General features: G+C 40.9%; 3 protein-coding genes across 3 annotated transcripts in view; all 3 read right to left on the bottom strand.

Annotated features, from left to right (window-relative positions):
- LOC115819465 (neural Wiskott-Aldrich syndrome protein-like) overlaps positions 1–18194 on the bottom strand; it is a 21694-nt gene extending 3500 nt beyond the window's left edge. Inside the window, exons 1-8 of the mRNA XM_030782980.1 lie at positions 18171–18194; positions 10919–11011; positions 5802–5936; positions 5344–5430; positions 4923–5019; positions 4290–4313; positions 1786–1969; positions 1212–1254 (exon numbers count right to left, since the gene is read on the bottom strand). Coding sequence (XP_030638840.1) covers positions 1212–1254; positions 1786–1969; positions 4290–4313; positions 4923–5019; positions 5344–5430; positions 5802–5936; positions 10919–11011; positions 18171–18194 — 687 coding nt within the window. The remainder of the gene's footprint in view (positions 1–1211; positions 1255–1785; positions 1970–4289; positions 4314–4922; positions 5020–5343; positions 5431–5801; positions 5937–10918; positions 11012–18170) is intronic.
- A 5800-nt stretch (positions 18195–23994) lies between these two features.
- On the bottom strand, positions 23995–25056 carry tmem229a (transmembrane protein 229A). Its single transcript, XM_030770934.1, has one exon. The coding sequence runs from the start codon at positions 25054–25056 to the stop codon at positions 23995–23997; it is 1062 nt and encodes a 353-aa protein (XP_030626794.1).
- A 16984-nt stretch (positions 25057–42040) lies between these two features.
- On the bottom strand, positions 42041–47706 carry gpr37b (G protein-coupled receptor 37b). The gene is made up of 3 exons (XM_030782564.1): positions 47196–47706; positions 42694–43357; positions 42041–42657 (listed from the first exon to the last, which is right to left on the bottom strand). The coding sequence occupies exons 1-3, from the start codon at positions 47634–47636 to the stop codon at positions 42533–42535; spliced, it is 1230 nt and encodes a 409-aa protein (XP_030638424.1). The 5' UTR covers positions 47637–47706; the 3' UTR covers positions 42041–42532.
- Positions 47707–72089: the final 24383 nt, after the last annotated feature.

Raw genomic sequence — 72089 nt, 5'->3', positions numbered from 1 at the left:
GAATATTGTGTCTAGGGACCATTTGCTCCATAGTATTTGCATCGCCTGCATTTTCCCCCTAAGAGATATTAATAAAGTTTATACTTATGATCAGTGGAACTGACCAGATATTCCAGATTCTACAGTACTTAGCTCCATACCACTGCAGCACTCCTCTCCACTGTCTGATAGCATCAGTGTGGCCATCTAGTGGTGGAGTGGAGAGATTAATTTGCCTTGCATTGGTTTCTCTTCCTAATAACCATGGACATGAGGGGAGATGACTTAATGATAACTAGGTTGAAAGTGCCATAGTGCATGTGATTATTAATATTTCTGAACCAACTTCAGTTACATCTGGGTTGATAAACAAGGACAGCAGTAATAAATAAACTGATCAGTATAACTCGTTTATCATCATAATATTATAATGTTGGAGTTCATATTGCCATTAAAGAGTACTACTGTTTTTATTTTGATTCTATTTTAATGTTGTAATCATGTTCAATATTATACTCAATTATTTAACAGGCTTTTACAGGCTTAGTAAATCTAAATATTAAATTGCATAAGTTGCACGCGATGCTTAGCTGCTCCCAAAAATCTCCCTAAATCTAATTTTATGCCTTTTCTTCGATGTAAATCCAGATATGAAAAAAATATTATCTAATAAATCTTCTAGTCTCCAGTCTCTCCATGTGAATGGGACAATCTCAGACAAAAAATTGCGCATTACTGATCTGACATACGCAGAATTCCTTTTGATGACCTCACCCACTGAAATATAAGCCCATTTTTGGAGGGGTGTGGGGAGGGGGTGATGATTGTCTGGATTACAAAAATAAAGTTTTCTGCTGTCCATCCAAATCTGCTTGTGTAACAGGACTGATGATCACTGGGAGCTTTTCTATTCATGTCCCACAGGACAACGGGACAAAATGTTGATCCTGGCACTGTGGCAAACTGGAATCAAAAGTTCCAAGACCAATATCCGGTCCTCATCACAACACATTACACACAGATGCTCAGCAGTACTGAAGCTACAATCCTGGCCAATTGCTTTTTTTTTTCAAAGCAGAAATATATCAATAGAGAAATAGAGGATGCCAGTATGAATCTCCTCAAATATTTGACTGAAGTATACAGAACATTTAGAAGGAAGGCACTCAGATGTCCCTAACGGCTTTCCTGACTTCCTCCAATCAGCTTCTAGAGAAAGACAGAAGACTTACATCAAAGCCTGTGTTTGGATCCCAGCCTACATGCCCAATGTGTCTAAAATAAGAAATTGGATAGTTAGTACACTAAAACAATCAGAAAAGTAAGACAAACAAAACATACAGACGTGGCCGTAAATAGACAGAATGCTTAAAGTGGCGAATGGTGAAAACAGCACAGTACAGATTAAAGCATATCCAGGAATTAAAAGGTTATAATCATACACTCTCACTCTCACTTAGACTGTTACAGCTTTTAACTGATTCCTGAGAACAAGCTCCACATTACCAACAGTCATGTGATAGACACATTACATCAGATAAAGGACAGAGAGTGGGATCAGATAAAATAGCTCTCTTTATAATATTTAGTCCATATCATCGAATTTCTATAAAATACTATGGGGAGCAAAAATTGTGGTTATTTCACAAACAAGCCTTTAAACCTCAGAGAAACAGAACGTGCTTCAAGTATATTCGGCTCTGACGTAAAAGGATTTGCACAAGGAGCTTGAATAGTGCTCTGGCAAACGTAATAAAGTCCCACTAGCTGTGTTATGGACATACACAAAAAAGACAAATAACTCACTGGAAGTTGCTGGGGGTGCCAATGTCAGCCTTGGTGATTTTCTTTTTCTTGCCTTTGTTCTTCCCTTTGTCTCTTTTATTGAAGCCGCTGTGGACCATGTTGTTGAACTGGGAGTTGTTATGAAGGCGAACATTGTTGATCTCTGGATTCTTGATATCCATGGTTGCCATAGGCAAGGCAGGTCCTGCAGAGACAGACATGAACTCTTACAACGCCTCACGTATTTGCATACTATGCTTAGAGTCACTACGTCTGAGACTCAAGAAACTGGGAGGTAGGGATTTCCTGTGGTAAAGTTGCTGAACAAAGACCAGCTATGTTGACATGGGCATCAAAGGACAGACAGGACACAAACGCACACGCATGCGCACACAAACAACAACCTGCTTCCCCCGTCTCTCTGGGACACCTACCTTCAGAATCCCTCTCCCGTGAACGGGGTGATTTTAAAGGGCTAAAATTACAAGTCCCTTCTGTTGCCACCAGACCCACATCCAGCAGAAGGCTACCCATCTCCCCACAGCAGTGCTCATTAGGGCACAGGGGAAGATGTGAGGTAGGGTGGGAGAGGGGGGAATACAGCTCATCCTGAGGGAGGACCAGGCAATGCAGAGAAGTCAAACACCCCTCAAAACCAGAACGCCCTTCAGAAAGCTCTGTGGATGGAGCTGACAAAAAAGTGGTGCAGAACATCATGTCTACATCAGGCAAAGAGCGGAATGCTGCCTGAATCTACATCAGCACGGCAGACTTGTGTATCCGGTATGCGCGCTCATCCCAGGACAGCGACTCACTTGCAGTTTAAGGTCAGACTGCCAGTGTATGACTCCACCCCTGTCCACATCCATGGAGTGATGCCCAGCTGTCAGGCACCGCCTACTACGAGCCTGTTGTCTAATCCCGCCAAATTACGCGAGCTACTGCGTTTTACATAACCAACAAAGCCAGCTCTAATCCGACACAAATCCCTGAATTTCTTCAAAACACGATCAATCTCAATTCCCAATGCTCTGTACTGTTCAACCCAAAGGCAACAGCAGATGCAAAGTGCCCCCAGTCAATACCAGCAGCAAATGGAGGAATCCATAAAACAAGTTAAGGATAAAAGACAGGTTGGGAGAGGACACTTCATCAATCATACCAACCCCTATCAACAAATCTCATCATGACACCACCAGGATCTCCTTTTACATTTGGAGGTGTTGGGGACAACAACTAAACTGTCATCCACAGCAAACACCTCTGCCACAGGCAAAATCAAGTATGAAAAAAATGTCACCCACATTTTTAGAGACACAAACTCAGCCTGCCAAACTTGTAAGGCATCAACCCAGAAAAAGAAAAGCCTGGAAGGGTTAACATACTAAAATGTGAGCACAAGAACGTTAAAGGACAGGACATTTCAATGTTCTCTAAGAGGTACCAACAAAAGTGGAAGGCAAAACTTCAATTTCTTTCAGTGGAGCTGTGCATTCCATTAGCTCCCACATAACATTTCACAGCTTCTTTTAATGACATCGCTGTCTTCTCTGTCACTTCATTCTACTAGCCAGTGATGACTCCAGACTGCTAGCCCTCTTATTTGTCAAAAGAGCAGAGACAGCAATCTGGCAGGAAAATAAAAGTATGCCCGTTAATCACAGCTCAGGCAGGAGGAGTTCCGGTAAGAAAGACAGAAGCAATGTCCCCTGAAACTGCTTCAGTTGGAGTCTAATGTGTGAAACAGCAAAAGGAGGACTCAGTGTACCTTCAGACGAGAAGCTGCCAACACAAGAGAGTGTCAAGAAGAGTATGGGTTAGGTCAGAGCGAGCCTCTCCAGCAGCCACAAGAGGCCACTGTAGGCTTCTCAAACACACATTCCTAATGTGGCTCACTAAGATGTCCAAAATCTCTACAAAATGTCTCTGTTCACCAAGAAAACACTCTTTCCTAGCTAGATTAATCTACATGGGGTCTCTAAGTTTCGTGCTCAATTTCCACTTGCATGAAGGAGCTTAGGGTAGGAACTGGGGATAAACATAAAAGAGCTATGGCTCCATACTAAACCATAATGTATTGACTTTGGATTATCAGTTTAAAACACACGTTCACAGAGGGCTAAGAAGAGGGAAAAGACTGGGGGAGTGGCAGAGGGAAAGATGGAAGTGAAAGGCACTCTGGATGGGTTACACACATAGTGTAAACACCACTTCCACCCTGTGAACACAGCACAGCCCACAGTGTGAGGGAATATAGAACGAAGGGCACAATATCTGAAGGGAGAATTTGCTTCTTTGTGCGTTCACTGGGTATGAAGCATCCCATAGATTTGTGTTTTTCTTGAGATCTTTTTTTAAAATTATTTTTATAATTAATTATTGTATTTAATTGTGTTCATTAGGATACACAACATAAATATAGGCAGGTTCGTTCAACGCTGTGCAAGAGTGATTCAAATTTGGTCTTTTTTTTTTGTTTGTTTTTTAAATTTTGATCAAAATGGATTGCTTAATAAACAACCTACCATTTGGTGGGTCACGCCTTTTGTCTGCAAAACAAAATTAAGACCATTGTTACTACTTTTCATCAAACCTACAAAACTGAAATGTTTTTAGTGGTGTGTTAGTGGAAGAAGGAAAACTGCGATGAACTTTAAGTCCGGAAACCTCAGACACTTAAGTTAGTGTGCAGGCAATGCACAAAGGAACATGACAAACTGCAATAAGGCAGATTCTCACAGCAGTTCATCAAAAACCAGAGGTGTGCAGTCCCTACTGCATCTCAGCATAACTAGTTGAATTGGCTGACATAAACAGACATGTTAAGGAAGTTGTTAAGGTGTAATCAGCACCAGGAACAGAGATAATCAGAAGCAGAGCCAGTTGTAGAGCCAGTAGGGTCCCACTGACTTCAAAGAGCAGGACGTGTGAGTGGCAGCCATGGGGCTGCAGGGAGGCCGGAAGAACAGCAGCCATCATTAGAGAAGGAGAGTGAGAGGGAAAGAGACAGGGGGGAGAGAACGAGAAAGAGAGAGAGAGAGAGAGAGAGAGAGAGAAAGAGAGAGAGACTTCTCATACACAGACATACCATAAAATGTTAACGGAAGAACAGCAAAAGAGAGGGAAAAAATGCGATCTTGAGCAGTAGAGATATTTACCACTCTTTCGCTGTCTCCTGTTCATCAGGTCACTGACATTAGTCCGGAAACGCTTGAGCTCCTCTTCACTGGCAAAGTTGAGGCCAATCTGGCAGGTCTAGGAAAAAGTCAAGGAAAACCTCCATTACATGGTAATGTATACACACAAAATATGAAACAGATTATAGTTCAGATTTTGGGGGGATTACACTGTGTCTAAAGTACAATGTGACACTGGTGACTTATATAATCTTGATCAAACACAGGTTTCTCTGTGTAGTCAGAAAGTCTCCCAGTGCTTATCAGATAACCACAGTGGCACATACCTTATGGTCTACTGAAGCCTTAACAGTGTTTTTGACACACACATGAACAAATTCACATATAGATCTGTACACAATCAAGCAGAGGCCAAGCCAATATGGGACAAGTGAAGACTTACATCTCCTGGGAACGTCAAGAAGTATGACCTGGGAGAGCTGATTGTAAAGCCAAGGTAAAGTTCCTGTTCAAACAAGGTCTTTCCTTCCTGCAGAAACAGAGTATTGGGTTTGGGTATGAATATGTGATTAGGAATTCACTTCTGTGCTAAATCTCTGGCAAAATTTGAAAAGTCAAACAACATGAACTTGGAAACACTATGGATCTGAAGGATTTAACTCTGATCCTTTATTCTTTAAGTTATGCTGTTCTTTGTTTAGCTAATCTCATAACATCACTGACCAATTAAGAAGGTAAACATCTTTTTCCACATATAGACATAACATTTCCTATTTACAGAACATTGTTAAGTGGAGGCTTAAAAGCACAGCTGTAGAGCAAGCATTTTTGGAGATGTTGGAGAAATCCTCAAAGCTCCACGTAAAGCGTCTGACTCATAAGGTCGTGGTCTTCACTCACTTTGATATCAAACACACGGATGAAGTAGGATTTCTGAGGGTTATCCTTCACCAGACAGGCCACTCCACAGCACTTCTTCACCCATGATGAACCTCTTTCTCCTGCATACACCTGCACCACCGCTGAACTCAAAGTCTACAACAGGGAAAGAGGAGACATGGACAGTAAGAGCCATTAATCAGGACAGCTTTGCTCAGAGTCCGACAAAACATGCAGCCTTACCAGCAAACATACAGCAGCTTATAACGATTTTATCATTTAAAGAACCTTGACTTCAATGACTTCATTTCCAGAAATACTTTCATTTTCATTTGAACTCACAACAGTGTAAAAAGGTCGGGTCAACGAATAATAATTTCTGGTGGCTGTCAGTAGTGCACTTAGGGCTTGGCATTTACGTTGGCACTTTTGTCCATACACAAAACACAATGACTGTCAAGTTTTTTCAGTGTTTAGACCTAACAGGACATGACAGGTCACGGTACTGGCATACACGGTTTTTACTGAAAGACTGTGTAATATCAACGAGAAAGTACACTCTGCAGTGCCATTTATTTTTACAGCACAGGCACAAAGTTATGTCGTCTTCAATTATGTTTGAGTGCAGGAGACTATCCCATGCCAAGCAAGCAGCCCTTACTCAAAAAAAATCACTGCTGTATCTTGGCAATCTCCTCACGTGGCCACTCAGACACTGTCAGGCAGAAAGCAAAGGCACATACTCTGAGTAGACCGTTAAAGAGAACAGAGTGGTGCAGTGTAACACTATTCGCTGTCACACTTTCTGGTAAAGTTACATGGCTTCAAGGTTCAAAATGAATGCTAGTGCTACCTGACAAACGTGGATTTGAACAGTGAAACTTTTATAAGTCAACAAGTTGTTGCTGCCATGGTCTTACAATCAAATTTCCACCTAAACATCAGTATGAATGGAAGACTGTCTTTTGAGAGAAACTTTCATTTTGGAACTTCTGTACATAGATCTCAACCTTTAAAGTTTCCAGTCTCGAAATATGTTTTATTTAGCCAAATAGCTGGTTATGAACAACATTAAGACTCTGAATTACATATATTTATACGACTATATAGCAAACAACTGAGCAGCACACAACACATGCTACCCTATCATAAACATTCATCTTGACTGTTAAGCTTGCTACCATAGCTTTTCCCAATCCTGAGAGTATACAGTGGACAGTGGTCTATCCCACTCCTGTAATAGGCATCAAGTACTAAAAACTGACCAACAAAGTATAGAAAAATGTGCTGATGGAGGAGTGAGAGTGTCTTGTCTCTTTCTGTTGAACGCTGTGGAAGCCAGGTTCATCCAAGACACTTGAAGACAAGCATCAAACTTGCCCTCTCTTATGCTTTTATTTAAGAACGTGAATTTGTTTGTTAGATTTTTATTCTTGCTTTAAGACACAAGTACTGTGAATCAGAGCAGAAGCTTTCCTTATTCATCCATTATTACAGATGACCAAACGTGCATTAAAAAAAAATCTGAGGCGATTCAGAAGAACTCTCTCTCTGGGAAGAAAAGAGTTACCTAGTGAGATAACTGCAGCATGTGGAAGAATGTTCAGCAACTCTGAAGAAAAGAGCTGGATTGTAAAAGAAAGAAAGCAAGAGAGACAAACAGAAGTGTTGGCTCAGCACAGCACTTTTGGAAATTAGCGATGAGTGTCCCTTCCTGGCAGTCTGTTGGTTTACATAATGCAGAACAGCATAGCCAGCCACACAGACAAAAAAAAAACCAAAAATAAAAAAAAAAACTTGCAAGCAGACCCATCAGGAATGCAACCAACTTTCAGGTCTTAGCAGTTAGGAAACGCCACCAATGCCAGCCTGTTAGCACATTTAAGTGGTTTAACACACACAGTCAGAGGTAGCAGAGGTTTGTTTCCTTAAAAAAAAACAACAACAAAAAAAAAAAACCACATCTCCCATCTATTTTAGCCTTTTAGTTCCTGTTGTAATGAGAAGGCATCCATTCCAATGAATGGTAGGTTTTTATCGCTTCATCTCACTGGTGAGGCACAGTGTGCTTTATCATGCACTTCATCACTAATCACCAGTACCAGGCTCAGGAAAAGTCTGCAGGGAAGTACTGAGTGATGATACTGCTATTCAGTGGTCTTGAACCATGACATCACCAGACTATGAAGGCCATACACACAATCACTGGTTATCAGTGTTTCACTCAGGTGGTCACTGCCATGCAAATATGGACATCTACTCTCTACCGCAGCATGGCTGAAGGTAAACAAAACTGATTGTGAGGATTTGGTGTATGCGAAAAACCCCAACTGCAATTCACGGTCTGCGACTCTGATGACATAAGAGATTTCTTCATTAAGGTCAATTTTTTTTTTTTTTTCAATCAAAAATAGATGGTAAGAATAAATGGACACCGATGCCTAAGACATGCCATGTAGAAGCAAAGTGAACTTTGGAGTGACAAAAAAAATGCAACTTTAAAAAACAAACTTCTTTGCGAGTGGAAACATTCCAAATTCAAGGCATGATTAAAGTTGAAAATGTGTGAGAGATTTTCTCCTTTTCTCTCTAGTTCCATTGTAAATGCTCACGTACAGACGGAGCTCAGAAACTCTCAGAACAGAGCTGAGGGGTTCAGAGCTGCTGAGCTGGCCACATTCATGTGAATAAGAAAGAGGAGAATAAAATGAACCACACTGCACAGGACCACAGCACTTCCTGCAGGAGAGGACTGCTGATCAGGCAATCTGTGCCTCTCTCTTTCTCAATTCACTCACTCATTCTCTCCCTCCCTCCCTCTCTGTGTGTCTCTCAGTGGCTCAAGTGTGAACTGGAATTGGTCCATGTCTCTGCCCACAGTCCCGAGAGTGAGGGCTGCAACGTGAATATCAACTAGTGAAACCGCAGCATGGCTTATAGTTTCAGTGATCAGCCATTCATGTCGAGGATAGGCTCAACTTCACCACAACTCTTACTAATCAGAGAGGCCTCTGTATCACGATCAAGGCGTGTGCCCTACACCCACACTAGTCATGTAGCAACAAGCATTTGGGTGTACATCACAAGTGGAAAACTAGAAGACAGTTAGCCTGTTTTTTTTTGACCAGGGTAAGGCAATACATGGCAAGCTTCAGGGTGTTAACATGGAATGTTAATATATAACAAGTTAGAGTAGGTAGCGCATGCTTTGAGAGGACAAGCCATCATCTAAGGATTTTTCCTTTCCATTCCCTTCACTATAGGCATTATATAATATGAAATTGTTTGCGTGAGATTTCATTTCTGAATGGTCTGTCATGCAGAAGGATGACAGGAATGTATACTATGCATGCTACAAGTGTTACTTCACCAATGCACAATGGTGACTGGTATGTCAGAAGGACAACGTCAGTCATTGTTTATACAGGTGTAGGGTGTCACCTTAACATGAGCAGGAGTACGAGTGTGACTGCCACAAGACTTCTCCAAACTTTGCTCTCAAATGAGGAAGAAGCAGCTCCACTGCTTTATCAAACACTGCCTTACTATTGCAGAAATACCACAAGTAATTCAGAGGAATGAGGAACCAAAGCCTGTTTTATGGCACTGACTCACAGGTCACACCAGATCAGAGCACAAATACCTAATGAATTAAACGTTGGCATGCATATGAACGTACAATAAGGCCGAGAATAAAATATATTACGATGACATATCCTTTAATTTACTTAGGACAGATATAAATTTTTATTCCTGCTGATTGAAACATTCTCAATTCTGTTTGTGCAATGTCATATCAAAATACCAAAAAAAGACAGTGCTTAAATATCATATAATGCAGCTGGCTAATTTCAAGTTGAAAAGAAAAATCTCTAGCCCATTAATTCTGCCTGTTGACGGAAATTTCAAACAATTTTTTGAACTGAGACTTGTAAAGCTCCAAAACAACTTAGATTAAACTCTAGATTGTGAATGCTGTCAGCAGAACACAGTCTAGGTGGCAGAATGTCCGTCTTGTTCTGACACAGAGGATTTAGACTATCGCGGAATTTAAGATAATTACAAGAAAATCACGTACGCAGTGCCAGCTTCTTTTCAATGGGGAATCTGAGAAGGGCGGAAGTATTTTACGACGCATTGTCAGGTGACTGATTTGAACTGCTGTATGAAACATAAGGCAGTTCATTTCAGCCTGTATGATTTGGCAGGAATGTAGACGTATGTACCGTGGTGGATGAAAAAAGTCAATCACTTCAGGCGACGAGGAAAACTTTGCTCGTATATCTTTTCATTTCAATACCAAACGCAACTCATTGAAAAGCCTGACTTAATAAGAAATTTATTAGAAATGTTATATAATTCACAGTAATGAGCCACGATTGATCCATCCACGCCATAAATCAAAGCAGTACTAGTGCTTATTTCTGAAATTACAGTCGTGGGCTGATTCTAGAAAACATTTATAGTAATGATAATAGTTTGAAAAACAACCTTGGCACTGCTTACATGTTTACGATGTTAACCATATCCAGTGTCACGGTTATACTAACTTGTCTGTAATTGTGTAGTCCATAGTTGCTCGTGGCCTGTTTTTGTATTAATATGACACTCACACATGACCAACCAGGAATAAGGATGTTACCTAATATTTAACTACTATTATTTACATCCCAGCCAACTGACTTTACTGAAACGAGTTTAGACGATGGGTTAGGCTACGTAAACAAGTACAGCAAGACGTACACCTTGCTAGCAAGCTAGCACCGGGCTTGTCACTGCTTTCAAGAATATTAGAATCGCCCTAGGCCTCGTGGACTGGTTGAAACTTTTCAACGCTTTGTAACAAACAATTCAAGAAATTGCTCACAAACTATTATTGCCCCGGATTAACTGTATGTATAATGGAACCAAACGTTACAATGAAACTGTGTCTCACAACGGGACAAAACTACTAAGTCTTACTAAACCACCTATTATCATTAGAGTTATCCAAACTAAAGTGCAAAGCAATAGCCTAAATCATTTGGGTCGCCACACAGCGAGCCATGCCAAGGACTTGCTGTATCCATGTACGACTGTCCTGTACGCAAGGGTTATGCACAAGAAATCCATAAGAAAGTAAACGTAGATAAACTTACGCTGCATTTCCTGCCCAGATGACTGAAGAGCACTTCGTTCTCTTGTGGAGTTAGCAGTAGAGAGCTGACATTTGTAGGCCGTCGTGGCGCCTGCTGGCCACTCATCTTAACTATTACTCAGAGACAGTTCGATCCTTACTTACAATAAGGGAATTTAGTGAGAAAATATGTGGTCATTGATCACCGATCACCGTGGCCTGCAGCCGGACGGTCTCATCGGCTGCAGGCTAACTTCAGAAGAGGCAAACTGGAGAAGGACTTCTCTATTATTCCAAGTCTCAATCTCAAACAGCAGAGCCTTCTTCGTCGTCAGAAAATAACAGCAGACTCTCGACTCCCTTAACAATCAAATATCGAAACTTTCATCAGAACTCCACTGCAACATCTAGACTCGATCCAACATGGCAGCAGCATAGTACAGCATTGCGCATGACAGACACTGAGACGGCGATTCTGATTATATTTACGTGTGATTTAGAGCGCTCAGACTTGTATCCACAGCTAAGTTAATGTTGTTACTAAAAACCTGTGACACGATACGATTCTAAAATGTCATCCAAATCAACTGACAGTTATCTTTAAAGCTGTGCGATTTGCTTTATGTCCTTTGACTGGTGCGTTTTATGATAGGAATGCAGTGTGTGAACGGAATCCGCGCAGAATGGGCGGAGCCAGAGCAGGTTGCCAAGTTGATGTTATGTTAATCAGATGAGAGTGGGGTAGAAATGTGACGTGTACCCAAATATAAAGGCTGAAAACGAATGCCTAGATGACATTTATACGCATAAACACGTCTCAGTTACCCATCATTTAGCGATCCAGTAATTTCGATGTATGTCGTTTTATGCATTTCCTATGTGACATAAACTCATTGTGGCAGTAACGCTAAGCAGAACTGTGCTACTTTGAATATGTTCATCATGATTTCAAAAACATGAAAAAATAAATAAATTTAACACAGGCATTACACTCTGCCCCAGTTACCACACATGGCCTTGGGGGCCGCGGTGACAGGGCAGAAACCATGTAATGCGTCACAGCACATACTACAATGCAGAACACATGCTCACTCGCAAACTTCTCTTCTCACAGATCTCACTGACCATGTCTGATACTGACAGTTTTTGGGCCCACTGGCATTTTTTAAGCATAGGCTTGGGTGAAGAATGTAAGGAAATAGGATTAAAGCATTTTTTATATTATACCCCTGGAGAGAAAAACTGTGGCACATACATTCACTCAGTATTGAGCATACCTTGAGCAAAACATGACTAATTCTGATGCGTCAAACATATAGTGCTTTTAACATAGTACATCTCTTGTGAGGGAGACTGCTTAATGTAAGGCAGCACCAAATACCAGTTATCTAAAAGCCTGTGGCCTTTAGTAGTAGGTGTTGGGTAATTCACTTCTGCCCAGGAGCATTTTGTTTCACTATTCACTACAGGAACGTGACACAAAGAGACAGTTCTTGAAATGTCACAGAACACACATGGTTTTGGGATGATATATAAATTGGGAATGGTTACTCATGGTTTCATTAGTGGATCTTGAGAACTATTGCACTTCCCTGTCATGGAGTAGTGGCCACTCCCTATACATGGTTAGGCAATGAGGTAAAGAGAACAACAGAACCTGTGGAACCAGCTATGCAAGAAAAAGAACAGAGAGAGAGAGAGAACGAAAGAAAGAAAGAGGGGGAGGAAAGAAGGGGAGATAAAGAGGGAGAAAAGAGAAAAGAGAAGAGAGAGAGAGAGAGAGAGAGAGAGAGAGAGAGAGAGAGAAAGTGGGTCAATCAGGAGAAGAGCATGACAAACCTACACAGGAATAGTTGGGTAGAAGAAAGACAAGGGCCCTCTACTTCCTGCTTAACTTGCTCTGAAACCCTCCTCATTTTCCTATCTGTAAACGTTTCAATGACAGCTAAAGCTTTAATAGATAATGTTGAAGTGTTTTTTAGTCATTAATGTAATAGGTGATTTGGGCCTTGTTGTTCTGAAAGCAACTCAAGCCTTCTCGGTCTTTATGAATCATTTTCCCTGTGACTACCTCAGTGTTTTATAATGAAGTGAACACAAAGACATGCTTTTCAGAGTTTTGCCGATGTTGTTCAGATTCTGCCAGTAACAGCAGCACTTGGAATGTCTATCTAAAATGGTACCAGTATTAGATTTGTAAGGCAAACTCATTCATAATGAGCAATTGTCTCATACACAGATAATCTGCTGTCCTATCAGTTCATGTGTTGAATTAATAAAAGCAAAAAAAAAAAAAAAAATCATGCATGATATCTTCATACAGAGGTAGATCCTTGTGTGTCTGGACTGGTCAAACTTTGGCAGTGCTCATTCCTCCCTATGGCCAATGGACTAAGCCAGATTTGGTGGCGTGAGTAGCAAGATACAGTAAACAAACATAACCTATGAAAAATCTTACATACAAACAAACACTGACAAATGGTTTAGGGGAAATTTGGGTTAGTGTGGATGAGTAGCTCTGGCTGAGTGTTGACTCAGGGCTGCGTCTGGCAGTGCTGGCACACAGTTTTGGTTTATTTAGTGGCCTAAACACCAACCCCTTCAAAGTGACCAAAGCAGAACTGGGAGACCTACACTGTATGTGCTATTGTAATTTTTGGAGAACCATTACACATTGAGCTATTGTCATAGTAAATAGTTAGCAATGTGGAGGGTTGACAAGGTCTGTAGGCCAAAAAAATCAGGAACCAGGTTGGAATTTCCTCTGAGTAAAACATTTTTATTTATTTGTTTATGTTAGTTTATGTGTGCTACGTATTTTTTTAGCATTATTAAATCAGATGACAATCTATTCACTGATCAAAATTGACAATAGGAGACACACACACACACATATATGTATGTATTTATAGTACTTTATTGGACACACACACACACCAGAGCAGTGAAATGCAGCCTCCACATTTAACCCATCCTGTACACCAGTGAGCAAGCAGTGAGCGCACACACACACACACACACACACACACACACTAGGAGCGGTGGGCAGCCGCAGGCGCCCGGGAACCAACCCCAGGTCTTTTTGTCAGCACCTTGGTCAAGGTCACTGGCAGGAATATTAATCCTAGCACACATGTCTTTGATGGTGGGAGGAAACTGGAGCACCCCGAAGGAGAATCATGCAAACACGGGGACATGCAAACTCCACACAAACTCCACGCAGAGAGGACCTGGGATTCGAACTCAGGGTGAGGCAACAGTGCTAACCCCTGAGCCACTGTGAACCCCTACAGGGAGAGAGAGAGAGAGAGAGAGAGAGAAAGAGAGAGAGAGAGAGAGAGAGAGAGAGAGAGAAACAGAGACAGAGACAGATACAGATACAGAGACAGATTCATAAACTCTCAGCAGAGCATATATATAAAATTAACGCAAATAAATCACATAGCAGAGTAGACTTTGTAATGATAGCAAGGGTCAGTACATTTCCGCTTTTGTATAAATTTTTTCCTTACCCAGTGTCACACAGGCAATTCCCATGTAATGAGGGAGCTAAACAAACAAGATTTGTCACTCCCACAAAAATGTGAGATATATAATGTTTCACCATTGTCATTCACTCTCACTCTCACACTGAGCAGTTTTCCAGATCATACCTGCGGGCGTCGCCACCCTAAGCATTCTTACTTTAACTCCAACACAAGTGCACCTGTTCAACTCAAAAAATTATTTGAGATCTAGAGAATGATTGGAGCTTGAAAGATTCTTTTAAAAGAGGAATGCCTCCTGCTGCATTCCTCTTGAACTCAAAGAAAGCTTTAAGCCTGGACCTTACGTCAGCAAATTTAAATTACAAAATGACTGCACTTCATGGACATTGTGTTTTCTGTCTTATTTCTTACTATAAGTCTGAATATACCCACTAAATTATCTTTTAACCTAAGCACAATGATCACTGATGTTGATATCAGTGATCATCCTTCTATTCTATTTTGTTTTGTTTCAGCAAAAGCAATCCACATGATGACAACATAAAAAGGCTTTAGCAAAAGTGTAGGTGCCTTTGAATGTTTTCCATTAAGATATATTTACATTGAGTCAGAATAACTTCATACAGCCATAGTCACTAGCCTTTGTGCTTCAGTTTGTAAAATAGATTGTGAAGTTTTGAAAAACAGATGATGTCGGTTTGAGTTTGTAGTGCACATGGTCACTAGGGAGCAAACACACAAGACATGTATACTGAGCATTAGTGAGGAAATGGCCTGGTTGTCCTGAAATTCCCAGTCCTGGCTCAGCTGACACACACACACACACACACACCCTCTCACTGCAGCAGTAGCTAAACACAGTCTGCAAGTGAAGTGGAAATAATATCATAACATGGTAACATGGTCAATTATTTGCATGCCAACCAAACAGAAATAATTGATTATGCAATGGAAAAAAATGATTACAGAGGAAGGAGAGAAAGAGAGAGAGAGAGAGAGAGAGAGAGAGAGAGAGAGAAGGGAGAGAGAGGAGGAAGATGGAGAGAAAAATGCAGTAATTCGGTATGCTAAAAGATAAGCCACGAGAAGATTAGTTTAACCCTCAAATCATTCAGTTACTTACCATTGTTGTTCTGTGTCCAAAATCATCCCTTCCCAGAGTTTATTTCTGCTGAGAGAGGGTGTGTCAGTTCTCACTGACACAGCCAAAGGTATGGAGAGAAATAAACACCCATTTAATCATAGCACTGCAGATATTAACACCACATCCTCAAAATCTGCACAGTCTTGTTGGAAACAGAGGTAGTAAAGCAGTCAGCAGCTTTCACCACATTTAGAAACCCAGCTGAGGATTAAATATTAGCAACATGAGCACTGCTGTCCAAGAGGTCAGCAATGTTTGCACAGCATACTTTTCTTTTTCATTCAGAGTTGCTGAACTATACTCCCAACTGTAGGAAATTAGCATTTCTGTTTCACACAAGATAGCAGTATTTACCAAGAGAGAGAGGAAGAGACAGAGACAGAGACAGAGACAGAGACAGCACACATAAAATTACTAATCACAACTATGTGCAAGAGTCTTTCCACTCAGGAATATTTATGAATGAATGAATGAAAGAAATGGTCTGTTAATTTCAAAACAAAAACATGTGCTACTTAGTACATATTTAAAAAATGGACATGTTAACATATGAAACAAGAATCAGCTCTCTACATTATGGTGCTTGGGATTCTCTTAATGACTGACTGTGACATGTTCATGGATAGCACTTGAACCATAAACAGGACGTGGCAATGGCACCATCCTGTGGTTACTGTAGCACTTGGCCATTTGTCTCCAATGTTTTCTGAAGACTGTACCAGACTTCCTGATGACGTAGCATTTGGCAAATACACACTGACTACTCTCTGCTTGATCCCATGTGTGCACACTGCAAAGGGAACTGACCTTTAAAAAAAAAAAATTCAAAACCAACACCCAAACACAAAAGTGTATTATCACCTACTACAAAACCCTCTTCAAACACGTGCCACTTGATTCAATCATTAAACACGGTTCATATTTATTTGCTTATTTATTTACTTAATTTGTACTTGATTGTTTTATTTTAATATTTCCTCCTCAGCCGAATATAACGCCTGACTCTGTGCTTGCCTATGATACAGTGTACTACCCTACTATGTGTACACACATTGCCAGGGCATGTAATGTTCTCCTGTAACTACATCTCATAGCACCTGTGTGTTAGTGAATCACAGGCGTAGGAGGGGTCAGTCACAGACACTAGCAACAAGACACAATTCTGAAACACAAGGCCTATTCTTTCACCCGTGCCTCCCTATATTTTTGCACTTTTCGTACAGCAGCAAAAATGAGGGTGCACAGGACAGACAGTAAACTACATCTGTCTGGCAGGACTACCTCATTCTCTAAAGTCTTATCTACTGGCATCTCTGGGGTTAGGCCACTGCATAACACAACATAACCCTGAGGTGAGTCGTTCAGTCTGGCTCCAAGACAAACTTGGCATGCAGTGACCATAACAAGACATTCCTGATAGACAAATAGAGTGTGAGGGCACTCGTGTACACATCTCTCGCCAGTGTCTTCTCCCCACCTAGGAGGAAGAGAGGTTTGTTTTTGCAGATCCTGACAGTTGCTGGAAGCCGGTACCACAGCAGCTTGTGCTCCTAGGTGGATTCATGCTCAGGTTCAGAGAGTCGTCCCGTAAATCCTGTAAAATGTTCGAGAGAGGGGCTGCATTCTGAGGGGATGTCCAGGTAATGTGTGTTTTGCTTTTCATGGAGGGATCAGGTTTAGAGGATGATTCCTCTTTGAGGAATGAACTGTGGCTAACCTCATGGTGGAGTAAATGGATACACTTGTACACACACAGTAAACAACGAAAAGTTTAATTATAGTAGCTCAAAGTTATTATATCAAATCATGGGATTCTCTAAAAGTGTAAATATATGGTAGCAGTTATACCTGTGTAGAGCTGTTACTGAAGAACAAACTCACAAAGTTTTTCCTCAAACAGGAGAAAGAATGGATTTGTCCACTCTGAAGAGCAGGGGCCATGTGCTGTTGCTGCCTGTCCTCTCTCTGTCCCTCTCTCTCTTTTCTCCTCTCGTCACTCTCTTCGGAGTCCCCAGCACTGCCTCATCATACCTAACCAATCAATCTCTGCCCAGAACAGCGGCTCCACTTTTTGATGGACAGCCTTTCATTGTGACATGGAACATACCCAACCTTACGTGCAACAGGTACAACATTTCACTGGAAACTTCAGCTTTCCAAGGTATCAGCAATCCTGCCAAGGTTCCTGACCAGTTCCTCACCCTATTCTACGTAGACCGACTTGGATTATACCCTCATGTGGACCCTGAAGCCAGGAAGCAGTTCTATGGAGGCATTCCCCAAAGAGGGAACCTAAAGGCCAGCTTAGCGAAAGCTAGAGATGACATAATCCATTACATCCCATCTGAGACTTCCTCTGGTCTTGCAGTCATAGATTGGGAGAACTGGAGACCACTGTGGGAGAGGAACTGGGGCTCCAAGAAGATCTACCGTACGCTGTCAATCAGCCATATCCGGCAACGAAAGCCCACCCTTTCTGCACGTCAGGCAACTGCCATTGCTAAGCAACGCTTCCAGGCAGCAGCCAAGAACTACATGTTGGAGACCTTGCAGCTGGGGACTCAAATTCGGCCAAGCTACCTCTGGGGCTTCTACCTGTTCCCCAACTGCTACAACTATGATTGGGAAGAGCCGGGCTACACGGGCCGCTGCTCTGAGGAGGTCATGAACCAGAATGATCGTCTGCTGTGGCTGTGGGAGGCCAGTTCGGCTCTATACCCCTCTATTTACCTGCAGATCTCACAGGGTGACAGTCATGTTGCCGCTCTTATGGCACGGAACCGAGTCCAAGAGGCTCTGAGGGTAGCAGCGCTCCCTGACCGGCCTTACACCGCCCCTGTCTATGTCTACACTCGGCCAGTCTTCAGTGACCAGAATAAACGACTCTTGAGCCAGGTGAAAATCTCTACTTGTTTTACACCACACCTATATGATAGGCTTTAAGCCCAATTTATACTTCTGTGTCGAATCTACACCATAGGTACGGCGTAGGCACGGCGTAGCCTGACGCGCACCTTCCTAGAAATGTAACTATGCGTTGCTGTGACGCGCATCAAAGCAGACCACAACAACTGTGATTGGTCTGCTTGGTAGCATCACCCTCCTTCTGCTCAACTGGTTCAGTGGTCGTACACACCATCTCCTCCAATGTCTTCTATCTTGTCTGCATTGCGGTAATATCAGTAAAAGTAACTGTTTTTCAACATTTGTTAGCTCCAACTCCAACATGATCCACTAAGTTTCAGTTGCAAAATAGCGAACTGAGTGCTCGTTATTTTGAGAGCTCCGTTGGTTTGTCCCTCAAAGTTTAGAAACTAGTCCTTCTTTTGAATGCAAAACTTGTTTTACAGATATTGCAGTGCAAGTACTGAATTCCGACTCTTTATTTAACATTACTCCATCGTTTGTAATGCACGAGGAAATCAACACAGTGGCACAGAAATCCCACTGCAAACTAGTGTTTTGAAGGTTTCCTTATTGAGCGATGCAGACACACCAACGCAGAGATATAAATGCTCACAACAGCGTAGGCCACTCGCGTAGGCTACGGTGTTGGCTCCACGTAGATCCTACGCAGAAATATAAATCAGCCTTTAGAAGTAGTGTTTCTAAATGCCCCTCCCAGTGAACTGCTAGAGTGAATCATTTATACTCCAACTCACCAACAACAGGCCAGATTTAGCCTGTCACCCAATCAAATGGAAATCGTAATGCTTACGTAGATCAAGGCAACAGCAAAAACACATATTCCAATGTGCCCTCAGGGCTATGTCTGAGAACTGTCACTAAACAGTGGGTTCAAATGTTTTCCGTTACAATTCAACCTGACATAAGAAGCTTGCACATACCCTAAAGGGAGACAGTGGTGAGCTGAGGTTACTGCAGCATTGTCCGGAGGTCTAATGGGAGAGGGATTTGGTTTCTGTATGTAAAACCAGACTGTCTTATACATGCCTCTCTGGTGTGGTCGTTTCTAGGGTGATCTGGTCAGCACCATTGGCGAGAGTGCAGCTGTAGGGGCTGCAGGGACAGTGCTGTGGGGGGCCAGTGCCGACTTCGATGACAAGGTACGCACAAACTCATTGAAACCTGATCATACAGGGCGAGAGAGAGAGAGTGAGAGAGCGAGAGAGAGAGAGAGAGAGAGAGGTCTTGACATAAATGGGCTTCAGGTTTGGATAAGAATTAAGTATCATTGGATGATTTATGGTGGGTTAGTTTTTAAATGTACCTCCACAGTACAATATGCAGGATACATGTGAGTGAATACAGGCATTCCTGTCACCACTATGGGTAATCAGAACATGATACACTGAATGTGTCAACTACATTCATTTCCTCTGTGAATTCATGAAGTACATTTCTTAAGAACACACACACACACACACACGTATATATATATATATATATATATATATATATATATATATATATATATATATATATATGTATTTATAAAATTCTTTTTTCAAACCAGCTACATCTTGACATCTTGGGCTACTTAAACGAGGAGCCTTTACTCCCCAATCCCACTGTAGACATGTTCAAAGGTTTATGCTACTGTAACTGTATTAAATGTAAATCATGTGTTGTTGCTTTTGTTGCTGGCTTTCTGGTTGCTTTTGTGTTGTATTTACAGATTATTACCCATAATTATTTATTTTCTATGCTGTTGCTGGATAGAGTAAGATGTAGGGAAAGGGCTTTGGCAATCACTCATTGGGAGTGCAGTAAATGCATACAGAAAGAGAATCCACCAGGGCATAATCTCTCTCTCTCTCTCTCTCTCTAGGCCTCATGTGAAGCTTTATCTCTTCATCTAAATAACACAATTAACCCTTACATCGTAAATGTTACTGTGGCTGCAAAACTCTGCAGTGACTTCCTGTGTCAGGGGAAAGGGCGATGCATCAGAAAAAACTATGATTCTGATGTGTACCTACATCTGAACACTGACAGCTTCTCCATCCAGAGGACCCATTCAGGGGAGTATGAAGCAGTGGGGAAGCCTACATTGCATGATATGGAGGTGTTCACCAAAGCTTTTACGTGCCAGTGTTATGCTGGGCTGAACTGTGAGCCAGAGACACTAATCTTGCCCTTAGAAGAGCAGTTAGTTACAGGCTTATAAGAGAGCAGCTGATCAGGTTCTCTGATTACACCATACAGCAGCTGAAATAAGGTTATATATTGACTGTTGGTTGTCAAAGATTGCCTGTATTTATGAATAGGACAGATATTATTTGATAGTTTGACTATATACTTGAAAGTTGAATGGTGCTACCTTGATATTATAAACTATAAAAAAATGAAAGTCAAAGAGCAATAGAGTTAAAACATCTCAACTTCATCATCTGCTTTTGGTGTAAAACTCATTTCTGGCTGGTGAAAAAACTGTTGTGAAAAGTTGTTTGTAATGTCATGTGTTTGTTAAACTCTGAATATCATTTGACTGTTTATGTGTATGAGTGTGTGCAAGAAGTAACTAATGCGTACATTTCTACTATTGGCTGCAGCTGATATATGCATATAGATAATAGGACAACTTTGAAAATTTAGTTTAAAATTTAAGAATCATAAACATTCCTCTTCAGACAAATTAATGTTCAAGTGATGCAGACTCAACATACATACTGGATACATATTAATCATATAAAAGCAGAAATATTTCATCAAATGTACTTAAATCTTCAAGGGGGAAGACTTTGTGTACCCAAAAGCCCTATTAAGCACTAAAGCAGATTACTGTTGGCAAATACCATTTGTTATCCGACTTAGACTAAAAAAATGTCCTAAAACCAGCCATGACTGGTTGCCATTCATTTTGGGGTATCCAAACCTCATCACATGTGTACATAACATTTGTGCATGTGGTCTTCTCACCAACAGAAAGGGACACCACCCGGTTTAGTTCAAAGGACCATCCTCTTCATACATACAGTGTTAACACTATTCTTCTAAAGTTTGCTCGAGCATGAGCAGTCTCAGCAGAGTAGCTCCCATTTTGCCATCAACCATCCAGTCCATGTCAGAACGTCAGAACAGACAGGATGTTTTTTTTTAAGTTAAGTATTTCCTAAAGTTTGAAGTTGAGAATTTCTTAAACAGACTAAAGCAGAGAATTCCTTTGTTTGACCACAACCGCTTATAGCGCAGTTCCGCTCTGACTGGGCTTTAAAAAGATTACCTTTAATAACTCATTCGCTGATGACATTTGGGCTGTTGAGACTTAAGTCACATAGGGACAGCTGTAGCCACTGAGACAGGAGGATGTTTTGTTTAGAGATGTCTGTTATGGAAACTAAACAGGTCCCTGTTATGACAGCTTAACCTCCCTAACTATCATTGCAAAGGGACATCACTTGGACCTGTCTCCTTGGCTACATTCCACAGATGGATACAAATTGAACATGTGTCAAAACTATGAGCCACACATGTATTAGACAACCACACAGTCACAGTTTTTGAATTATTATGGTGATGTATTCAGGAAACAATTTACTGTACACTGGTGGAGCCATAATCACAGCCTGATTTTTTACTTTTATGCATTTCATAAATGTGTGAAAAAGTGTGTTCAAAACTCAGACAAACAATGCAACAAGGTCAAAGTGCAGACACATTTTATTAAGACCTCAGACCTAACCAAGGCATTGTTAGACCCAGGATGACTTTGGTGAGATGTGATTGTATTTTTTAGGACGTAATAGTTAAAGGAAAAGACATACAATGACACAACACACAAATAAACAAACATGAGCTTCAACATTATTAACAATCCCATAGGGAAGATTTGTCTTAATTTACTCAAATGCATATTTGTTTATCAATAATTTGAACTATCTGGTGCTGTTATCAGCTTGGTAATGTTCATTTTGAAGGTGACAGACAAACACAGATTAGTCTTAATAGATGAGATTTAAAAAAAAAAAAAATTCAACACTTTATAAAGTCACTTTAACAGAGGACTTAAACCAATAATGGTCAAGAATGAGTTCTTATTTCATGTCATTTCAGTTAACTGAATGCCATTTTTTAAATATTGTTGTTAGCCCAGAAAGTGCCACCAGCGTATGAACACGTATTAGCAACAGTGTCTCTCTGTGATAACCTTGGTACATGACTAAGTTTTCCTTCTGTGATACAAGAATGTCTGATGAAAATTTGATCTATTACAATAAAGATCTTATCAACCTTTTAGACATACTGAATGATTATGAAAGAGTAGGAAAGGATAAATAAGATACTTATTTGCAGACAAAGATCATGTCATATGCGCTCAGTTTCTTCAAAGGTTAATAAATCTATTTTAAGTCAGTATTTTATTCACAGAGCAAAGAGGTATCTTGGTCTGGACCTCCTTAAAAACATGCTGCGCTGTTGAGGTCTCCTAATCTGGACCTCCTTAAAAACATGCTTTGCTGTTGAGGTCTCCTAATCTGGACCTCCTTAAAAACATGCTTTGCTGTTGAGGTCTCCTAGTCTGGACCTCCTTAAAAAAATGGTTCGTTGTTACACGATAGGGTGGATATCAGGCAGTTCATATAGAAAGTAACGAAAACATGTAATTCCTCTAAAAAATGAATCATTAATATGAAACTTATAGGCTATACCTGTATTCAGATTTGATTCAGTACACCCATCCTAAGGTCATTAGCTGCCTGTGAATGCACCTACATGACAACACAACTATATGTTAAAACATGCTGTCTTTTTTCTTATCCGATGTGAAAACACACAAATATTAATTTCTGCATTAACCCTTTGAGCTTCCACATTTCCACACTCTGCAGCATTGTAAACATTATGTATGCTTTGCACCCCTTTCAAAGAAACATCCACTGTAGCAGAGGGAACTGAGCATAGAAAGTATGCAAGGTTAAAAGGACTTAATTCCAGCTGCCTAAGATTGTAGGAAAGGCACACACTTTTAAGGAAAGATGTTTAAAGCTTAAAGGATTGGGTGGTATAAAGATTCACAGTTGGTTCATTCAGCAAATTGGACCTTGAGTCACAGTCTACGGTTCTGCTACACGTTCTTGTGTTTTTCAAAAGGACTGTTCAGTTATCAGAAAAACAACCACGTACATTTATTCAACTACTCAATCATGCAAAGCAGTGGATCTTGAAGCATGCTGTTATAGGCTAGGGGAGTATCCCCCCAGATGTCCTCATGCAAATATAATTAACAATTACAGGCCATTTGCAACTCATCAGCAATAAGTGGTGTGAATTGCAAATATAAAATTACTCCTAAAATACTGCTTAATTTTACTGCAACTCTCAAATGTCAATTATTCTACAAAGTGATATACTTGAACAACATGTTAGAGCTGTTCATACAGCTACTCTAGTTCCATTGAGGAAATACATTGCTTTTAGTGCATGTGTGTGTGTGTGTGTGCTGCAGACATTACGCTCACATTTAATAATATTAGTGGCTGATAAGGACTAAGAAAAAGCTTTCTACAAAGCAGTTTTTTTCTTCAGCACGGGTCGTCCGTTGATGCCCGTATCAAGTGTACACTCATCCTTGGTACACACAACACGCATCAAAACATTAGACAGCAAGTCTTGGTAGAGACTCAGACAAAGCCAACCAGGGAGATACATCAAGGTTACCAACCCCATAAAATTCAAGGGGTAATGTGAGTAATCCCATGAACAGGCATCATAGGAGCGCAGAGCAAGTCCCCAAGAGAACTCCCAGGTGTAAATGAAACAGATGTATATGGGGAGTCTCTTCCACATGCCCCATCCCTTTTTGAAGTGCAAATGCAGGTAGAGTTTTTCTACTACGAAGCTACAGCTCCCGTACATGAGGAAGGACCACAGCGACGTGTGGCCACTCAGTGTCCGGTCGGATTTCTCGAAAAGATTAAAGATAGAGGTGAAAACAACTTCGTCGAGAAAGCCGTGCATTCCAAAGAACACAAACCGCAAAATGCCGGGCAAACCGCTGGGACATTTCTTTTCCGGTGCCGGTTTGGTCCGGATGCGTTTCTCGGGGCAGATGTACTGAAGGCGAAGGAATCCTTTGTGAAATACATTGGTGAAATACAAAGAAAGGATGTAGTGAATGACAAGTTGCGTCACTGATATGACTTTAAGGCTGTCGGTGAGAGTAATTATATTCCCGATTAAGATCTGCAGACCTATGTATAAAGAGGGATAAAAAACGAAGTGAAAAATGACGGGGCGTCCTTGGAAGCACTTCTTCTGCAAATAGATTTTCTCCAATATGAAATGGGTTAGGGAATGGACAATGCAGAGATATGGCGAGGAAAACCCTAACAATTTGAAATCATTGCCATTTAGGAACCGGCGTACTGATGACAGGACGATGTCCAGCGTAACTCCGTGCATCCCATAAAAATACAGACGCATCCATTGAGGCAAGACAATCATCGATTCGCTTGCGTATCCCGCGATGGTAGCCAAATCCTGCTGTCGCGGTTTTCTTAGCGTTTTCAGGGTTGCACTCTCGCCAGACCGTATTCGCTGGCAGTCTCTCCGCCGACTAGTCATGGTCACTCACCTCGGAGTGAATCATACATCAACACCTCTTTGTTCGATAAGCATTGTGTGTTTACCGACTCAAAGGCCACACGAGATCCTGACGACGGTCTTGTAGCCTTGCACCTGATGGACTGCTAATTCTAGAGCCACCCAAATAGAAGGAGGTGAGAGGGGGGTTAAGGGGTGGAGGGGCGTAAAGCAGGATTCAAAGTCAAAGTCCGACAGATGACGTTCCTCCACTTCTTACTTCTCAGTATGACAGCCTGTGCGTGTATTTACCTATCACATTTTACAAGGGTAATATTGTACTCACAACGAGATCTTTTTTGTAATATACAATGCATGTGTGACTAAGAAACGGCATTCATTTCCTCTGTGTTCTACTTTAATTATCTTTAATGTAATTCAAAGGTATATTTTAGGCAGTAACCCATTACTCCCAGTAAGACCTAATACATGGTTGTAATAGAAGAGTTTGTGGCAACAGTTATTTTCAAGCGAACAGAGAAAAGTATGTCTTACTAAATCAAAAGAGTAGCACATACTCAAATATTACTAATGAGTTATTCAACTTCATCAACTACCATAAACACAAATATGGATTGTTGTAGCACTCAGTAAACTTACTTTGGCTATAATCAATGTAATGAAAGGCTTTAAGAAAGCACAACATAGTTGAATAATACAGTACTAAAATAATTAGTGATGAGTTTCCATAATATTTCCAAATGAAGATAACTATTCAGATCTCACAGTTCTAAGTGGCAATTACTTTGAAGATAAGTCATTAAAATTGGAGGTAAAAGGAGAACTATAGGAAATATTATGGAAACACAAGAAGTGCTGTCACAAACAGGTAGTTACATGATGAGATAGATAGTTCATGTCAGTCATAGATTTGCATGTACATTTAATATTAAAAACACTCCTCAAAGTTGTGGTGATACATGAATTTAAGTGAACTTGACATTTTCTTTGGCTGGGAGATATTTAAATTTTGAGAGGTCTGTCTCCTCAGAAGTGAATATCTCACTGGTATAGTTTGGCGTTTGGCTCTAAATGACTTTACTGGAGTTGAATACACATACATGTGGCCTTAAAGTAAGCAGATTTTGTTTGTGTGTGTGTGTGTGTGTGTGTGTGTGAGAGAGAGAGAGACAGAGAAAGAGGGAGAGTGTGAGTGAGAGAGAGAGAAAGAGCAGAGTTTGGTTGAGTAGACATGTTTAGAAGAAGCAGCAGTTGGATGTGAGCAGATGGACTCTGGGAAACTATGGTAAACATTAGAGATGAGACACTTCCTCTGTTTTCAGGGCAGCTAAAACTGTTTTAGCTGTCACCATTCTATCAACTTAACTGCAACTGCTGTCTTGTCTCCTGAAATAGTCCTTTTAAAGACATACCTGTAACTATGCAGTCATAAAATAAAATGACTCTCTCTCTCTCTCTCTTTATATATATATATATATATTAGCATTTTATGAATATTCAGCTTGTTTATTCAATACACATTATCATGTTTGTCATAGATTTTAAGCACTGTAAGATGTGACTTAGTGATCTTAGTGATAGCACATGAAGTGTTCAAAAAGGAACAGGATTGTAATACAAACTTCTGACATGTTAGTCACAAGCTTAATAGGTAAAAAGAGAGATGCAGAATTGAGGACACAGCATTGACAGGTTTTGGGGATGTTTTCTACTGTTTGTCCTCTAGATGGAGACAAAATGATATTTTAGTTCTGGTCTGTCATTCTGTTGTCTCACATGAAGGTTCCCACTTAAAGGTCATGATAAAACTCCAGTATTTAAAATCATCTGTTGTTGCTCCCAAATAATATATTGATGACGTAAAATTGTTCGGGTAATTTCCCCTGTGGATATCCTCAAAAAACAAAAACAAACAAACAAACAAACAACCCCCCCCCCCAACACCCCCCCCAAAAAAACACAAAAAACAAAATCAGATAAATAAATAAATTAAATTAAACCTCTGTGATTGCACACACACACTGTGAGCAGTGAACAGTGAATTTGCAAATGCTCTGCATTTAACCCATCTTTACACACCAGTAGTGAGCACAGACACACACTAGGCGCAGGAGCAGTGGGCAGCACACCCGTGCCCGGGGAGCAGTTGGGGGTTACGTGCCTCGCCCAAAGGCACTTCAGTCCTGGGAGTTGAACTGGCGACCTTTTGGTCACAAGCCTGCTTCTCTACCCTTTATTTTCATTATTTTCTATAGATAGCTTTATAAAACTAAATGACATGAGATAATACCTACCTATGACATACAAGGAACATTATTGACATCACTCTGGATATTGAAGAAAAACATCCTTAAAATTTGTGCAGGAGTCTATAAATGTAATTTTAGAAGCCACTTCCTGTCACTGGTTTGACAAGGTCTCTCTGGCTCTCTGTCTGTGAGGGGGAGGGGAGGAGTACTTCCTGCTGTGAACTGCAGTTCAGTGTTTTCAGGTCTTGTTTACAGTTCTGTCAAGTCATTAGGAATTCTCTTCACTCCTGTGGTTTGGTCACAGAAATGTGGCATTTACAATGAATTCCCCTCAGCCCCGCATTCTAAAGTGAGTTTAAAATGATCTAAGCCGACCTCTCTTCTCCTTGGCAGCCAGAACCAAGGCAGTCTACATAGTGCCAGTAAAACACAGATTCCAGATTACAACTCTTGCCTCAATAATCGAAGGTGAGCGTGTTGTGAGCTTTGAAAAGATGCAACCACTGCACTGCGATCCAAAGGTTCCATTGATTATAATGAAAATCATAGTTTTACAGAGTTGGCTGCCACAGCAAACACATTAATCATTGTGCTTATTCTAGCTAATTCACTGGATTGAGTGTTCATACCCAATTCATAACTGAGAGTTTATACACTACACGTCATTCAAATAGCAGGTCAAAGTTATCACCATTTTAATGTGGCTGATAATTGATCGTGGTACTTCTTTTTTTTTTTTCTTTAATTTATTCTTGTAGCTGTTTTCACTCCACTTCAGGACTGTATTTACATCAGGAAAATACACTGCTGTTTCTGTTGAACTCTACTGTATGTTCATACTCTCATTCACCTTTTGGATATCAGCCTCTGTTGCAAAAATCAAGTGAAGATATATCACTATGTAATAAATATAAAGAAAGACACATAATCTTATTCTTAATTAATTCCCTTGGCAACCTGTTAGGCTTACAGAGATGTGGGCTGAGTATGTTACTATGGATGGTTTGGTTTATTGAGTTGCTGAAAGAAATTTACCTTTCTGTGGGTCTTTTCTCTCTGCTGTAGAAATGCTGTATGGAAATAAATTGTGACAGACAAAATGCTTGCTATCTGCTGTATATTCTACATCTAATTATAGAAATCAACATATGCAGAACAAAATCTCACTCACATACAGCACCCCATTATTTGTTTATTGCTTACAACCTTTGTGATAAATTGATATGATAAATTCTGCTGGTATATTAGGATAGGGAAAAATATAAGTGGGTATTCACAATATATATTTACAGTCATATGGTTTGTGGACTCTTAAAGAGAGAGTGACCATTTGATGAGTTGAAGATGGTTATTACTTTAAATGGTTATTGCTTTAAATTACTTTAAATATCTCTGTTGACAGCAGAGATACAGGAAATTGGTACTGAGTGAAACAGGGAGGGCTGAACGCATGATTTTACATTACAGGTAAAACAGATGATCAGGTCATCTGTAAAAATATGTCTGTAGTCTGAAAAACAGGTGTCCGCAATGGTCTCCCACTGAGAAGCAGACAGACTGAATATATTCCATATTCTAATATGCACAAACTTCACAGAAACACACACAAAAATTATTGCTTATGGTGACAAAAGAGGCTTCACTATCGGACAACACATTAAAATGCTGACATTTCAGCAAACTGGGAAATGAGTATTGCATGATAATTGGCATGAAGATGCAAAGTGAGGGAGTGGTGTCAAGAGGTTTTGGCTTGTTGGATAAGAATCTGTCCAGAGAGTGGAGCTGGACCTTTTCTCCGTGAATGTTACAGGTTGTTGCTGGGTGACAAGAGACCTTTGTCTAACGCTGGGGCGGTCATTATTTCAGCTTTATTCATACTAAATATTCTCTCTCTTTCACTCTCTTTCTCTCTCTCTCTCTCTCTCTCTCTCTCTCTCTCCCTCTTTCTCTTTCCCTCCCTCACTATCATCAGACAGCTCTTGCAGAAATGCCAGTCAAATGTCAAGCTAATGTCAACAATTAGAAGGGAAACACAATCAAATGAAGCTCTTCATCCGTCACATGCCCATCAAAGGAATAAATGAGATTCTGAGGAGTCATTGGCTGCAGTACTGGAACTGGGAGAAAAAAAACAGAGCATTCTCAGTACTATCCCCATTAACAGCTAAATTAACACATTACTCAAATACTTACAATTAAAAAACAGTTCTATCCAGAAAATGACGCCACTCTCAATATCGAGAAATTCATAACCTCATAATAATTTTATGAAAACATTGCTAAAATATTGAAAGTTCAACTGTGACAGCCTCTCTGTGATGGGGAAATTTGATTTACACTTAACAGAAATGGCATCACAAATTCGGTTATGGCCAAAATGCATCTCTGTAGCTAGTGAAAGTATAGCTCCATTACGGAATGAACTCTTTACTGGGTCAGTTCTTTCAGTTCTTTTGACAGATGAAGAACACAAACTGTGTGAGAAAGAAAGCTAACTTTTGTGGGGTTTTTTAACCTCTGAATTTGTATAAGATTGCTACGAAGAGACATTTGAAGCTCCTTTGATCTTACTACTGTGGACTAATGCCGAAGGTCCTTCACTCATACATTTTCATTGATCAGCTGCAGCTCTCAGAGGAATGCCTCATTCATCATATGCCAAAGCTGAATATCGGCACTATGCTAATACTGCCCGTATTCCTTGTCCTTCTACAAAAAGCCCTAAAATACAGAACAATTATTATTCCGGATTCAGCAATGGGTATTTTTTTTTAAACGTGAGATGGCTTTGACAGAGGACCTTTTGACAAAAAAAAAATATTCTTGTGAAAACTGAAAACTGCTGAGCAGCTCACTTCTGTTCTAATGATATCCTTGCCATGCTGCTCACATCTGCAACTCTCTGAATTTGTGTGTGTGTGTGTGTGTGTGTGCATGCATGAGTTAGAGGTGACTATAGACACAGTGGTATGCAGAAGAGGATTTTATTTAATGTCCCAGCTCTGAGAGCCTGCTCCCCTGGTAGGGCCATTGGTCCATGGTGACTCCATACCGTTCAATTAAGATTTGCATAATCCTGCCCTAATGCGCACAGATTTTGGGGAGCTCTACAGGTTGTGGCTGTCTATAGAATATGAGTTCACAGCATGATACGGAGAGAACAAATGCACATCAATACCCCAAACCCAACAAAAGGATGAATAGACAGAGAAAAGATGACACAGCTTCATCATTATTATGGAGATGAAAACTTGGATTAGAAAACTCTGCGGTAGATTTCTTACAAAATGATACTGCACAATGACAATGCACAAAGAGCATGTGTTTAAGATTACATATGCAACTTGTCTGGAAGACGTGTACAATATATATATACGCCTGCAATCACATGCAGATTTGGGCTGTTTATCATGGACTTTATCTGCCATACAGATGAGGCACTCGGCCTGACCCACTGACATATATCCCAGCATGCCCCCCCTCTCCCATCTGTCTCTGAGGCACCACTGGGGACACAAGACCTCCATTTCCAGTAGCCCTAAACACACGGAGTAACACATGCGAGTGTGTGTTAAAAAGAGGATTCATCATTCCACTGGCTTAATGTTTACTCTGCCTGTCTTGGCCAGTGTATGAAAAATTCAAATTCTCTCTCTCTTGGTTCTCTCTCTCTCTCTCTGACACACACGCACACGCACACACAAAATGTCATCTAAAAAAATAAAAAATCTTCTTTAGCGGTGCGTAGACTATCTCCACCCCCTGCTACACATTAGTATTAGTTGCTGTTAACAGAGAAATATTTTGTCTCTCCTGTGTAACATTCCTGTCTCAAACACAAATGATTACTTGCTGCCGAACTCCCAAATTACTTGACCTTCTTATTCAGTGTTTTAAGAACCTGATCAGTCTACTACTCACTGTAATGATGAAGACATAGCTGTTGAATAGACAGAATAATCTTCAGTGAATTAACTAACTGGAGAGGAGCAAACGGTGAAGAAGATCCTAGAAAGTCAGGCAGAAAATGTTCTGAGAACTGCTTCTAAAGGTCAGATCAAAATCACAGTACCTATATCTTGTGCATCATGTGATCACCTAAAGCCTGGTTCTCCATCTTTGAGTCTCACTCATCTGTCAAGCTGACACCAAATATCCTGTGAATTACTCTCTTGCCCTTTCAGTTAATGCCTTTTCTCTGAATCTCTCATTCAGAATATTGTACTGTACACCCCAATTCATTTTGAGCCAAGTCTAAACTCATTTGATGGGTGTATGAATATGCATTACTTATGCAAATAATATGCAGATTTCTGTGTCAAAAGGTCACTGATTGCTAATTGATTAATCAGTGGTTCTAGCTGGAGATAATACGCTGTCTGTCTGTGTGATTATCCATATGAGGGACTCAGGCTATTTCTGTTGAGGACATGGACTGAACATTTGAAGCATAATTAGTCACCGACCCCTTTCCTCCATACCCATTTATCACAGAAATGGACTCAATTTATCGCCAAATTATATCTCACTCTTTGGGAAGAGATGGTGTGGCTTTGCAATAATGATTTGGATGAATTTTGAAAAGTAGGCCAGACAGGTAAATTTACTTTTTGAGTTAGAGCAAGATGCTTATGCCTGTGCACACACACACACACACACACATTCATACAATCTCACACTCACACACTCACACTCACACGCACATGCACAAATTTCCATTACCCACAAGGTAAGGTACCTTGACTATTATCAAAAGGTGAGATAAATTCATCCAGCCACAATATGTGGAAGTTACTTTTCTAAGTTTATATTTTCTGGGATTTTTACCCACGTTGACCTGTTTTACTCCCAATTTGGTATGTCAAGCCCCCTGTGCTATTATAGGTCCCTGGAATTGCACAAGCACTGTACTAGATTGGGAAGGCAAGAACCTGCACATGCATCCTCCGATCCATCAAATCTCTCTTTTCACCTGCCTTGTGCAACTATGTTCTTGGCTAGACCTGATCCAGCCAGTAGTAATGCTAAGATTGGAACTAAGACCTTCAGTATTGCTGGTGTGCCACTCCAGTGCCTCTGGTATATGCAGGTTTCAACAACAAAAAAAAAACATACACAAGATGATAAAAAGGTTGTTAGAGTACACAGAATTTCTTTCTCTCCACCAATGTGTATGCATGAACATATTCTCCTCTTGCACTAGCACTCTGTTCTTGTGCTCTGTGTTGTTGGGGTAAAACTACAGACCCTCCAGGTTAATGATGCCATCTAATATCTCCAGAGTCACGTTACTGTAGCACCCTCATACACAGCCCCCTCCTCAGGGAACTCTCTAGAAGCTCTCCGATGATTCATCCCTGTGCTCAGCAGGCGATTCAAAGACCTGTCCTCCTCCAGCCAGACCCTTTGTTGTCCAGGCAGTTTATTTATTTATTTATTTATTCATTAGTCCTGTCTGCTCTTTTTCTTCTAGCTGTGGTAGTTGTGGCTGTACAATAACAATATATATTTCTTCCTCTGTTCACCCAACAACAGGCTACTCCCTTGGAGAGCCCTCAACTTTACCATAGCCTATTAAGATCCAAAAGACGGATGCATCATGAAACCTGCTCTTTCTGTCTTTCATCATCATCAGCATGATCATCATCACCATCACCATCACTTAGCTCTCTTTACATGCATATGAAGAGGGTAGGAGGTGGATATGTCTTTTATGTTCAGAAAGGATCTTGGCAATCGTGAGTCAGAGAAGATATATCGGTTACTATGGCAATGGCAGGGGACATGAATGGAACATCTTGTCAGAAGAGACTTAGGAAATTTCCATTTCTGGGCAATTACAGAGATGGATGGGGAGAGCCCCCCCTCTCCTGTAAATGCACTTAAGCACACCTTCAGCACTCAAGCTTATATCAAACTGAGCAGAAAACGTTTCGCTGGCTAGTGCTTTTATAGGTCAGCAGGCACAGTTACAAACTGCAATTGCATTTTGTGGTTTGAATGATGTTCTGATAGCACACGGTTCAAATTATTTCATGTCTAAATCTAAAACCTAATTGTATTCATATGTCTCTGAGTTTGTTGCTAATCTAAACTTCTGCTGCCTCATCTATCCGTGCAAAGATGAAGTGTTCATTAACACAGCACTTGACCAAATCCCAGGCTCAGTTCATCCACCAACTGCAGCCGGTCAGACTATTGATCCTCTCATGTCGTCCTTTCTGCAAATTTGCGTGGAAAACCATGCAACATAAAGTCCTTGGTCAGTTTCAAAGATACCCAACATTTCTCTAGCCCATACAGAGGGTTCTGTTGCTTTCTCAATGACATGAATGGCCTCTCCATCCCTTTTATTGTAGAGACCAATCTGATCACATTCTGTACCACTAGCTGACCCCAATATCAATGTTTTCTATGCCAAGAAAGGAAGAGAACTGACAGGCTCTTATACATCCTACACAGTAGAACTATACAGCGCTGCTATTGTTCCAGTGTTAGCATGTGATCTTCACAATGACGCACACTCACCGCCTCGTTCGTGTCTCAGACCATTCAGATAACATATCGCACAAAATCAATGGAATTATTCAAAGGAGAAAATATGAGATGTCTGTCCTCATGAAACTGTCAATGGAAGATAAACAAGGTTTTTCATATCCATAAATGAGTAAATGCCTTTCCAAAACACTGGATTTGGATCAAATCATTTTTCTTGTGCTTTCATCATTTTCATTTGTTATCTGATAATCTATGTGCAATAGATATCTATGTATTTATTAACCATTCCATTAGAAGGATCAAAACGAGTAAAGGTGAAATGTTCGAGAAAAAGAAAGTAAAAGAGAAAGAGAAAGAGAGAGAGAGAGAGAGAGAGAGAGAGAGAGAGAGAGACTGTGTAATTGTGCAGACTGTACACATCACTCCCTCGTTTGAGTGCCATGGCCTAGCCCCTTCACTCTCTGCAGTACAAACACTTACACAAGACTCAGACAATAGGGAGCCTGTCAGTGGCAGCATGCTCTGCATTGTGTTCCATCTCCGTCCCTCAGAGGGCGTCTCTTCCCCTGCCCTGAGGCTGGAGGAATCTTCTCTCTCATATCTCCAGAGCCCTGATCACATCTCTGATAAGAAGAGCCAGACAAACATGTTATTCTTTTGTTTCTCTCTCAGCTGACCGTCCCTTCACAATGGACCAATTTTTTCCCCGATTTTACGCCATGACTTTTCCAGTGAGAAAATCTCCAATTCGCTGTTGTGGTTCTGGCTGTTAAGGTTTCAGTTGTTCAGAAGTTAAAACATGCTGGAAAAAGGCCATGAGCTTTAAATTTCATGTAAATATTTCATTTTCAGTGTCTTACAGTGCATTTTCCTGTGTGAAGTCAGAAGTGGCTCAGAGAGGGCATAGTGACACAGAAAATATACAAGTGGTCTCATTGTTTCACTTACATATTGACTTTGGTCCTGTCTTTGGAGGCAGGATTGTGCTGTTTATAGCTTATTTGAATATTAGAGCCAATGAGACTATATTGTTGTTACTGTAAATGGTCACACAGATGAGTTAATAAGTTAAGGAGTTTTCACAGAGGAGGGACACGGGGGGGCTGTGTATGATACAGGGTATTAGTTCATGTGCAATGCATATAAGTGCATGTGGATGTATAGAAGTAAATGTGTTGTGTTTATATACATATTGTCATAATTGCATGCACATAGTGTACATGTATGTGTATGTGGTAGGTGATTTGTTATTTTTTAACAGGGCGGATGGCCCAATGGTCACTGACACTACTCTATAGAGTACACAGGGGGTTGGCAGGTTAACAAGGGGGATGCATTTTGGTCATTTCGTTAACAAGGGAGATGGCATCCGCCCTCATCCCCCTAAAAATCACCTACTGTGTGTGTGCGTGTGTTTGAATGTGTGTGTGTGTGTGTGTGTGTGTGTGTGTGTGTGTGTGTGTGTGTGTGTGTGTGTGTATGTGTATGTGTGCATGTGTATGTGTGCATGTGTGTGTGTTTGTGCGGTTGTATGTGTGTGTGTGGGTGTGTGTAAGTGTTTGCATGTGTGTATCTGCCGCCTCACAGGCTGAATCACTGCAGGGGATTTTAGAAGTAGTCTTTCTTACAGCCTGCATGTGGCGAGACTGACTCTCCTCGTCTTGGTGTACAGAATACTAGGTCAAACTGTCTGCACGGAGAAACCTCATTAAAATTACATAACCATTTTATCAGCCAGAGTGAACTTCATTCAGACATACATTTCCAAAAAACAGTCTCAGTTTTGATGTCTTGACTGAAGTACTCAAAAAATTTGAATGCTCCCTGGAAAGAGAGAGAAGGGGGCAGCAAAGGTGGGTAGTGGAGAAGGTGACTGTATCCTGACAAATACATGCACCAAGGGAGGGGCAGTCACAGCACACATGAGAGACAAAAAACAGGGAGAAAAAGCGCTTTTCAAAATACATTAGAGCATTCATTATCTTAGTCCACACCTCACAACAACACAAATCTCTAAATTTAAAACAAAAGAGAAACTGGATCAAAGTAGATGCTGTGAACATTACATCTGAAGAGAGATAGCACAAAGAATGCCATATTTAGACGTTCTGAAGCAAATTTAGAAATCTAATAACTAACATAGTTTTATATTATAGTGTTGCCTTGGAAACAGCTACAAGAAAGAACATACTGGAATAACTTACTTTTTCAGAAGTTGAGGTACATTTTTGCTGCTCCTACAGAAGACAGATTCTAATTGTAGTCTTGGTCAAGGAAATGTCAGAATAACTGTACGCAAGGCCTCAGGGTCAACCTAATTCAAAGCACTGACATTTTAGAAAAATTCAAGACATTCAATGACATTTCTGGAGCTGAGATTTGTGGCTAACGTCTCTGTCCCTGCCAAGACAAGATGTCACAAAATGTCTCAGTTAAAGATAATAAAACAGAGCAAAGACAGGAGTCAACTTAGGAGTACTAGCAATCTGAGAGAGTAACAGAGAGAGAGAGAGAGAGAGAGAGAGAGAGAGAGAGCAGACCCTACATGTTCAGAAACAAAAGACAAACATAAATCAAAGGGCTGAACAAATTTATTTCGTAGTGATCCTTGATAGGGCCTCCTAAATGTGTTAGGTGTATTATAAATCGCAAATCAAAATGACTTTTATTCAGATTTTGTGGAAAATATCGATGCTCTTTAACACATACTGCATGTGTATCTGTTTTTGATTGGTCAGACTGGGTTTATTTGTTCATCTGCCCACCTGTAATGACTCACGATGAGCAGATTCGCTAGGTTGTGGGAGGGTGGGGGAGAGAGAGAGAGAAAGAGAGAGAGAGAAAGAGAGAGAGAGAGGGAGGGAGGAGGGGAGAGAGAGAGTGAGTGAGAGAGAGAGAGAGAGAGAGAGAGAGAGAGAGAGAGATAGCAGTCTGATTAAACTGGTCAGTGACACACATGCAGAGGAGGTGAAGGGACATATTCTCAAGGTTATGCACAGGGAAAGGGAGTGTTTTCAGTTTCTATTCTTCTCACCTGGAGCACAGAGAAACAGGCCCTGACAAAAACAATGACTCTTCTCTCCCTTATCCCCAAGGACAGGGTGTCACCATTACTGATATCACCTCTCCACTCTCCTGCATATCCATAGCAGGCCCCAAGCCCCTTTACAATACTGTGACAATAGCATTAGGTTGTCTTCAGAATTCAGACCTGGAGTTCAGATGCAGGGGACTGAACTGCACAGAAAATCTACAAACATCCATGTCAGTTAAAATGGAGACTGATACCCCTGTATATTTGTGTTAGTTTCAAAATGTCAAGATGTGCACAAATGAAAAGATGGAGCCAAAATTCTAGACAAGCCTGCCACTTGAACCAAAATCAATATCTCAGCATTTGGGGGCATTAACGTGATAATGTCATGTGCAGAGTGAGACGCAGTCCTATTGTAGAGATTATTGAATTAGCAGAATGGACACAGAGCATTGTGAGATTTGGCGTTCAGCCAAGAAACATTGAACAGGCATTCACGAGCGTTTTCACAGAACTAGTAAGAAAGAGACAGTGAGAGAGAGAGAGATAGAGAGAGAGAGAGAGAGAGAGAGAGAGAACTTTGTTTTGTTATTGTCTCGAACATTCTGGCTTTGTATGGTATGTTGCTATTACCAAGGCAACAGTATTTGCGTTGCCACAGCAATGGTGAAAAGGCAGCTGCTACGGTAACCAGTGGGTAATTGCTGTGAATGATTGCTGAAGATTGCCTTATGCAATTAGATCTAGTGTGTCTGGTGGGAGTGGTCTTTGGTGAATATGCTTCAGGTTTTGAGTAGACAAATTACATGAGATACATTTTACTGTATGATAAGGGCTCATTCTACTGTTTATTCTAGTCTCCAGCTAGCAGCTGGAAAAGAAGAAATTATTGTGTCAGTTTTTGGCAATCCACACATGGCTTTTTCTGTTATTATACATATCACTTGTCTGTCAAGGCCAAATCCAGTCACTTCCGGGGTACCAGACAGCCAATAGTCACAGTCTTTACCGCTGTTCCCTGTATAGCTGAGGCAATTCCTGCTGCTCATTAGAGACACTCAATTAAAAGCAGTAGCAGCAGGTGCTTCCTCCCTGCCATCCCAGCTTTCATTACCCCTAAGGCCTCTCTGTGGAAAGCTGGGAGGAGGGGACCCTTTGGCAAGGGGCTCAGTCGTACTGCAGGAGACGACATCACACACTCCTTAATCCTCCCCATCTCTGCAGGACACACATGCCCGCCAGAAAATAAGGCACAAAACACAGTACACCTGCTTTAGATCCACAGGACGCGCTCCAGTTTAACTCAGGCCAGGAACAGTTACAAAAAAAAATCATTGCATAAGGAAAAAGCATTGCATAAGAATCACCTTCTGACCAAATATAGGGTTTGTTTGTGACATGCTAAAAGTGCTTCAGTATTATGTGACAACATAAAGGATACAGGCACTAAATTTGTTCTGGAGTAAATAATCATGCTGGGGAGGAGCGACATCTGAAATAGGGAAAAAAAAAATTGGCATAACTGTGACAATTGGACATGACTCCACAAAATATTTTCAGCTCTCGCAAACAATTTTGATAAATTAAAACCAGGAGTGGTAGGTAACAAAGTTAAACTAATTCATTACTGTTCATCAGTATCTCAGATTTGTACCCTGACTATCCTACAAATGAACAATTTTCACTTTCTACCAGATCACATCTACAAAGAAATTCTGCACTTTTTACACCAATACATTTCGGTTGGCAACTGTCCTTGTTTTATGTGGCACAGTCAGTCAGTCATAAACCGTTTTTTTTAAAAATTTATTTGTATTTGTTACATCAAATGGTAACCAACTGAACATATGTGGGAATATCACTACTTGCAGGGTATTTTAGGCATCTCTAGAGTAGGACCAAACTGATGTGGATGTACGCAGACAGGGGTAAAACTGGGTGTATTTTTACACTAGGTTCATAGGTCTAGCTGAATTACTTGCCCTGACATGTACTTATCATCACCGATCTGAACGCATCAGCCAGCCAACACCAAAGCAGTGTTGCCAACGCTAGTTCCCTGGAAGTCAGTCTACCAAGAATATTCTTATGACTGGAGGTTTTCCAAAAATAAGATAGGTATGTCTACAATATGTTGAGATTACTAGGACTTAGTGATTGCCCTTCACTGCACATTCCTTGTTCATTTCTCATTCTCGTCTTGTCATTGCTCACCATTAAAATATCGACCAGTAAGATGAACAGTCTGGTCGGTATTAACCTTTAACGGTAAAGTAAGGTTGTAGAGTACAAATATGAAAATAGCATTTATATATCAGGCTAAATATAAATAGGCTTTGTGTATGTGGCCAGAGGTAAATTTAATGACTAGTGGTGTTTGCCTCCATCGTCTCATTGCTGCTCCTAATAAAGCAGCAGTCTCTCACTTCATGAAAACTGAACCGAACACATGGGGCAGCCATGCTGTTCTCAGGGGTGTTTTTAATCTGTGTCTCCAATTGTGCTGACACCAGCCAAAAGAGACACGTGGAGTTCAGTGACAGGGCAGGCCAATGAGAATGCCAATGCCACGAGACACCTGGTGAGAAGGTGTTCTGAAACTGCCTACAGCATGATCAGCAGGGCTTCACTGTGAATTCAAGCCAATGCCAACCATGCTTTTCATTAACCCAGATGGGCTGTGGAGGAGAAGAATGGGTACTGGAGAAGGCTGTGGTTGTGTTTCATTCCTGTAGACCCTGTTAAAGAAGCTCCAGTGAAGCTCAGATGCCTAATCAGGCATTTGAGTTGAAGCTAGTCCTGACCTAGAAATGAATGGGGGAAAAAAAAAAATATAACACACACACTCACATGCACACACACACACGCACACATCTTATTTCAGTATGGATTCCTGCATTGGCTCACTCACTCAGTGGTATCAGATTGCTGTAGAGTTTAGCCTGAATATCTCAACCAATTAGATATAGATCTCTGTCAAAAATCTGTCTCATTAGCCAGTGAATGTCTGCTTGCTATTATTTTCAAGAGACATCAGCCAATCACTTGCCACATACTGACAATTAAAATCAAGAACACTTGACAAGAATCATGGCATATTGTGAGTCTCTGATTAAGAGCAAATGATGGATTTATTTAATAGAGACTACCATTGTTAGGGTCTGTAGAATGCATATAGACACCACTGACATTTTGAAAAAAAACCCAAAACAAAACATTTCTACTCTCCCATCTCATTGACAGATGGACTCAGAGATCACTGACTGTGGGGAAAAGGGTCTCGATCCAATGAATCATACCTAAATTTGCTCTCTTATAAATAAACATCAAAATATTGGTTGCTTCAGTTTCAATATCACAGCGGAACTTTAACTGCCTGCTCAAACTCCGTGAAATATTCATCCTGATTGTCTGTTCTATCCAACTCACTGCCATTTTATTTGTGCTTCTGAATTATGCATTGCTCCAAGAGTGAGACTCCACATGTTATTTATTATTTATTTATTTAGCACTTATTCATGTCAAAACTCATTCATTAATATGTATATGTATGAAAGGTGGAGGGTTTTCCATGTAAATAAAATGGCCCTTTAAAAAGAGGTGCTTCAAGTCTTTGCCTGACTGGAATTCAGTGTAATATTTCAGTAACATGGAGGGATAAGGAAGAGCTGAAGCTATGCTTAGTGAAAGAAGCACATTGTAACAACAGTTCTCACAAGAGTTAAGGGAGACAAGGAGACAAAATCTTTTTGACGGTTAAATACAAAATGAAAATTTGGAAATTGTACATGTAGCAGTGGATCTGTTCTGAATGGTGATGTGAAGAGACAGGCTAGCTTTGGCCCAGATAGCTACTATTGTTTGCTCATCCCAGACTAACTGCTGTACCACACACTGCGTTCATTATTATGAAGGATCACTTCCTATCAAGAAGACACAACTATTCACTTCAGGCTAACAAGCCCTGGGTTAAATCAGGAATAAACATATGTTTACTGAAACTGTCCAAAAAGACTAATTATGGAAGGCAAAACATGCCTAGCAGTTAGAGTGACTGGACCTCCAAGAGGGAGCTGAGAACTTAAGTCTCTTCACAGAAGCACAACTCCCCTCTCTCTTATCAGCAGCAGTAATATTCTAGGGAGACACCGTCAGCAGCAACAGTAATGCTACTGTACCAAAGCATAGGGTGTACCTGCTGCCATTCTTGGGTGTGCTGGGTGAGTCTTACTGAACAACTACAATGACTGGAGTCATACTGTTTTGAGGCAATTACTGAGGAAAAAGGCATCAATGGACATAATGTATGCACATGCCCATTTTCATCTTGATGGAGAGAGAGAGAGAGAGAGAGAGAGAGAGAGAGAGGGGTATTGGCGCAAGTATATTCCATCCCGTGTCCCTTAAAAGCCTCAGTTTCAGCATAAAAAGGTACAAATGTTTGAAGGTTTTTGGCACATTCTTAACTGAGATAGAGAGCACGAGGCAAAGTGTAGGTGGCACCTTGGGTATGTAAGACTACAGGGCCCTGCAAATCAGAAATTGTGACGTTTCCTGATGAACGTTTTCGAGAGGAGGACTGGAGCCAGGCTAGAATTCATTAGCATGTCGAAAATCTTAGCTGCCTTCCCTCCCGCACAGAGGACAGAAATAGCAGATCACTCTGTTCTGTCACATCAAATACACACAAGATACTTCTGAAATATAAAAGAACACCTCCACAGAGCTGTGGGAGTGTGGTCCTCCATAAGCTAAATAGAATCCTCTGGAAAAGCATGTCAGTGCCTGTTCATTGTACAGTCTGACAGCTGATGCAGTTATGTGGATAAACATTCAGTTTTTAACTTGACAAATACAGGCTTGCAAAGACAGATGTGTGACCTCTGTGTTTTAAAGCATAGACAAAACATGAAAGATACAAGCAAAATGTGGTCTATCAGTGATGGCATTCTTGAGGTACTTTCACATTTGAGAAAAATGTTAATGTTATGCTGTAATACAGGGGGAGATATGAGTTTCACAGCCAGGCAGGACTGAGATAATTAACTTAAAACATATGCCTTATAGAGGAGCTCTGAATTCATAAAGAAAACACACACATTTGCATTTCAATATAACAGCTGTAACTCTCAAGCAAATACTTCTGTTTATTAAAGAGACATTTTTGGTTATATAAAAACTGGCTTTACAAACCATTAACTAGATTGGGCATTGTGTGCGCATACACTTTTTTGCTATCAAATACACACAGACTTCATCAGAGTGAATAAAGATTCCCACATGATAGAGCAACATACATTAAGACTGATTCACAAGAATCTCCTTCATCAAGAGAGGTTTCACACCACCAAACACACATCCATATACAAATATCACTTTCTGTAAGATGCAGAGACACTTCATTTGACTGTAAATATAAGAACAGTATGAAAGAGTGAAGAACAAAACTAAAACCGTCGACAGTGCAAACACTGCAGAATCAAACACAATCACTGGTTCAGTATACAGTATTAAACACAGTAGTACAAAAACATAATTACAGACTTTTGTGTACACTGCTTTCCTTAAACAGAATAACACATTGAGGTGTGTGGTGATAGTATATACAGAAGTAAGTAGAAGAATGTGCATATATAGTACAGTGTGTGAAGTTGTTGGCACGAAACACTACACACACACACACACACACACACACACACACACACACACAATCTCAGCAGTGAGATCCAGCTGCAGTGTAGTTGGACATCTCTCTGCGGATGGTGCTGAACGGGGACAACTCCAGCTCAGTGGTGCATTCGTGTTCGTTATCATCACTGGTGGTGGCAGAGGAGCGTGCTGGGCCACAGGTTTCCCCACAGCAACAGCAACAACAGTCCAGGAACGCTCGTCCAAATGGTCGACATAAACACAGCAACAGAATTGGTGTCACAGCTGCTCGAAGGAACAACAGTAACTGACTGAGCAGGTGCAGAAGGGCCATGGTACTCTCTGGAACTCCAGCTGCCATATACGCTGACACCATGTTACAGATGTTTTCTGGCACCACGCAAGCACCGTAAACAATGGCCAGAGCCACCACGGTGCAGTTCATTTGGCTCTCCAACCGGATCTGCTTCTTGTTGCCACGGACACAGGCCTGCTCGGCCCTCCGGATCTTGCGTGCCGTCACCAAGGAGCTGCCAATGGTAAACAGGGTAGGCAGGCAGAAGTAACAGCCGAAGCACCACCAGAGCCGAGCACTGTTGTAGGTCAGGCCAAGCACATACAGTTTGTCTGGGAGGGAGGTGGAAATACGGATCAAACAGCGTTCGGGTGGAGGAGACTCCGGTGAGCCTCCGTTCTCGCTTACCAACTGCCGTATCAGCAGTTCAGGTAGGGCTAGGAGCAGAGCACCGATCCAGATGACCGCTAGCTTTGCCGTCGTGGAGGTACAGTTCTCAATCATTTCATAGTACATCTGGACGTTGGTAGCAGCCCGGAAACGGTCAATGCACAATGCACAGAGAGTGAAAGTTGTGACCCCCAATGATGCAACCTGGGAGCATGAGAAGAAAGTGAATTATTCAATGTTACCAACAATGAGCTACAAGGCAGACTGATAATTTAGTAATCAGAACATTAAAAAAGATTTCAGGGGTTTACTTTAGAGAAATGGAGAGGCTTTGCTACATGTAGCTTAGAACATTTTTGACAGAGTGAGGATTTTCCACATGTAACATGCCTGCAGGTATAAAGTACCATAATACCTAAAGAAATGAACTTTGTAACATCTCATTTAAGTAACCAAATCACCCTCCACATACTGCAGGGAAGCTGAGCATTCTGCTGGCTCACATTGAAGATGCCTCTTCATCCTTTGTGGGATCACTGCCTTTAATCTATTCCCTCAGAAAAACATGAAACTAACAGCCATTACACATCCTTCTTATCTTTGTTATTTCTGGTTAAGATTTTACACAAGTCATAAACCTAGCAGAGACACCCGTTTTAATTATGTATTGAAAACAGATGGCCGCTCTTCAGTTCTGGAAAAACATACTAAACACTGGCTTCCTGCAAAGATATGGGCAATTTGCCATAAATTAGGGACGAACAAGAGACAGAGCATCATTTTTGTGAAAAGAAGGAAAAGAGAGAAACATGGCTGATATTTACGGAGCAGAACCCAACAAGCAGTCCTTACATAACACAGAGCGGGCAACAAAGAGTCTTGATTTATGCAATTACCAGAAAATCAAACAAGTCAACATCAAGAAAGAACCCAATTAGAGAAATATGCCAACACATTACATTTTGCCTGAACAAAGCATTGCCATATAAACACATCCTCTGTCTCTTTTATGCAAAGAGGAGACTAGCCTAATGATTTATCATTAGGATGAAAGCAACAGGATATTCATCATCGTGACCCATTAGATCCATTATGGCAAAGCAGCATTAATGCTGTTAAGTTCAACACACATTCAATGTTAATTATACCAGTCCTCTCAATTAACTATATTTTGATAAACGAACAAAACAAACCATCCTCACTTTTAAGAGGTAAATATGTATGCAGAGTACAGTTTTTATTGCAGGTAAGTGATTGGGTAATACTCACTAATTGGTGTGGCTATTACTGTCTGCTGGGACCAATCATAAAGCCTTGATCCATAAGTACACTGGCAGGGGCATACAAGGTGTAAACAATGTGAATATGTCATTAACTGAGTGCTTAGCTATAGTCCCATTAAATAATGTCAAATGGGGCAGTGGGGCCAAAGATAAGGGGGGGGGGGGGGGTGCAGAGAAGCATTATATGAGTGCTGCTTTTTAAAGAAATTTAAAAAAGTGTGCTGATCCTTAACTCTATGCTTTGTACTTATGACATCTTGGTCTTATACAGTCTTCATTGAATCTGTCCAGGAATAAGGGCTGTTTCTTTCTTCAGTGCAATCAGTGCATCCATCTCCTTGGAGATTCATGCTCAATTGGGCATAAAGTGCTCCTGCAACCACAAGTCTGTCTGTGTCTACATTCGCTGTGTGTGGCACTTGGAAGCCATTTCATTTGTTACTAGTGTTGAAGCTTCAGGTGATGGGAACATTAGCCACAACGGGCATTAATAATGGCTCATTAATCTCCTGATTAATCTTTGCCATGCAAAATGGACACATTTGTTATTAATGTGACTTTAACAGCCACTTTGAGATGTGGCCACCAGGGGCAACCATGTTGGGCCCAGCACTAGCAAGGAGCCATAACTCTTATCCACTGACAAATGGGATAACAGTGAGGAAATGCATGAGCAGACTTGAGACAAAGGCTATTATGGTTATGGTGTTTTATATGACACCATTGGACAGGGTGACAGACTTATAAATACTGCCAAGAATGCTGTGGTGTGGGAACCACCAGCCTGCTAGGACACTGTGAAATATGGAAGGTAAATCATGCCTAACCGAATGTGTATTTAGATCATGGAACAGACACAGTGGGCACCTTTGTTTAAATAAGGAATAAAAGTCTAATTTATGCACATCTAGTTTAATCCTAATACAAATAGCGATACACTTCAGAAATGAAACGTAATTATGTGGCTGCAGTATTATTATTCCATGTCTTAATCTGACCTTTGTTTAGATATCTATCCTTACCCAACCATAACATATTCCCACTCATGGATAAAGATCACAGAGACCAATGAGCATGCAGTAATTAATTTTTAACAAGCAATAATAACATACACTGAATAATTCACATATCAGTCAATTAGATGCTGTGAACCTATGAGATGGAGTGAGTAATGTTCACCTCTCTTCCATGACATGATATTTTTTTCTTGGCTTAGATCTAAGCAGTCAGCTTCATATCAAAGTCAGCACATGAGCACACACACTGCAGGCAGTCAGCAATGAGCAGGAAACCCTTCTCTTCATGTGGAACATTGAACATGCCAAGCCTTGAGTGAGGGAGTACATTTGTGCATCTAAGTAATCTGAAAACGTGGTGATACCATCAAAAGGCTGCTTATCGCCATAAATTCAGACACTTGGGATTAGCCAGTTTCTGCTCTACTGAATATGGGTCAGAGGTAACTGTACTAGTCAGCAAAGGTAATGTGGCATGACTCTAGTTTCTCGCACTTAATGATTATTGTTGCTCTCTTGGTTTGTAAAGCTTGGTTTGTGTACCCTAAACAAAACTCACTCTACCTCAGAAGAGAATCTATACTCTGGAGCTGGGAGGAGAGAATATGTATCACTGAAGATCAAAAGATCACACCAACCTTAACAGTGGCAACAGAACTGGTTCCTACACAAAGAAACTGTTACACTCTGAAAAAGAGGCCATTCCTCTTCATGTAGTCAGAAAAAATCACCATAGCCATCTTTGCCATGCTCTCAAACCGTCTGGGGTCTGAGTACTGTGTTTATATGTGTATGTATGTGCGTCTGTGTGTGTGCTCACTCTGTGTGAGTAATGAAGCCTCAGGCTAGCACTTCCTGTGGCATGCTCCCTCACACATCTGGCCTGTGGACCAGCTTTGCTCATCACTTAACCCAAATTCAGTCACAGCAGATAAGCATTCAGCATATCCAGTCTCTGCGCAAATGAACACTCACATTTAGGTATTATGCATCTATTCAGCACCACAGTCAGTAGCTGTTTCTGGCATTTTTTTAACCATACACCCAGAACATTCATACATTACACTGTGAACCTACCATTCAAGTTCTCCCTTTAAATCAAAGAAAGCTTTCATAATAGTAACCTGACACTCGCCTATGGTTTGAAAAAGAAAAAGAAAGAAAAAAAGAAAAGGAAAGAAATTCTAGGACCATTTGTTTTTCTATGTATTAACAATAGTGTTAATGACACCTGATCCTCAGAAAGTGAACCACACTCTAAGAATGGGTGTGATGTAATTACCCATCTTATAGCCTTGAGGGATACAGGAGGCTTTGCAGCCAATGGGAAGGGAAGAAGTGGTCATGGGATACTTATCAGCCAATGTGAGTTTAGAAAAGATGGTCATGCCTCTGTCTTGAGGCAAGGGAGGCTGTTCCTCTCCAATGGTGGCCCAGTGTGATGCCCCACTGAGTACTGCTATTACCTGTGCTGACATTTGAGAGCATTGTATTCTCACAAATGGTACAATGTCCACACCTTTCTGCCAAACAACATACATCCTCCCTCCTGCAGGCTGTGTTAAAGATACACCAGAAAATTATTCATTGCTGGAATAGTGTTATCATTGCTTAATGCCTGGAAAAGTAATGCAATGCAGAATGCACTCGGACAGGTGTTTCACTGAATAACATAACCTCTCTGGGCCGTTTAAAAAGCTTAAACAATAATTACGAAGTAAGAATAAATATGAAATCTGTTACCTCAATATATGGTATGACCCTACAGGTGAACTGCCCCAGTACCCAGGTCTTGGTCAACTCATGAAATACCACAAGAGGTAAACAGAGCAGAAGAACGGCAAAATCCCACACAGCTAAGTTAGCCAATAGAGAGTTAGAGATGCTCCTCATGTAGTAGTTGTGGCATACGATGCACATTATCGCTATATTCCCAGTCACTCCTACTAAAAATATGACGATAGATACGCAAGTAATTGCGTATGCTCCATATGTTTCACTCGTCACAGGGTAGAATGGGTTCGGAAAATATTCGCTTTCCTCGTCCTCTGCGTAAGGTGGGGTCATTGGCGTTGCATCCCAGGGGTCGTCTTTGTGTCTGGTGTAAAATTCGCTATTCCTGGTCAAATCTAGCGGGATATCAGTGGAGGTAAGAGCCAGAGGTTTTGGGAGCGGCTCCCACATCGCGAAAGGGGAAGCCAAAACACTGACAGAAGTTTCAAATGGTGCTCTAGGAACGTTGTTTTCATTCAGTCTCTTCTTGCCCCTTTTAAACGTTCTCCTGTGGTTTTCTTTTGTGCCTCTTTTGGATCTGTCGTATCCTCGCTTGCCAATTAAAGGGGGATTGGAGTTATTGTCTCCACCTGCCGTTCCCATGGTTTTGAACGTCTCACTATTCAACTTTTTCTTTTTGTGTTTCCTTTGTCGGTTGTGGTGGTTAGTGACTTTTTCACTGGTTGTTTCTGTCCTGTTTGATATGAATTGCATGTGCCCGTAATGCCTGTTTCCAGTCTCTGTTCTCCGCCTTATTTTTGAAGATGTTACATTAATTTTCGGCTTTGAAATCGCAGTGATTTCAAGCGAAGGCGCACCTGTAGCTTGCCGCTTTGGTAAGTCAGTAAAATTGGCTTTGCGCTTCTCACTTTGTCTGTTGCGATTAAATGGACAGGTCAGGGTGAGGTTGTCAACATCACCATTTTCTTTGGTTCGAAAATTGTCCTCTTGCCTAGGAGATAAAACATGTGCATACCCCACGACGAAAAGTACCGCTCTTAATATAAGCACCTGCATTGTGTGAGTAAATCTGAACCACAGACGCTAAATCAACATGCTACTGTACCTCATTCAAATACATTTCCAATATCAACAACAACAGCAAAATAAGTTGATACTCCAGTAATCATTTGCACCTAGAAAACAGATGTCTCCGTGCAAATATGTATCATACAGTCCTTGCAATCCTTCCATAATGAAATCCATTTGTATAGCAGAGCGCAAAATTCAACATGGTCCTTCTTCAGATATCTCGTGGTCATCTATTGATATATACTAATTTCTTTTCAGTTGAGTAGACGCGATCCGGGGGAGATTTGCTTGTAAACACCCTTGATCCAGCACACGAAATGCATTGCATCCAGTTCCAAGTCAAACTGAAGCTCTAAAAATGGTTGCATGCCGTTTTTTTCTTTTGGGGCGGTAACCTGAAGTGTCCTGGATGACACTGTGGTGCAGTACCCTCGGTGTGATCCCGTTCTCTGTGTGTGTGGAATCTGAAGTCTAAGAGGATACGCTTCGCCACGCTGCCAAGCCAAGTGCTGCGCCCTGCACGCCGTGTAGCTCGGCTATGAGGGGCGCCACGGTGAGGAGTAGACAAGAAAATGGACTCCCCTGGCAGCTAACCCTGATCTGTCAAAGCCGATCTATCAGCATCAGCCCCGAAGAACTGAGCTGCCGGCGAGCGACCACGCCCGCCCTGTGCGTAATACATTTATTATTATTAATTACGCATATCAACAAATGCATGAGACAGTAAGTCGTTATTGTTACATAGAAAGGATGACCTAGCACTGTCTGTGAAAAGTAATGTAAATAAAGAATAAATTAGTGTGAGATGTCTCACATTCTTATCTATGAACTATACAATATCTATAAAATATTCATGAATAGATACAGCAATTTATTATGCATCCATTACAGACTATGAGACTGTAATATGATTGATAAGACTATAATCAGACTGATACATGTAAAAAAAAAACAGAGAGAGAGGAATAGCGAGAGAGAGAGAGAGAGAGAGAGAGAGAGAGAGAGAGAGGGGGATAGATAGAGAGAGAGAGAGGGAGAGAGAGAGACAGAGAGAGATGCTTATATCCCCCCCCCCCCTACAGAGGCTTTGAATGTATGGACATGTTAAACAAGATTTGTGCCTCTGGCAATGACAGAGGGGAGTAAACTTCTGAGTAGATGGGCAAGATCAGACTTGTTAAAATCTCATACAGTTCAAGGGCTGAAGCCAAGTTATGCTACTTCAGAGTGCCTACAAGTAGACACCATTCTAGCAAGACACCCCAGGCTAAGAACATAATCAGTGGTCATCAGTTATCTCACTTTTGCAACACTTTTTATTTTATATTCGAGTAAATGCACACACTGAACGCATTTGACCTCTGAGTTAAGAATTTGTCCTCAAGATCCACTGCCACCTTTAGACTTGGTGCAGGCCACAGCCATACTATCAGGCTAATAAATCTATCCAATAATGACTTTGAGTACGTTTATGGAGGTGTTTTGACTATGGAACCATAGAAAATAAGATTATTTTTAAAAACTGAATGCAGAATTGGAAACTTAGGTTAATCTAGCCAGCATGCCATATGTACACAGACACATTAGAAGCATAGTTGTCTACTGTATCTTCACTGAGCAATAATGTGTACATGGAAAGGCCATGAAGATTTTATGAAAGCTCTTGCTTGCATTATGAAATTATAAATATTGCATTGATTACATATGAGTGGCTTTAACACTGCAGCATGCAGCTCTCTTAATATTTCAAGAAAGCTTAATATTTAACATCATGACCTGTGTTTTTTTTCAGTATTTTTCTGCTCTACTTATATATGCTAACTCTCAGTTTATAATATTGCTATCATTTGTACTTGAAGCGGTCATTTTCAAAAATGAATATACAATTGCTTATTACATACTGTTGATTTCTTAATTTAGAACCTAGGTCATTGGACAGTATGAACTGCTTAAAAGAGAATCTTAACATAAGTATGTGCTAATTATATTTGTTAGGTTTGAGAACACTAATATCACTGCAGTGTAATAGCACCACCTGGCATTTGGAGACACACATTGCAGGAAACTGAGGAGAAGCTTTGAAAGGAGTTAAGTACTTTATTGTATTGGATTTAATATAATTCCAGTAACCCCCAAGGAGGAGTAAAAAACCAAAATAAAATAAAACAACAACAACAAAAACAAACAAAACAAAACGCCACCAACTGGCATTATAATCAATATCATTAAAGTGACATGTGTGAGTACTTCACAGAGAGCAAACTGTATAGAACCATGGTACGAAGAACACAAGCAATGAGGAACTGACCAAAAAAACAGACAGAGAGGTAGATGCCAACATACGGTAGAAGTAGTTGAGATGTGTCTACCCACAAGTACAGCCTGGCTCATACCCAGCAAATACAGGCAGTGGGAGCACAAGCAGTCTGGTCCTAATGCTGGTCCCTGTTTGTCAGCAGCGCTTTTGATTACGTCATTCAGTCAGTCAAACCTCAGAAAGCGGCACCCTCTATTCCTTATTTTAACCTCAACATCTGCCCTTTTGAGCATTTCAAAGTCATACCTATCACTCTCTGCTCTGTGGGCCAGTGTTGTACTTTCAGTGTGCCTGATGGATTAGTTTTGTACTTCAACTCCAGCAATCTGTTAAAAAGAGGCGTAGAATTAAAGCTGTAGTGGAGACTCAAAATTTAAGTGAACAGTTATGAATATAACACCCTTGTATGGATTTTGATTTAATAATCCTGATGAGCTGGGTTGAGATATCTTAACTTGTAGATGTGTTGGTGTTCTTTGAGTAACAAAGGATATAAACAATTTTATCAGGGATCAAAGTACCTTTTCTTCCCCCACCATGCTCATAATTGCTTCATAATGTCTGTTGGGATGGTTTGTAGGTAACCTGATTTGGTGGGAAAGGACAGGGAGTGAAAATAAATTGTTCAGGGAGAGAATAGGATAATCTATATATCAGTTTTACCTCTTTTGTTGAGGAATACAAGCATGCAGAATTACAATCAATAGTCTTAGGGCATGTCAAAATCTGTTTGCAGACAGTTGTGAAATCCCCTAATCCTGAAAGCTTGAGACTGCAAAGAGAATGAGAATATCCCCTGATTCATTCTATCTTCCTCCTACCTTTTCTCCATCCCTCTCTCAGACCTTCCTTTTTGCCTCCTTTACACCAGTCGTTATGACAACTGATATGTGCATTCAAACACATAGATATACAGAATGCACAAACCCTTATTTGTGGACTGCTTTCTCTGTGTGTGTGTGTGTGTGTGTATAGTGTATAGTGTATGTATGAATGAACACCTAGAACACCCGCTGGTTACCAAGATTAAGTAAAGCACCTCCTGAAAGTCTATCAGAAGATGTGAATGCAGCACTATGGATAATCCTTACTGTGACCATCACTGAAACCAATAGGCTGATATACAGCAACAGTGATCCTTGAGATGGTTAGCGAAAGACAGAGACAAGCCACAAGGAGCAGTATCCCCCATGGAGACGGAGGCTGGAGGCCAAGATCAAGGCAACACAGAGGGAGGTTAGTCAGAAATTGGAACTACAAAAAGGCGAAAGCAAGAAAGGGTTACCAGAGAAGTACAACAAGTTGTCCATACCTTAGGCCCTAGAGACTTCCAAGCAAAGACTCACAGCCCTGGCCACCTGCCTGAAGAGGTACACCAAAGAGATAGAAGCCAGGAGAATAAATCGGATGTTCTCCACTGCACCATCCAAGGTATACTCTCAGTGGCAGGGTAGTAACAAGGGAGTAGATCCACCACCAACAACTGAACAATACCGGAAGGCTATATGGGCGAAAGAGGCATCACACAACACCAGTGCTCAGTGGCTAGTGGACCTGAGAACAGACCACAGCACCCTCCCTGAACAAGACCCAGTAGCCATAACAGTGGCAGACATCCAAGAAAGAGTTTTAGATATGAACAAAGTGGATGGCACCTGGCCCTGACATGATCCATGCCTACTGGCTAAAGAAGCTAACTTCACTCCATGAGCAGGTGGCTGCACAGAAGAACCAGCTGATAATGGATGGGACCCACCCTGAATGGTTAACCAAAGGTAGGACAGTACTGATCCTGAAGGAAGCAGTCCCATCCGACTACAGGCCGATAACTTGCCTCTGCACAACATGGAAGCTCTTATCAGGCATCATAGCAGATAAAATGAGGAGGCACATGGCTCAAAACATGAGCGGGGCCCAGATGTTGGGGAAAGCTTCAAGTGCCTTAGAATCCCAAAAGCAAATGGGAATCATGAAGAGGTTGCTAGGAAAGCAGCAACTGCCAAATACCTGCAGAGAGTATGGCAAGTCCTGAGAAGTCAACTCAATGGGAAAAACAAAGTCCGGGCTATCAACACCTACGCTCTGTCGGTCACTAGATACCCTGCTGGAGTCATAAACTGGCCAAAGAAAGAGATAGAGGCTACTGACATCAAGACAAGAAAGCTCCTTACAATGTATGGAGGATTTCACCCCAAATCCAGCATCCTGAGACTGTACACTAAGCGAAATGAAGGAGGCTGGGGACTAGTGAGCCACTATCCAGGATGAGACAACAAAGATCCAAGACTACATCAGGAAGATGGCCCCAAGCGATGAAGTGCTTAGTGAATACCTCAGGCAGCAGAGACCTCTGAAGGAAGAAGAACAGGAGCAGGAACCATCATGGAAGGATAAGCCCCTGCATGGCATGTACCACCGACAGACAGAGGAAGTGGCTGACATTGAGAAATCCTATCGGTGGCTGGACAAGGCTGGATTGAAGGACAGAACAGAGGCACTGATCATGGTAGCACAGGAACAGGCCCTGAGTACAAGATCAATGGAGGCCAAGGTCTACCACACCAGACAAGACCCCAGGTGCAGGCTGTGCAAAGATGCCCCTGAGACAATCCAGCACATAACGGCAGGGTGTAAGACACTAGCAGGCAGGGCGGAAAAGGAACACCATAACCAAGTGGCTAGCATAGTGTACAGAAACATCTGTGCCGAGTATAAACTGGAAGTCCCAAGGTCAAAATGGGAAACACCCCAGAAGGTGGCTGAGGACAACCGAGCTAAGATCCTGTGGGACTTCCAGATACAGACTGACAAGCTGGTTATGGCTAATCAACCGGACATAGTAGTGGTGGACAAGCAGAAGAAGAAAGCCGTAGTGATAGACACAGCTGTCCCAAGCTACAGCAACATCAGGAAGAAGGAACACGAGAAGCTTGAGAAATACCAAGGGCTGAAAGAAGAGCTAGAAAAGATGTGGAAGGTGAAGGTAACAGTGGTCCCCATGGTAATCGGAACACTCGGAGCTGTGACCCCCAAACTAGGAGAGCGGCTCCAGCAGATCCCAGGAAGAACATCTGTCCAGAAGAGTGCAGTCCTAGGAACAGCTAAGATACTGTGTAGGACCCTCAAGCTCCCAGGCCTTTGTTAGAGGACCTGAGCCTGGAGGGGAAAGAAGACCATCCACAGAGGTGAGGGGGGAAATTTTATATATATATATATATATATATATATATATATATATATATATATATATATATATATATATACACACACAGTGTGTGTGTGTGTGTGTGTGTGTGTGTGTACGGGGGGGGCATTTATTAAAAGACTGTGCATCTATGATGGGGTTGGTTTCAGCACATGAAGAAAAGCATAAAATGGTGAAGTATGGATGATACCAATGATATTTTAACGTTATTGTTACAAACATTTTACAGTAGTCCAAGATACACAGTTCAGTCAACAACTGGTTGTGATTGTGAAACTCAGTAAATGAATTGAACCGTTCCATATCAGCTCACTGACACACCTGCCACAGGAGTGAGGCCTGAGCAGCCCTAACTTATGGAATAAGCTTCTGAACCCTTTTCAAAGCTCTGACAGCCTCTGAAGATCTGAGCTGCCTCTCTGTGCCTGGTTCCTTTCACACACACACTGCTTTCCTTTCATGCACACAGCAGAGGTTTAGACAGACTGATAAAGCCACTCTGTCAGTCCTGCTGAATGGAATGAAAATGGAGAGAGAAACATTGTTTACTGTTTGGAGAGCAGATATCATAACTTCTATTTTTATACTTTTTTGATGATGTATGCATGTGACAGTTTATTGGTAATTTCAGGCCGTGTGAATTTACTCATTAACCATGTGATACAGACAGTTCATTCAGTTGTACAATGCTTTCTAAAAACACAGTGAGTCACAGTACACGACTCCTGTACCTCACAGTGACAATAACATCTACACGCACACACACACACACACCCCACCATCATCATCATCATCATCATCATCATCATCATCAACAGCAATTTGACTGCAAAGGAAGCAACCAGGAAATATTGAAAAACTGAGCATGTGAGACGTGGAGATGGATGGAGAGAGATATTCAGCTAAACTCAGCAAAGATAAGGCCATTAATTAATGGTCTGGCCCATTAGAACATGAAATAACATGCATTCAGAACCGTCTATTTGCTTTTAAGAAATGTATAACAACTGTATATATATCTTACCTGGGTTGCAGTCTGCCTTATTCTGCTATAATTAGGCATACCATCCACAAGTGAATGACACTTTGCCTCGTTTAGAGGCAATGATCTTGCCTGAAAAATAAATAAATATAAATAAATAAATAAATGTTTTTAACACAGTGCCAGAGAGGAAAGGGAGATTGGGTTTGGGGAGTGAGAGAAAAGCCAGTCATCCTTTTTCTGGCATCGTCACTCACTTTCAGCCAAGATAAGTGATCCATCTGAAACCAGTTTCCAGACTGACCAAAAGTGTATTGGGTTGTTTGCTCTGGAGGCACATCAACTGAAAAGTCAGACTCAACTTAATTTCAAATTTAAACCTCACCAAAAATGTATCTACTAAAATCTGCTCTCAGTCAAATTCTTACGTGTATAGAGGAATGAAGTTTGATATGTACACATATCAGGCTATCAAAAACAGTGATGTTTTTGCTGTGTTAATGTTCTTTGTCTTTGTGTCTTAATGCTGATTTGTTTACCCTCATTAGTCCTTGTGTATCTATGAAACCTGTATGACAAAACAACCAGCGCTGAATTCCAGTTAGAATGTCAGGTTCAAAACGCCTTGAATCAGTAAATCTGGGAAAGAATTGATTCAAACCCTGCTTAAGTGTAACTTTTCCCTAGCAGGAGCTCTATGAATGAGGCTAAAAGCAGACACCACAGTGTTGGTACCTCTACCTCTCAGAACCAATATCCTCTTTGAATGTTAGTGACCTATTGAGCTCAGGGTTGCTGCTATGAATGTAAGGTAGTTGAGGATAATTGATTCTCTCTCTCTCTCTCTCTCTCTCTCTTGCTCTGTGTGTGTGTGTGTGTGTCTGTGTGTGTCTGTGTCTATGACTGTCTCGTTACTTACTGAATACAGAATGGGTTAAGCCTTGTGTGTCTGGCTGCATTTAGAAATTCAGTGGGTCATAACAACAGACAAGGTAAAACTGCCAATGAGAGAGAAACAAAGAGAGAGAGAGAGAGAGAGAGAGCGTGAGAGAGTGAGAGAGTGAGAGAGTAAGAGAATGCAAGAGGGAGGAGGTACTTCACAAACCCAACAAAACTTTAGCCTCAGAGTCACAGCATCATTTAAAAAGTGACTGTCAAACTGCAATACGCATAAAATCACATCACCAAATACAAGTCAAAACATACAGACAAAACAAACATGCAATGCCATATAATCAGATGAAAACAGACTGGTAACCAAAATATGCAGACACCATCAGATGTATCTAGAAAACAAACAAACTCATAAGGGATATGGCACTGTTATGAAAAAGAGAGATGGTTTCTTTGAATAAAATATGTTGATATAACACTGTATAAGGAGACAGATGTGGGAACACATACACGCGCACACGCACACACACACACACACACACACACACACACACGTATATATATATATATATATATATCAGAGCTGCAGGAGTGCATTGTGCTCTCCTCCCAAGCCTTCCTTGACAACTGTACATAGCTCATGGTGTGAAAAGATGTGGAGGCTGGCGTCAGACGACAGACTTTAAGAAGAGTGTTCCAACCTTCACCCTTCAACTACTGAGTAATTAAAGTAAACGAGGAAAAGCAACCTACCCACAGTATAAAACCTCCAATGAAAGAGAGGGAAAAAAAATGGCAAAAACATGCAGTGCTTTTGAGTAAGCAGACAGAATGTCCCTAACCAACAGAACAATACTTGCCTGTTACAGTTGGAAGGACAGTAGGTCACACACACACACACACACACACACACACACACACACACACACACACACACACACACACTCAAAGTTTGTACTCATATCCTGGTGGGGACTTCCTATTGACTCCCATTACTCTGTTACTAAAGAATACTAACTTATCCCTAACCCTAATCTTTACCTTAACCAAGGAGATGTTTTGACACTCTTTGTCTTATCAGTAACAACAATATAGTTTAGAAGAAAGTTGTTCTCCTAGTGGGGACCAGCATTTTGATTATGCTATCTTACTGAGGACTTACCTGTCCCCAGAAAGATAGCAATACATGGGGCACACGCACACACACACACACACACACACACACACACACACACACACACACACACAGTTCCCCCTCTGTGTACTTCTTGTAGAAAACAGTGAAATGGCTGCAAGAATATTGTGCAAAAGTCAAATGTCAATCTTTGTTGCATCACTAATATTCATGTAGAATGAATATGTATTGGCTTGATGATAAAGTAGACAATGAGTGGAAATGAGAGAGAAAGAAATGGGGGAAGATTTATGGTGACATTTGAATATCATGAATTTCAGCCTGTTTCCTGTTCCACTAAAGCTTTTCAACAACCAGTTAAATGATTAGTTAATCAAGTGATAAGAAGATATAATTAATAAATGAATGGTAGTTGTCAGTATGATCAGGGTGCAATCTGGGTTAGACAGTATTTCCAAAGAACAACCAAAAAACCCAGACATAGTGAATCCTATTGTGTAGACTGTATATCAGAGTTTGTGATACATATTTATTCTGTTTTATTGTATTATTGTCATGCCACTTTATTACTGGGTTAACTTACAGTTCAGGTGCATTTCACACAATATACATTCCTCTATTTTAGTTTCTCAGTGTTTTTAATATGGAAAAGTATTGAACTGCTGTCAAATTTACAGCTACTCAGCTTTAGAAAAACAAAGAAAGAAAGAAAGAAAGAAAGAAAGAAAAAAACAAGCAAACAAAAAATCAGTCTGGGGGCAAATAATCAAGTTATAACTTTGTCATCTTTGGGAAACAAAACACATTTATATAATTTTGTTGAATTATTGTATTAGTATAGGGGTGAAAGGATGTTTTTTTGTGGCAAAGATGAAGTTTATGTTAGCCAGTAGGTGGCACTGTGATTTAAACCTGAAGCTTTGGTCAAATTCTAAAGGAAAATTCATTTACTGTTGCGGCAGCATCACTAAAAAGTTTCAGAATGCTGCAGAAAATCCTAAAAAGGTCTTAACTTAATGTTTAAGTTGAAATGACTTCAACAACACTTGGTCATTCAATACATGAGTAACTAAATGTGTACCCACATAAAATAAGTACCATATTAGCAAACTTTCAATACGAATTTGTGACATGTAGGAGCCAACTGGTTCCAAGTAATATGTCCCCATGTAATCACTAATCAAAAACAACAACAACAACAAAAATGATCTGAGTGAAAACATACTTATTTGCGAACACTTGAATCAAGACAGAAAACTGTATGTATGTATGATGATGCAGAGAAAGCACAGAGACTGTATGTGTTTGGGTTTAAAATCAAACAGTTATCTTCTGTGTATAAAGTTAAAGAGAGGAGGGGAGAAGTTTCAGAGGAAAAGATGACAGAGTAGTTTAGTGTATGCCCGCAGACATAAAAGAGAACAGAGGCACACACGGATCTTATTTACTGTGCCATTTGTTCTGCCTCTGTGGAACTCACTGTAACTCGCACTTACACAAACATACACACGAACATGCACACGGACACACACAAGCACACGCGCACACACACACAGACACATACACACACACACACACACACACACACACACACACACAGAGAAATTCACATACAAACAGAAAAGCCCACGTAGTTCTGCATATAGTAAAGTATTTTTCCCAAAGATGTATTTAGTCTGAAAAACAACAGACAAATCTTGTCTCTTGTCCAGAGAAAAGTGAGGAGATATGGAACCTAATAAAAGCAGTCCCCTAAATGATTAAATACTGCAATTACAGTTTAGTATTATATTTATAACCATTTGTTAAGAAGCTACATTTTCTGAATTCTGAAATAGGGACATAAACAGCTCTGGAGAACTGGTCACAAATCAATGCTAATAGAACATTGAAGCATTCACACACATTTGACTCACTAAGCACACACACTAAACACAAAGGTCATTCCAGACTTCACCATAATTAGCACAATCAGCCTAGCTCAGTTGTGAAGTCCGGTAGGAAAATCAGAGAGATTGTCTCAGTCCCAGACAACTACGTTAGCTTTCCAACTAAACTCAGAGGTCCCTCAGACTCATACATTATGGATGCAGGGAGGTTTGGCAAGAAAAAACAATCTGGACCCTGAGATGAAAGACAGATACAAACTTACACTTATCTACACCATGACCTTCCTCACAAACAAAAACATAAACAAAAAACAAAACAAACAAAAAACAACAACAACGACAAAAAAAAAATCCATCAGCAGACCGATGCTGACAGGCACCTGGCTGGAGGAGAGAACGAGTCAGGGATGAGAGATGGCAAGTTTGATCATTATCATGGCCAGACACCCTCTGAGAGTGTCATGGAGATGATGTCCTCAACATGCAGGTCAGACAGAGAGAGGGAGGGACAAAGAGAGGGTGGTGGGGGGGGGGGGGGGGGGGGGGGGGTATAGGACAATTTCTGCTGTTGAGAAGCTCCTTTTCCACACACATTTGCTCTCATGCTCTGTTACTCCCAAAGAAAAACATTGTGAGCAATACACAGCAATACTACTCTAATGTTTGTGATGCCAGTCAGAGCATAGCAACACTGAAAACTGAAACACACACCCACACGCACACCCACACATACACACACAGAGAGAGAGAGAGAGAGAGGTCAAAGATGAAGTCTGATCATCATCAGACGTGGAGTAAACCATTCACGACCGCTCTATCTCTCTCTATCTTTGCCTTCCTCCTCTCTCTCCTCCTCCTCTCTCAGTTCTCTATTCCTCTGTCACTGTGACAGACTTTGGCTGATGAGGGAGGTATGTTGACTCAGTGACAGACAACCACACACAGTTAGACTATGTCTGGGTTCATCAGCTTGCCTGAATGAAGTCCATCCAAACAGCATGGAGGACATTCCACTTATATCAGTATACAGTACCTCAAGCCGAAAGACAAGGAAACACCGACAGTACAAGCTAAAAATACAGGAGTACAGGTTACAGACCAAAACCCCTCAGTGGCAAGAAAACTGACACATGCCATTTGTGGCTACCAAGTATGTACAACTTTTTGATAAACTTTTACTGTAAATGACAATATACAACAGTCATCTATGTGTTAATTTGAAGTTTGTAGTTTTCTGAGAATCTCACTGTGAAATACTGCTAATATGGTAATTTGGGCTCACACTCCTTTACAAGAAATCGTATGATGAATTCAACCTGCCTGTTAATGTGTTCGATGTGCTGGATTTGGACGGTGTTTTACTGAACATCTTTAGCCAAGAAGAGGAGCTCGTGGCCGTGCAATAAACGGTTCAGTAGTCGAATTTCATCTGGGTGCAGCAAATCACCTGAGTCCAAACATTTAAACAGTCACAGGTGCTCTTGCATTCCTGCAGCATTTTAAATATACACAGAGAAGATCAAAGGCACCTGTGTGAATGTGAATGATGAAGGGATCATGGAGGAATGTGAGCCTCATTTCGGCAGGTGGATGGGTTGGACTCTCTGTCTCAGTGTATGACTTTCTCTGCACTACTGAGAAAAAGGGGGGAGTGGTGTAACAGATAGTGAGGGATGGAAGAATCAGCTGACTCGAAGGAAAAGTGTTTGATTGGGAGCAGCTGCAATGTGCCCCCCGACACACACACACACACACACAGAAAGAGAGAGACAGACAGAGAGAGAGAGAGACAGAGAGAGAGAGAGAGAGAGAGAGAGAGATTATCAGCCTTTAATAGTTTGCTCAGTTTTCTCTTCCTTTGCCCATCCTACTCCTTCATAACAATCCCTGTAGGGGTTGCTCTGGTAGTGATGCTGTAAGACAACTAAATTTTCACTTCAGTTGAAGCTGCTCCACTAGGAGCTGTCTCTGGCCTTGAAGAGATGTCCTCTTATTTAAGTGCTGACAGATCAAGAACAACTATTCGCATTTAATTATGTAATTATGGAAATGATGATTACATAAAAAAAAGTTCAGGCATTTATCTTTCTCTCTCTGGGATTTGTGTGTGTGTGTGTGTGTGTGCGTGTGTGGCCCTTGGTCAGCTCTAACAGGCTGATTCAGGTGAATGGAAGTATTAGGCTATCTCACATCCTGTCAGTGCTCTAATACTTTCTTATGGAGAAACTGGAGAGAGCCACTGAAGCCCACAGTCACCTGGCACTCTGATAAATGGTCTGTCAGTCAGACTTCCACATTCAGACTTCTACATACACACACACACACACACACGCATGCGCTCACAGACCAAGACATGGATGTATGAGCACATACACGTGAATCTTTTGGTTTTGTATGCTTGGACACAGTTCATGTTTCTTGGCATAAATTAATTTGGAGTAACACAGGCACCTGTTGGCTGTAATTCTCTGGCGCAGAGAAAGAAGAGAAACATCAAATCATTTCATACATGAAAGCACACACATGCCCAGCAACTCCTAAGGCGGAAAACACCTGCTTACTTATCATTTACCGAGGCAAGCCCTGGAAAAAAAACAAAAACAAAAAAACTTGTGATGGAAATCTCTCAGAACAGATGAGGGACTAGAGTGATCAGAGTAAAGCTATGAACTGCAACACCACTTCTAAACAAGATATCCAGTGCTTCGGGTATGCTTGCATATCACAGCTCAAATATAAATGAAAGAAAAGCTGAATGCCCCACAATGAGATGTTATATGGGCCATTATAGTGGATCTAAAGCAAGACTGTGAGATTCATTTGGTTTTAGTGGGGGAATTCTCTCCAGGCTTTGACCAGTGGGAATAAGGTAGAGAGAGAGAGATAGAGAGTGTGTGTGTGTGTGTGTGTGTATGAGAGAGAGAGAGAGAGAGAGAGAGAGAGAGAGAGAAGGCAGTCATGCCAATGGGAGCTGTCTAAGTGTTTCAGAGAATCCTCAGTGGCGAAGAAAAACAGATTTGCTTCAGGGCAAAGCAGAAGGGAAAGATGCAAGTTGTAAACATTTTCAATTTTTGAGGGGCGATGCACAATCCCGAGATTAAACCCCACTACCAAAGGTCAGAGCTGTGTAAGCTTGTTAAAAGTCAAGCGTGTAATCAATAGCTTGGAGGGCCATCAGAGTGCAGGTGGAAGCAAAATGTTGAACACATCCATCTTTGGCAGCTACAAGCTCACAAAATGGCAAGTGTATGGGAGGTAAAGCATAGGTGGTCAGTGAGATTACCATGAGGCTTCAATAAGACAACCTCCCTCTGTGGAGAAGATCTGAATGAGACAAAGGGAGACTAGTTTTACTCCAAATGCTACATTGTGAATCTGTATTTGTACCAGTTCAATGAAGGCAGTTAGGGCCTTTCTCACTGTGTGACAAACTTCATATCGTTCATCATTCATATCATCAGAAATGCAAGGCCAATTCCACGCGGCAAAGATAAAATGACTCACTCATAACCTGCTGTCAATTTCAGATATGCGTTTTTCCTGAGATTCCACTTCCACAGGCAACAATTGGCTTTCAATCAAACCCCCCAAGTTCAAAATATAATTCATTCCAATAAAGTCACTTTGAATTTGGCTGTGTACTGTTAGAACTCTCAGATAAAGAAAAAAGAGACAGAGTGAAATGTGTTTGTATTCTGCACAAACCAATACATCTAGACATTATACAGTCAAAAATAGAACAGAATGGAATACAGTACTACATACAAAATGAAAAATACCTGTGGAGGAACTCTGTACATCAGCATTGCTACTTGGAAAAAACTTTGCACTTCAACCTTTCCCCAACAGTCCAAGAGGTCTACAGATCAAGTCCAATACCAACCAGGCTGAGAGTAGGCCGCTCTTTCTAAATACATTCAGACCCTTAACCCATTCCATTGAGTTTCACTCAGCTGAAAGGTTTTCCTTTCTTTTACATCACCTTTTATTCTCTCTAATTTTTCCCCAGTCACAGAAGTACAGAAAGAAGGCCTTGCCAGTGTGATGTAAATACTGACCTTGATACCCTCAAAGCAATGCTAACCTATTCTAAACACTGCACACTCAACTCCATATTCCTATACACTTAAGAGAATGAAAGATCAGCTTAAACACATACATACAGAAAGAAAAAAAAAATCAAAGAATTGTATTTAAACAGGCAAAAACAAAGCAAAGCAAAAAAAAAAAAAAAAAAAAATCCACAACAAACTGATAAATAAATCAAAACTATAAACCATACCTGCAAAAATTTTAAAAATCTATGTTTGATTCAAGTTTTATAGTCCTTGAATAGCTTACACTGTGCAGAGTTTATCTTATGGAAGGATGGATGGACAATTGATTGATATCCATGAATAAACTGAAGGTAGTAATCACATAAAACAAGAACAATACATCTTCATTTATCCAAAACAACCTTCAGCTGTACTAATGCACTGAGAGCAAACAGCAAGGCATCCCTGAGAGCAGAACACCATACCAGACAATCTGACAGACAGTCCTGCCTCCATCCCTACCCCCCTCTGTATATCAGAGAGTCTTATATACCGTATGCTATACCCATGAGCTCTGCCAAACTCACACACAACAGACTTCAACTTCACCTCAGCTTGTGGGGAAGTATTGGTTCCCAGTCAGTGGCCACAATGTGCAGATGTAGCTGTGAGAGGCCATAAGAGCACTGTGACACAATTTCATTCAGCGCCCAAGTGTACGTTAGACTATATGTAAAAACCTTCTGAAAATACACTGATCTTTTTGTGCAGGCCTTCCATCTATCTGAATGACTCATTCACCCCACAAGACTAACATACACCAGGCTATAAGTGGAGAATGAAAACTGTGGGAGTTTGGCAGTAATAATAAATGTCTGCTTATTCATTCTTAGCCTGGTTTATAACTATCATACATTATGGAGCCCATTTCCTTCCACATCCCTCTTAGGGTGGCAATATTTTTATTGCCTTGGAGGGTTGTGGGGGCACATATACCACTGTGGTGCACTTTATTAGAGAACAAAAGATTTAAAGAATTACAGTAATCTCTCATTGTGTTACCTGCATCAAAGCCCCATGATTAGAGGACAAAAGAATTCCTAAAACACTAAAAAAAACACTTTTAATGTCAGCGGTTAAAAAAAAAAAAAGAAAGAAAAAGAAAAAGAAAAACACTGTTACTGCAACTGCCATCTTTTTTATGAGTGTGAGTAAACATCATTACTCACTGGACTTTGGATTTGTTAGGAGAATTGATCCTTTGACTGAATCACAGTGCAGCACAATTGACCACACAGAGGCACTAATGAAAACTGGATAAGTGACTCCAGGGAGCTGCAGATCAAAATCCAGTTAGCGGGCCCCACTAGTGAGAAATAAAAATAGATTCTTCCGATTCCTCCACTGCCTGTGTGATAACAGGCAGCATAAAATCAGTGATTTGACTATGTTAAGGCAGGGGTAATGGGGCAGGGTTTTTTGCTAACTGCCTGGGAGAGATCTGATGTTATTACGCTGTTGCTTGGTGCATGCTGATTTATTGGGGTAAGGTTGAAAGAGGACCAGAGGCCTGAGATAGCTCACTCTGTGACCAGTAGTCTTCCTCATCCTGTCTTTGTTGATAGACTGTGACAGGGTATGCGTTAAGAGGACTGACCAAATAAGGAATGACCAAAACATGATGGGTTAAGAGCTGCATTGGGATTATAAGTGTATATCAGCATAAACTATCAAACAGACTCTTTCAACTTAATTTAGACCACTTAATGGATATAGGTAAAAACTGAGATTCTGCTTTTTCAGAATTTCTACATCAATATCTCTCTCACCAGATGCTGTAGGTACGTTTTTTGCTCACATTATTGCTGTGTAAAATTGCTGCTGTAGTAAAGTATCAGTAGATGGCACTGTGGTATCTTTCTTTCAAAGAGAAATATGAGCAAGCAGAGAATTGTATCACAGATGCAAGAAAAAAAAAATTCCTTCACTACAACCTTGCCTCTTTACATAACCACGGCAACACTAAGATACCCACACACATCCGTGTGTTTGCACTGGCCGCAGCAGGGGGATTGCCCAAAAAGAAAAGGCTGCCACGGTACGAGTAGAGAAAACATATGTAGATGAGACCTGATAAGGGAGTGACTCTACTGCCTTTAAAGACTGTAAGGCTTACTTAGTGAGAGCATCATCCATCTGAGAAGTCACACGCTCTCTCTCTTTCTCTCTCTCTCTCACTCTCCCTCCTTTCTTTCCATCTCTTTCGGTATGGTGTGAGGATTTAGCTAAAACTTCACATGTCTGGCCAGTTTGCAGTTGGCTGAACATCATTGTCATCATTCTTGTCTTCATGTCTTCTGTATATTTCTTGAGCATCAGGACCGGCCCATAAATATGTCCTTATTTGGACTGAATGGTCTTTGACTGAGCAAAGAATTTCAACAGAGTAATGTATTTAATGTCATTTATCTAGATCTCAGGCTACAGAGTTTCTTGAGCGTGCCTGAATAAATATAACGGGTACCTCCATTACAACATTCTGGTGTCACTGGGGAATGAGAGTGGTAAAGCAGGTTAAGATGGACATGGGCAGTGCATGCAGAACATATGTATAAAACAAACATTTTTATTGCACTGGGTCTCATATGAGCTGTTGTACAGTACCTGTGCACTGGAGAATGGGTGTTTGAGTGAAATGCAGGCAAGGATGGTCCTGCATAATACATGAAGCAGCGGTGTCATAGGAGGACAGTACAAAGCTCTCAGTGTGTGTACATAGAGAGTGTGGGGGATGGAGCCCAGGCAGCCTGCCACGACACACATCTCTACTGTGCCAGTGTGTCAAATATAAGCTGTGGCCTCACTGATGAAAGAGCTGTTTTCATAGAAAAGGACGGGGAGACAGCACCTCACATAGGCACAGATGAGCAGAAGACACACACACACACACACACACACAATTTGTACATCAGTCCACACCATAAAAGCAGAACACAAGAAAGAAATTTGGCCAAAAGTCACTCTGAAGAATTCAGCTACCACCATGCTCAAAGTTCTCCCAGCATCTTTTCTCATCTGCACTAACACACACCTGAAACAATGTTTTCAGAGCACAAGGCTAGAGCAGACATCTGCACAATACATTTCATTCAAATGCAACTAGAAGAGGCAAGGACAACTTTGTCTTGAAGCATTGGCAACTGCAGTTAATTAAGATCACTCTGGATGAAATTTCTGAAAATATTAATGATTGAAAAATTGATCAATCAAATGCAAATGGAGAACAGAGAAGAAAAATTGATCACATGATTGAGAGAGCCAGAGCAAGAGAGAATCTCTTTTATCAATTCTAGTCTCTCACCGTCCATTAACAGTCCCTTCTACATCCTGTTAAGAATGGTGGATTCCCTACCCAATATGCTGCTGGTGCCTTGTAAGGCAGTAAATGTAGCAGCCAGCACTGATAACAGACAGCAATGAAAAACAATGAAACAATGCAAGTGTCACTTCCTCTTCTCCTGTTCACCTAGAGTGATAATTCCACTTATGTCAGGGCTTTTCTTGGCCAGTCCTGAGACGGCACATTTCTGGTCCAGTTCTAAATCTAGTTTGATGAGCTACTAACACACATACTGATTACTGCCCCTAAAGTGCCCGAACAATTCAATATGGTGTGTTATTGCTAGACAATGTGCTGGTAAGTTGGTCTCCAGGACTGGGGTACAGAGACATTGACATAAACTTCAAGCTAACTCTTTCCAGTGACCAAAATCCCAAAACATAGATTATTCCATGCATGCACCACTATAAACTAGATGCAATTTGAGGAATCAAGACTCAACAGGGAGAGCTCATCATCCTCTGGCTGGTCCAGGATAGTTAGATTGATTGATAGACTATTACATGGAAAACAACTGAGAACAAAAAAGACCAATGAGGTAAGATAAAAAAAAAAAGTCAGAGAGTACAGGAGAGACAGATATTTGGTGACATTGCAATGACAATGTGGGATAGAGGTTATCTGAATAAGACTAAGTACAAACTAAGAGATATCACAAAGGTGCCTAAGACGAATGACAGCTAGAGGGGATCATATGGAACAGCTGTATTGTGGTTGATCAAGAAAGGAGGGGTCAGGCCAACAAGCAGACATGCAGGAGGGCTTGAAAGCAGATTTGCCAGGTCAGGTCAGTCCATGATTATGGTCTGCCATACTTTGACAGCATCTACAGGAGTGCTCATCCACGTTGTGTATCTACAGCTGTAAGCTGGAACTCCAGGAAGGTAAGACAGAGAAAGAGTGGTGTTGGAAATCATGCTCCCTATATCTAATAAGATAGAGTTTAGTGCTACACATTGATTAAATACACAGACAGTTATACATATGTATACATGGGTGCTGACTCTTATGCAGTCAAAGCTGGCACGGTGGTATGAGGGGCGGTGTGTAAAAAGCAGGTACCACAGCTGTCAGAGATCCCAGTTGTCCTCAGCTAGGCACGCAGAGAGCAATGAGCTTGATCGGGTGTGGCTGGGTCTCGAGGAAGATCCATGCTGCAGGGGTGAAAAGAGAAAAAATGAGATCATAAGGGACTGTGTGGGGAGAGGGGGTGTATGAGTTGTATGCTCAGCTGAGTGCAATATGGGACTCTGACAGGCCTGGTTTGGGCAGCATAGCTAAAGCAGGAGACAGAGGTGACACAGACACGAGGGCTTCCTGAGATGCCAGCACTCTGCCAGTACATGGTCAACTCACAAGAGTGGTCACATGTGATGGAATCGTGACAGTCTAGTCGCTGACAGTCTAGTTCACCAAAAAACTCTATGCTGGTGGCTTTCCTCCGGTGCTGCTCCTTTGGCTATGTACTTGACTAGAGAAGAATTTCTGACATAAACATATTTTGCTAAACTAGATTAAAGTATGTTTTTAACCTGGGTTTAAATACTGAGAGTGTAGACGTTTCTCAATACACGTTCTTCTCTGTACTTGCGTTCTCATGGACTTGTGAAATGTCAGCAGTCACGGCCACGGTCAAGTACTTTTATCCAATTCAAAATTCGCATATAGCCAAGTGCAGATCTTATACCCAGATATGTCCTCGATTCGTGGGTGTACACCCAGATGTGTCCTCGATTCAAGGATGCATCAGGACTTGTGGACTTGGGAAGTCAAGTTTCCCAGAATGCATTTCACACAAAGTGGTGGCAGTGGTGGCAGAGGAACTACCTCATAATTATAAGTTTCGTATTATGACTGTAATAATTTTTCATATTTTGAATATGGGTCGATAGCACCTTTTTGCAAGTCCTAACTGTTCGAACATGTGACATCTGCTAGTGGAGCGAGCTAGCTAGTTCTAGCCAGCAGCCCTCGTCAGCTACGTCATCGAGAGTCTGGACTCCCAAGCTGAACTAGCAAGTCTGAACTCCCAAGAACTGGAGTCCGTACTTGATGTACTCCGTGTTGAGAAACGGCTTGTGTCTAATTCACTGAGACCAGCAGCACCTGGTTGCAATTGGTAGGCACAGCTGTGTTTCGTCTTTGCTTGTTCTGCCTCAGCTTAAGAGATGAAGCCAATTTGGCTGGAGGGTAAAGCTCTTGAGGAAGAAGTTAGTGTGTGTTCCTCTCTCGGCTTCTTTTTTTTGCATTGTCTGAGGCAGAGCTGCTTGAAGTGTAGAGCCATCTGCCATCATTCCAACCTTGTTTCCAACCAATCCTAACCTTCATTATTGTGAAGTGAATCAGCAATACTGGCCAGAACAAAGACACACCAAGCACGTTCACCTCCACACCGTTCAGTAAAACTCATCACTGGGGAAACTGTGCCACTAATAGCCTCTCTTGAAATTTCTTTTTGCTTTTGCTGGTGACATGTACATTGGTATGCCACATGTTAATATTTAAAAAATCTTGTCAATTTTTTTCTTTATAGGATAGAGTCAGTCTGAGATCTGGACTTGAGTTGAGGAGGCCAACAATGAGTATGTGTGTAGGCTATGGGACAGTGTGAGACCTCACATAGTCTTAGGTCACAAGAGGTTCTCTTGCTGTGTTGAAACTTGTTTTGTGCTAACACTGTCAAATGTTGATGTTGGATCAGATATAAAACTGGTGCATAAGCTACAAGTGTAGTACTTCTCTGGAGGTATGTACCACCATGTCTGAAAACATTTAAGTTCCATGACATACAAAGTTACTGGTGTCTGAGATTTATGGAAGTTCGGACACAAGTGCTGGTGAGCAACATTGCGACATGGCATTGGTGAATTGCTGTTACAGTTGTAAGGTGAGTAATTGAATTTATGGTCCGAGATAACAAATTTATTTAAAAAGTTAGCAATACAATACAATACATATTTACAGAACCAATTTTATGGTGTTTTCCACAACACAACTGTAAAGTGTGTCCTCCCCGGTGTTCTGGTGTTGCTTTGTGGTTGTAACACCTAACAGGATATTTAGTTTTTTTTATACATGTACTTTTAATATAGTTTTAGTGTCAAAAAAGGCACTCTTGGCAACATTATTTGATGTATCAATATTTGAGGGAAACAGAGGACAAATTCTTGCCAGCACTGCCCGAACCTTTCAATATAAATGACTGTAGTTGGCCATCAGACTCTAGTAGGAGAAAATATTCTGTTTTCATTCTTTGGTCAGAGCAGATCTGAAACTTAGAAAAGTAGAATACTGAAAGATTAATCACTGTCAGGGGTAGCCTTAGAGCTGCTAGACTTATTGTGCCAAATGGGATGTATGATGTTATCTGATATGGATTTCCAGCCCTCTTACAGTGATGGCAACATAGGTGCAGTGGTCTGTCTATAATAGAATACATTAGCATTTGTGTCTCAAATACGTCGCTGACAGCTGAAAATTTTCAGTGATTTAGGGACGTAGGGTATGTACCAATGTAATAGCAGTGCTTTTAAAATTGAGCTACCCACAGCTGAGACAGCTGTCTGAGATTTCCTTTTGGCACGCCTGTGGCTAGTGTTGTGTTTTTCGCCCTGTGAGTGGTATTGAGGTGCAGTCGTGCCTTCAGCATTGTCAGACAGGCTAATTTACCTGGCACACCTGAAGCCATGCTCCCCGACTCAGACGTGACAAGAAATAATGGCTGGATATGACATACTGTAGACAGCAGAGCCCCAAGCAGAGGAGTCCATTTACCTCATCTAGTACACTTTTATTATTTTTTTCCTTGCTCTCTTCTTTCTTCCTCAACCCCCTCTCTATTTTTCTCTATCACAGGCATTCTCTTCTGTTTTCTCTCATTTCCCTCTTCTTTCTTCGAATGAAGGTCTTATTGTTCGTACAGCAAAGTATGAAGACTTCTGGTCTACAAAGAGATGTTATTAAATGTTTTGTGTATGTTTTCTCATACTTCAGAAAAATGTGATGGGAGGTCTTTTCTGACCCTCTTCTTACTCTAACAGAGTATTTCTGTGAGGTCTTCCCACTCCTTCTTCTCAATATTTCTATATTTCCAGCTCTATTTCCAACACTTTGTCTCCATGTTCTCTCCTTTCTTCTCCATCTCTCCAATACATTTCCCCCTTCTCCTCTTCATGGTCTCACCAATTCTCTCTTTTATACATCCTTTCCTGTTTTATACTATTCTCTCCATTTTATTTCCACTCCTCCCTTGTGCAGTTCATCTTCTCGTTTCCTCATTCTTCACCTCCCCTTCCCCAATCTCTCTCTCCATCTCCAGGTCCTTAAGGAATAAGGTTAATTGTATTTAATTACGTATTGGATTATACATGGCTTGTCTTTTTATGGGGAAGACTAAAAATGTCATCATAAATGTGGCTATCATTTTTAATACATCGCTGACAGAAAGTTTGATCCACTTCCAAAGGTCCTGGTCTGTTCAAGTTGAAGATCGACTGAAATTTGACAGCACATGCTTGCTCTGAGCCAGTGGGAAATTTGTTATTTTATGAGAAAGCAGTGCAGCCTTTAAAACGCGTGCTTAACATATGGAAGTCTAATGTTATTGAATCAAAACAGCATATGGTGAGAAACCATTAACTACAGAGCAGAAAGGCACAAACTGCAGAGCTGTGCAAATTTATATTGCATATTTTCTCTCACACAATGTCTCCTCAGGTTCTCTGTGTGTTTCTGTGAAGTAAAAAGCATGTTGTTCCTCCTCATACCAGAGGGAAAAAAAAGGCCGCATTGCTGACACAATGATACAACAAATGAATCAATGTATCATTGCATTACAGGTACAATTATTCCATCAGTGCTCACAGTGCATGAGGTCAACACCTCTAAGTACATCATTTGTTTACAGTATGCAGCAGGGACAAGCATTCTGATAGCTCCATTAGCCTGTAACGTGGGTAATGCTGTGTTTGGCCTGCAGGGCTCTGATAGCTCTCCTAGCACTGGGTTTCCACTTCCTTTCTGCTGTTCACTACCTGTGGAGGGGGGCTGCTGACTAGGCACGTACATTAAAGATGAAGACAATGATGATGTAAAGTGAGCTCAAAGAACTTTTAGCCTCACTGAGATCAGAGGAGTCTTCAGCTCCTTAAGCAGAGGTTACTTTTTTGGAGACTCCTAAAATGTCCTCTTCTTCCTTCATAATGTTCCTTCGTCCCTCCTGTTCTTTACAACACTTCTGGATGATGACTGGAGGTGGGTGGCCCTCCTGTAATGATGACAGATTACATGCCCCTGACCACACATGGTTGGATATGGTCACTTAGGAGAAGGAAGTGTTTTATGAGTCCTTAGCTTAGCTAAAAAGCCATCTATCTTCTTCACACTTCACTTTGTTTAAGGGGTGTCGTTAACACCACTGTCAAATCTTTTTTTAACATTTTATGTCACTAACCTGATGCCAATTAACTCATGTTATAAAGTCATAACTGGTCATAAAAACAAATGTCAAGTGAAATAGTGTCATAATAATACAAACTACGGTTTAAATTATGAGTTCTACTATACTGTAGCTTAAGTGTGAAATTATTTAAATTGACATAAATAAGCAGCTGTGTCTTATTAGTTTTACATATTAGTTTCCTCACAACAAATAAATACACAGTAAATATGAACATGTATACATGCATACACACAAAGTAATTGCTATAGGTTGAAATATCATAATTTGTGCATGTTATGACAATTGTTTTGTTTTTGAAATCATTTTGATTATTCATTAAAATGGCATTAAAGGTCAGTGAAAGACAAGACTTTGCTGTCTTTGTGCAAGGCAAAAGGAGCAACATTTAATCAGCATGACTAATTGCAATGTTGGATTAAATGGTGAAGTTACAGTGGCTAAATTTGCAGTTGTATAAATATATGTTAGAACAATATCAAACCACACAGAGAGGATGTCATCTCAGTTTACAC

Source organism: Chanos chanos, chromosome 1, assembly GCF_902362185.1.
Source record: "Chanos chanos chromosome 1, fChaCha1.1, whole genome shotgun sequence".
In the NCBI taxonomy this organism is placed as follows: Eukaryota; Metazoa; Chordata; class Actinopteri; order Gonorynchiformes; family Chanidae; genus Chanos; species Chanos chanos.
Note: the sequence above shows the minus strand (reverse complement) of the source record. Positions and strands in the feature narration are given on the sequence as shown.

Bases quoted from the DNA above. Each gene is read 5' to 3' on its own strand.
- tmem229a (XM_030770934.1), bottom strand. From the start codon at position 25,056: ATGACTAGTCGGCGGAGAGACTGCCAGCGAATACGGTCTGGCGAGAGT.
- gpr37b (XM_030782564.1), bottom strand. From the start codon at position 47,636: ATGTGGGAGCCGCTCCCAAAACCTCTGGCTCTTACCTCCACTGATATC. The intron at 43,358-47,195 runs GTAACAGATTTC...TCATGCTCCCAG, and splicing joins GGGTCATACCATATATTGAG to GTTGCATCATTGGGGGTCAC. The intron at 42,658-42,693 runs GTTGTTGCTGTT...CCTGTGGCCCAG, and splicing joins TGGACGAGCGTTCCTGGACT to CACGCTCCTCTGCCACCACC.